General features: G+C 53.0%; 4 protein-coding genes across 4 annotated transcripts in view; 2 read left to right on the forward strand and 2 right to left on the reverse strand.

Annotated features, from left to right (window-relative positions):
* Positions 1-221: 221 nt before the first annotated feature.
* On the forward strand, positions 222-49,340 carry SULT2B1 (sulfotransferase family 2B member 1). The gene is made up of 7 exons (XM_010368656.2): positions 222-468; positions 24,829-24,971; positions 36,409-36,617; positions 41,341-41,467; positions 42,787-42,881; positions 46,438-46,618; positions 49,049-49,340. The coding sequence occupies exons 1-7, from the start codon at positions 398-400 to the stop codon at positions 49,315-49,317; spliced, it is 1,095 nt and encodes a 364-aa protein (XP_010366958.1). The 5' UTR covers positions 222-397; the 3' UTR covers positions 49,318-49,340.
* A 1,641-nt stretch (positions 49,341-50,981) lies between these two features.
* Positions 50,982-65,598, reverse strand: FAM83E (family with sequence similarity 83 member E). The gene is made up of 5 exons (XM_010368654.2): positions 63,925-65,598; positions 61,716-61,883; positions 60,920-61,044; positions 54,291-54,708; positions 50,982-51,542 (listed from the first exon to the last, which is right to left on the reverse strand). Exons 1-5 carry the CDS (start codon positions 64,387-64,389, stop codon positions 51,282-51,284), a joined length of 1,437 nt encoding a protein of 478 aa, XP_010366956.1. The 5' UTR covers positions 64,390-65,598; the 3' UTR covers positions 50,982-51,281.
* Positions 57,567-58,554, forward strand: SPACA4 (sperm acrosome associated 4). The gene has a single exon (XM_010368653.2). The coding sequence runs from the start codon at positions 57,798-57,800 to the stop codon at positions 58,179-58,181; it is 384 nt and encodes a 127-aa protein (XP_010366955.1). The 5' UTR covers positions 57,567-57,797; the 3' UTR covers positions 58,182-58,554.
* Positions 65,599-66,311: 713 nt separating the features above from the next.
* Positions 66,312-68,489, reverse strand: part of RPL18 (ribosomal protein L18) — a 3,905-nt gene continuing 1,727 nt past the window's right edge. Inside the window, exons 3-7 of the mRNA XM_010368652.2 lie at positions 68,261-68,368; positions 67,674-67,772; positions 67,061-67,184; positions 66,866-66,935; positions 66,312-66,434 (exon numbers count right to left, since the gene is read on the reverse strand). Coding sequence (XP_010366954.2) covers positions 66,359-66,434; positions 66,866-66,935; positions 67,061-67,184; positions 67,674-67,772; positions 68,261-68,368 — 477 coding nt within the window. The 3' untranslated portion in view covers positions 66,312-66,358. The remainder of the gene's footprint in view (positions 66,435-66,865; positions 66,936-67,060; positions 67,185-67,673; positions 67,773-68,260; positions 68,369-68,489) is intronic.

A 68,489-nucleotide genomic window follows, 5' to 3' on the forward strand; every position in this document is an offset into this window, starting at 1 on the left:
GCTGAGATGGGTGAGATCAGCGCCATTTCCCAAATGAGCAACGTGGGCTCCAGGTGGGCGCCCACAGGCCCAGAACTGCCGGTCCGGAAGTTTCCAGTGTGGGCTTGACACTGATCCCCTGGACTCTGCCCCCAGCTGAGCACCAGACGCCAGGACGTGCCCATCACTGCTCCTCCCCGCCCTCAGATCAGGGTGACTCCCTCCGGCCTCTCCCCGCTGTCGGAGGCGTGGGTAGCAGCTGGGAAAACCGGCTGGGTGCTGCCCCTCCCCTTGGGCCGGGCACGGAGTAGGCACCTGGCGTGCTCCCCAGGTGGCAGACGCTGTCGCTGCGCACACCTGGCCTCTGTGCCGCCTGCTCCCTGCTCGTCCTCCCCTCCCCAACCCTCACCCACCTGCCATGGACGGGCCCGCTGAGCCCCAGATCCCGGGCTTGTGGGACACCTATGAACCTGACATCTCGGAAATCAGGTGAGGCCCAGACCTGGGCAGGAGCCAGGAGATCCCAGGGAAGAGGTGGCTGTTTGGGGGAGCCAGGGGCTGCGGCAGGGGTGGCCTCCAGCCTCCCATGGCAGCAGGCCTAGCCCAGACTTGGCTGGCGGGGCTGGGCAGGGCTGGGGCATCCAGCGTGGTGTACAGGTCCCTCCTGAGAAGGGAGTGAGGACTCGGCCGTGCTGAGTCACCAGCGGGGATGCCTGGGGTGTCCCTGTCCCTCTCCGGGACTCAGTTTTTCTGTCTGTCAAAGGGGCTCACAAGCCCTGTGTCTCCCTGAGAGAGGAGTGGAAGAGAGCAGGCCGCTTGGTGCACAGTAGTTGCTCAGGAAACACAATGGCCCTGTAGTACCCAGGACGCCCCATGCAAGCCTGAAATAACGGGGGTGTTTGGGGTGAAATGGGAGAAACTGGGGTGCCGCTGAGACCCAGAGGGAGTCTGTGTTCTAGGGGGGCTTGGGGCTGAGAGGGCAGGCTCCGGACTCTTCAGGTATCCTAAGAGTGGTTAGAGCAGAGCACTGCCCACCTCCGTGAGCTCAGCATGACTCCCTGTTCCTGGGGATGAGTCAGGCACTTTGACAGCACCTGCTTTCCAGGTGGGGAAACTGAGGCTGGGAGGGAATGCACCATGACCGCAATTACAGAGCTGGAAGCAAATCTGAAGCCAGTCTGTCTCACCCCAGAGCCTGTGGTTTCTCCTGCTCCTCACGGCCTTCGTGATGTCCCTTTACACCCCTCCCCGTGGCTCCATTTTTCAGGTGAGTGTGCAGAGGCCCAGAGAGGGCAGGCAGCCTGCCCCATATCTTACACAGCGAACTGCTGAGACAATCTGCAACCACTTGTATCTTTTTTTTTTTTTTTTTGAGACGGAGTCTCGCTCTACCACCCAGGCTGGAGTGCAGTGGCCGCATCTCAGCTCACTGCAAGCTCCACCTCCCGGGTTCACGCCATTCTCCTGCCTCAGCCTCCCGAGTAGCTGGGACTACAGGCGCCCGCCACCTCACCCGGCTAGTTTTTTGTATTTTTTAGTAGAGACGGGGTTTCACCGTGTTAGCCAGGATGGTCTCAATCTCCTGACCTCGTGATCCGCCCGTCTCGGCCTCCCAAAGTGCTGGGATTACAGGCTTGAGCCACCGCGCCCGGCAACCCCTTGTATCTTGTACTCTTGCCAAGTGAGACCTTCCTGGCAGCCTGGACCCCTCCAGCCACCATGGGCTGTGAGGAGGAGGACAACCAAGACCCGTTCTCAGCTCAGTTGCCTCATTCCTTTCTTATTTAATTTAATTTAATTTTTTTTTTTGAAATGGAGTTTTGCTCTTGTTGCCCAGGCTGGAGTGCAATGGCACAATCTCAGCCCACTGCAGCCTCCGCCTCCCGGGTTCAAGTGATTCTCCAGCCTCAGCTTGTCAAGTAACTGGGATTACAGGAGCCTGCCACCATGCCTGGCTAATTTTATTTTTGTATTTTTGGTAGAAAAGGGGTTTCGCCATGTTGGTCAGGCTGTTCTTGAACTCCTGGCCTTAGGTGATCCACCTGCCTCGGCCTCCCAAAGTGCTGGGATTACAGGCGTGGGCCACCGCGCCTGGCTGCCTCATTTCATTCCACTGTTTCAGGCCCTCTCCTCCCCTCCCTCAGCCAGAAGCTGGGGCATGGAGAGGCCTTCTTGGGTGCCTGGGACTCCAGAGACAGGAGCAGTTCAATCCTGATTGCTGTGTGACCTAGACAAGCTTCCTAGTGTCTCTGGGCCTCCTGGGCTGAGAGCGGTGACCAGGCTGGCCCAGTTCTGCTTGAGGGAGGCCCCAGCATTCAGTACTCAACATTGGCTCATCCAGGCCTTCTGAGTTCTGCAATTCTTCCCTCCGGAGATAAACAGATAAGCCAGCTCGCCTCTGGGAAGGCCTCACCCCCACCCCATCCAGGCACCTGGGAGCCTTTTTTATCTCTGCTAAGGCCCTGCCAGCTGGTCATAAAATGCCCTGAGTGTGCTCGCTAAGTGGGTGACCTTGGTTCAGTCACTGACCCTCTGCAAAGCTCGGTTTCATCATCGTGAGGGAGAACAGCCCTCCCCTGCAGGACTCCTCCAGCCCTGAATGGCTGCATCGCCCTGGGGGGTGCCCTTAGGACCTCAAACTTCCAGGCTCTTCTGGAATCCCCTAGGCCAGGAAGCGTGCCTCTCCCCAGCGAGCCCACTTGACCATCCCCCTGGGGCCTGCTTCCTCCCGGGTGTCCCCCTCTCGGGCCCCCTCAGATACGCCACATCCCCCTGAACTCAGCAGCCCCCCAAATTCGCATCTCCTCCTGGGTTGTCCATCTCAGGGATGCCCCCCCCAACCCCACATCACTGGCTCAGATCCACAGGGCTTCTCCTGGCCCCGACTTTCCCCCCTGCTCGCCCCCAGCCTGTCAGTCCCCAATCCCCACCCTCGTCCCCTGACTCTGCCCCGGTTCTTCCTGTCGGTTGCCACAGCCCCAGCTCAGGCCTCCTCATCTCCCCCCAACACCACCTCAGCTGTCCCAGGCTGCTCCTCCCTTCCTCCCAGCCATCCTGTGAATTCCTCAGCACCCAGCCCTCACCCACCCCGCCCCCAGCCTCCTCACCTGCATTCCAACTACTCTACTTTGTTTTTTTTTTTTTTTTTTGAGACTGAGTCTGGCTCTGTCACCCAGGCTGGAGTGCAGTGGCACGATCTTGGCTCACTGCAACCTCCGCCTCCTAGATTCAGGTGTATTACCTCATCTAATAATCACAGCCATCTGAGATGAACCCACTCTGATTACTGTCATCCCGTGTTAGAGATGAGGCCCAGAGAGGTTGAGTGACTTGCCTAGGGTCACACAGCTGCCAAGCAGGGAACAGCCAAGATTTGAACCAGGGAAGCCTGACTGTATCACGCCCTGGACAGGAAATGTAGAGATGATGAGCAAGACCAGGAAGGAGCGAGATCCAGGAGGTAGATTCAGCCCAGATGGGAGGCACAGCAGGCACTCTGAGGTTCTAGCCTCCCGAGTAGCTGGGATGACAGGTGCGTGCCACTGCGCCCGGGTAATTTTTTTTTTTTGAGATGGAGTCTTGCTGTGTAGTCCAGGCTGGAGTGCAGTGGCACGATCTCAGCTCACTGCAACCTGGGCCTCCCAGGTTCAAGCGATTCTCCTGCCTCAGCCTCCCAAGTAGCTGGGATTACAGGCACCTGCCACCACGCCCGGCTAATTTTTATACTTTTAGTATGGACAGGGTTTCACCATGTTGGCCAGGCTGGTCTCGACTCCTGACCTCAGGTGATCCACCCACCTTGGTCTCCCAAAGTGCTGGGATTACAGGTGTGAGCCACCACGCCCGGCCTATCTACTCTATTATTTCTATTTACTTCTGGCCACACTGTTCCCTGCCACAGTGCCTTTGCTTATCTGGCTCCTTCCACAGGGATCCCAGAGAGATCTTTTCTCTCTCTCTTTTGAGACAGAGCCTCGCTCTGTGGCTCATGCTGGAGTGCAGTGGCACAATCTCGGCTGACTGCAATCTCTGCCTCCTGGGTTCAAGCAATTCTCTTGTCTCAGCCTCCGGAGTAGCTGGGATTAAAGGCAAGTGCCACCACGCCCAGGTAATTTTTAAAAAATTTATTATTATTATTATTATTATTTTTTGGAGATGGAGTCTTGCTCTGTCACCTGGGATTTCTGTCACCTGGCAATTCTTCTGCCTCAGCCTCCCGAGTAGCTGTCTACCACACCTGGCTAATTTTTTGTATTTTAGTAGAAATGGGATTTCAGGCCGGGCGCGGTGGCTCAAACCTGTAATCCCAGCACTTTGAGAGGCCGAGTCGGGCAGATCACGAGGTCAGGAGATCGAGACCATCCTGGCTAACACGGTGAAAACCCATCTCTACTAAAAAATACAAAAAACTAGCCGGGCAAGGTGGTGGGCGCCTGTAGTCCCAGCTACTCGGGAGGCTGAGGCAGGAGAATGGCGTAAACCCGGGAGATGGAGCTTGCAGTGAGCTGAGATCCGGCCACTGCACTCCAGCTTGGATGACAGAGCGAGACTCCGTCTCAAAAAAAAGAAAAAAAAAAAAAGAAATGGGATTTCATCATGTTGGCCAGGCTGGTCTCAAACTCCTGACCTCAGGTGATCTGCCCGCCTCGGCCTCCCAAAGTGATGGGATTACAGGTGTGAGCCACCGCGCCCGGCCTAATTTTTGTATTTTTAGTAGAGACAGGGTTTCACCACTTTCGGGCCTTTGCACGCACCAGTGCCCTGTCCTTTGCCTGGACTGACCTCTGCCCTCTCTCCTTCCTTCGCCAAACTGCTCAGGCTTTAAGAGTCAACACAGGCAATTTAGGATTTTTGGCCAGGGGGATGAGAGAATGCAGGCAGACACCCACCCTGGGTCCCAGGTCCCTGATCACGCTGGTCTAACTTCAAATCTGCCCCGTGGCACCAAAATATTGGCCTGTTTGTGGATGGGAAATGAATGTGGGAAATTTGTGAAAAGGATGTCGAGGATGAATGAATGAATGGAGGTTCCATTAAGCAACCTCTGAGCTGGTGCTTCCAGGATGAGTCAGGGTTAGCAGACGGGGAGGAGGGGCAGGGCATGCTGGGAGAGGGAATGGTTGGGGCACAGGCAAGTAGGTGGCTTCAGGAGAGTAAGGATCAGCTGGGTCGGAAGAGAGCCAGCCGCAGTGGAAACTCCCTGTGGTGGGCCATCCTGCGGAAGACCTGAGCGGCTCTCACATGGTTCATTCTTTAAGCACCCCCAGGGAGAGAAACTATTGTTTTCAGAATACACACATATGTGATTTAAAAAAAAAAAAAAAAGTTGCTGGCGCAGTGGCTCACACCTGTAATCCCAGCACTTTGGGAGGCCGAGGCGGGTGGATCACTTGAGGTCAGGAGTTCGACACCAGCCTGGCCAACATGGTGAAACCCTGTCTCTACTAAAAATACAAAAATTAGCCGGAGTTGGCCGGGCGCGGTGGCTCAAGCCTGTAATCCCAGCACTTTGGGAGGCCGAGACGGGCGGATCACGAGGTCAGGAGATCGAGACCATCCTGGCGAACACGGTGAAACCCCGTCTCTACTAAAAAATACAAAAACTAGCCGGGCGAGGTGGCGGGCGCCTGTAGTCCCAGCTACTCGGGAGGCTGAGGCGGGAGAATGGCGTAAACCCGGGAGGCGGAGCTTGCAGTGAGCGGAGATCCGGCCACTGCACTCCAGCCTGGGCGACAGAGCGAGACTCCGCCTCAAAAAAGAAAAAAAAAAAAAAAAAAAAAAAAAAAAAAAAAAAAAATTAGCCGGAGTCATGCGGCACACCTGTAATCCCAGCTACTCAGGATGCTGTGGCAGGAAAATGGCTTGAACCCAGGAGGCGGAGGTTGCAGTGACCTGAGATCGTGCCACTGCACTCCAGCCTGGGCAACACAGCAAGACTCTGTCAAGACCCCCGCCAAAACAAAGTTATCCTAGGCCGGCATGGTGGCTCCTGACCATAATCCCAACACTTAGGGAGGCCAAGGTGGGAGGATCATTTGAAGCCGGGAGCTCAAGACCAGCCTGGACAACACAGCAAGACCCCTGTCTCTAAAAAAATAAAATAAAAACCAAACAAGGAATTGACCAGAATTTAATTCAGGATAGCAGCTCAAGGGAAGAGTAGATGCCACAGGGAGGGGCCCAGAGATACCAGCAAGATGCATCGCTCAGAATATTCTAGTTTATGGGGTTGGTTATAAATTATGCTTTAGAAATTTAATATGTGAGATCGGGCTCCGTGGCTCATGCCTGTTATGCCAGCAGTTTGGGAGGCTGAAGTGGGCAGATCACTTGAAGTCAGGAGTTCAAGACCAGCCTGGCCAACATGGTGAAACCCTGTCTCTACTGAAAATACAAAAATTTACCAGGCATGAAGGTGCCTGCCTGTAGTCCCAGCTACTCGGGAAGCTGAAGCAGGAGAGTTGCTTGAACCCAGGAGGCAGAGGTTGCAGTGAGCTGAGATCGCACTACTGCACACTAGCTTGGGTGACAAGATTGAAACTCCATCTCAAAAAAAAAAGAAAAAGAAAAAAGAAATTTAATATGTGTTCCATGTGGCCTTGTACGTAAAAAGGACTAAAAAGGATAATAAGGGCTAAATTAAAATCGTAAGAGGCCAGGCGCGGCAGTTCATGCCTGTAATCCCAGAACTTTGGGAGGCCAAGGCGGGCAGATCGGGAGTTCGAGACCAGCCTGGCCAACATGGAGAAACCCTGTCTCTACTAAAAATAAAAAAAAGACCGGGCGCGGTGGCTCAAGCCTGTAATCCCAGCACTTTGGGAGGCCAAGACGGGCGGATCACGAGGTCAGGAGATCGAGATGATCCTGGCTAACATGGTGAAACCCCGTCTCTACTAGAAATACAAAAAACTAGCGGGCGACGTGGCGGGCGCCTGTAGTCCCAGCTACTAGGAAGGCTGAGGCAGAAGAATGGCGCGGACCCGGGAGGCGGAGCTTGCAGTGAGCTGAGATCTGGCCACTGCACTCCAGCCTGGGCGGCAGAGCGAGACTCCGTCTCAAATAAAAAAAATAAAAAAAAAAAATAGAAAAAAACTCAGCCGGGCATGGTGGCAGGCGCCTGTAATCTCAGCTACTTGGGAGGTGAGGCAGGAGAATCGCTTGGACCCAGGAGGCAGAGGTTGCAGTGAGCCAAGATCGTGCCATTGCACTCCAGCCTGGGCAACAAGAGTGAAACTCTATCTCAAAAAAAAAAAAAAAAAAAAAAAAAATTACAATTAACAAAATTTTTAAAAAAATAAAATCGTAAGAGGAAAACATTTGGCACAGGCGGTAGGCAGGATGGGCTGCAGAGCCAGTAGACTGACAAGTCCAGGATGTTATAATCCCTGTAACATCCTTGAAGTTGTTCTCAACCTATTGAGTGCTGTCTGTATTACCTCATCTAATCCTCACAGCCGTCTGAGATTAACCCACTTTAACTACTGTCATCCCCTATGAGAGGTGAGGCCCAGAGAGGTTGAGTGACTTGCCCAGGGTCACACAGCTGCCAAGCAGGGCGTAGCCAGGATTTGAACCAGGGAAGCCTGACTGTATCACGTCCTGGATGGGGAACTTAGGGATGAGCAAGACCCGGAAGGAGCGAGATCCGGGAGGGAGGCTCAGCTCAGAGAGAAGGCATAGCCGGCGCCCTGCGGTTTCAGGCGTTTCTTTGCATTCCCTGCTTACTGGGCTACGGAGAGTGTCAAGGCCAGAGAAGCCACGCCGGCCTTTGGACCTGGCGCGCCTCGGGCAGCCAAGGAGAGCTGCGATGGCCGCTCCTCCCCTCGCTCTGATCTCGGGAGTCCCTGGCGCCGGCACCGTCTCATCTCTGCCTCTTATTGGCGGGGAGGGCGAGGAGGGGCCACCTCTGGTTTTTCAACCCCGGTCCCGCCTTCCTTAGGGAGGGCTGAGCCACTTGAATGATTTTACGGCCAAAACACTGCCAGTCATGAGGCTGCTTTTTCTTTTTTCTTTTCTTTTTTTTTTTTTTGAGACGGAGTTTCGCTCTGGTTGCCCGGGCTGGAGTGCAGTGGCGCCATCTCGGCTCACTGCAACCGCCGCCTCCTGGGTTCAAGCGATTCTCCTGCCTCAGCCTCCGGAGTAGCTTGGACTACAGGAGCATGCCACCATGCCGGGCAAATTTTTGTAGTTTTAGTAGAGACGATGTTTCACCATACAGGTCAGGCTGGTCTCGAACTCCTGACCTCAGGTGATCCACTCGCCTCGGCCTCCCAAAGTGCTGGGATTACAGGAGTGAGCCACCGCGCCCTGAAGCTGCTTTTTCTGAGACAGGGGCTGATCAAGAGTTTTCAAACAATTAAGAAATAATAAGGGCCGGGCGCGGTGGCTCAAGCCTGTAATCCCAGCACTTTGGGAGGCCGAGACGGGCGGATCACGAGGTCAGGAGATCGAGACCATCCTGGCTAATATGGTGAAACCCCGTCTCTACTAAAAAAAAAAAAAAATACAAAAAACTAGCCGGGCGCGGTGGCGGGCGCCTATAGTCCCAGCTACTCGGGAGGCTGAGGCAGGAGAATGGCGGGAACCCGGGAGGCGGAGCTTGCAGTGAGCTGAGATCTGGCCACTGCACTCCAGACTCCAGCCTGGGCGACAGAGCGAGACTCCGTCTCAAAAAAAAAAAAAAAAAAAAAAAAAAAAAAAAAAAAAAGAAATAATAAGACATTGCCTCCCCACTGGGTGAGATTTGGGCAGGCACACTAGGGAGAGGGGCTTTGGGGCCAGCACTAGCGGATGCGGGGACTTGGGGAGAAGTGGAAAAAGATGCTCACGGTTCCCTCCTTCTCCCCCCAGCCCCTGACTCAGGCTTCAGGAGTGAGGCACAGGATGTGCTTTCCTTTCCACTCGCTCTTTGGGGTAAGGGGTGGCAGTTGTGCCTGGCGGGCCTGCGTGGGGACCGGCAGAGGAAAGGCTGAGAAGTGGGGACGTTCAGAGTTCAGGATCCATTTGGTTTTGTTTTTTGTTTTGTTTTGTTTTGTTTTGTTTTGTTTTGGAGACAGAGTTTTGCTCTGTCCCCCAGGCTAGAGTGCAGTGGCGCGATTTTAGCTCACTGCAACCTCCGGCTCCTGGGTTCAAGCGATTCTCTTGCTTCAGCCTCCCAAGTAACTGGGATTACAGGCATGTGTCACCATACCCAGCTAATTTTTGTGTTTTTGATAGAGACAGGGTTTCTCCATGTTGGCCAGCTGAGTTCCGGACCCATTTGGAAAGAACCAAGCAGCCCAGTTTGCCACCTGGAGGGTCTGGAGGAGGAACTGTGGGACCCAGTGGGTCACCCATGACATGGAATAGATGCCAGGCCGAGAAGGGAGACCCTAGCCTTGCCTGGAGGCCTGGAGTGGAGGCCCTAAGAGAGGTGTGGCCGGCTACTTACATGGGGACCAGAGCCCCAAGGATCTGGGAAAGTGGGGACCCTGACACCGCAGGCAAGAATGCCTGCAGAGGCCAGGTGCCACAGCTCATGCCTGTAATCCCAACACTTTGGGAGGCCGAGGCGGGAGGATTGCTTGAGGCCAGGAGTTCAAGACCAGCCTGGGCAACATAGCAAACCCTCGTCTCTCTTTAAAAGAAAAAAAAAAAAATTAAAAAGAAAAGAAGAATGCCCACAGGAAGGCAGTCCCAGGTTCGAATGCCACTTCTGTGGCTCAGGAGCTGGGACCCTCCTGGTAGACAGGACTGCCCTCAGGGCTCAGCGTCTGTGAAATGGGCAATGACCGGGGAAGGGCCTGACCCGGGCTCATGGCTGACTCAGCATTTGTGCTGTTTCTCTCTTTCCTCCTTCCCCAGTTTCTGGGACCGCTGCTGAGCCAGGGAGGGAGGGAGGGGACGGGTGAGGAATGATAATAATGATGAGCTTCCTGAACATCTGCCCTGAGCCAGGCCCTGTGCTGAGGGCCGTGTGGGGAGGAGCTCATTCAGTCTTCACAACAGCCCTGTGCGGTCCCAGTGTTACGATGCCCATTTTACAGATGGGAAAACTGAGGCCCGACTCAACCCTCATGCCAGAGAAAGGAATCCGACAGGGGCTTGGAACTGCAGTCAGAGGCTGCCCCTCAGTGGCCATTTTTTCTCTGGGGGCCTTGTCATCCCCTGTGGTTTCCATGACTCTGGCCACCCTCCATAGATATATACCAGGAGCCCATAGGAAAACATTTTCTCGTAGCCACGTTTTTCAAAAAAGCATAAAAGAAACAGGTGAAATTAATTTTTTTTTTTTTTTTGAGACGGAGTCTCGCTGTGTTGCCCAGGCTGGAGTGCAGTGGCCGGATCTCAGCTCACTGCAAGCTCCACCTCCCGGGTTTACGCCATTCTCCTGCCTCAGCCTCCCGAGTAGCTGGGACTACAGGCGCCCGCCAACTCGCCCGGCTAGTTTTTTGTATTTTTTAGTAGAGACGGGGTTTCGCCGTGTTAGCTAGGTTGGTCTTGATCTCCTGACCTCGCGATCCACCCGTCTCGGGCTCCCAAAGTGCTGGGATTACAGGCTTGAGCCACCGCGCCCGGCCAGGTGAAATTAATTTTAATCACATCTCTAATCTATCTGAAATAGCATTTCCACATATAGTCAATTTCAAAAATTGTCACTGAGGCTGGGCGTAGTGGCTCATGTAATCCCAGCACTTTGAGAGGCCGAGACGGGTGGATCCCTTGAGGTCAGGAGTTCGAGACCAGCCTGGCCAACATGGTGAAACCCCATCTCTAGTAAAAATACAGAAATTAGGTCAGCTGTGGTGGCTCACGTTTGTAATCCCAGCACTTTGGGAGGCCGAGGTGGGCCTATCACTTGAACCCGGGAGGTGGAGGTTGCAGTGAGCTGAGATCCCGCCGTCGCACTCCAGTCTGGGCAACAAGAGCAAAACTCTGTCTCAAAAATTAAAAAAAAAATTAGCCAGATGTGGTGGTGGGCACCTGTAATGCCAGCTACTTGGGAGGCTAAGGCAGAAGGATCGTTTGAACCCAAGAGGCGGAGGTTGCAATGGGGCTGAGATCGCACCTCTGCACTCCAGCTTGGGAGACAGAGGAAGACCTTGTCACAAAAAAATAAATTTGGGCCCTGTGCGGTGGCTCATGCCTGTAATCCCAGCACTTTGGGAGGCCGAGACAGGCGGATCACCTGAGGTTGGGAGTTCCAGACCAGCCTGACCAACATGGAGAAACCCTGTCCTACTAAAAATAGAAATTTAGCCAGTCGTGGTGGTGCATGTCTGTAATCCCAGCTACTCCGGAGGCTGAGGCAGGAGACTCGCTTGAACCCGGTAGGCGGAGGTTGCAGTGAGCCGAGATCACGCCATTGCACTCCAGCCTGGGCAACAAAAGCAAAACTCTGTCTCAAAAATAAATAAATAAATAAATAAATAAATAAATAAATAAATAAATAAATAAAATTAAGATTAAATAAATAAATAATAAAGGTATGCTGGAAGGGAGAGAGAGAGGAGGCATTTGAGAGCAAGGAGGAGAGAAAAAGTGAAGAGCCCCAGGCGAAAGGTGTCGCGCAGGGTGCGGTTCCATGGTGTGGCGGAGCATTCGACACTCAGGGAACAAGCCAAACTGGACAGTGAGAACGGAACAACACTAGCAGCCCAGCTAGAGCGGGACTCGGAGGGGCAGGGCCTGTGGTGAGACTGCCAGGCTTCAAGGGACAGAGCCAGGGACCTTGAACCTAAGGTGTGTGCCCCATCAGGCAGATGTGGGTGAGATGCTCTCCATCCCAGAGCCCCACTCTCCTCTTCTCCAAAATGGGCCTTGGCTGGGTGCAGTGACTCACACCTGTAATCCCAGCACTTTGGGAGGCTGAGGCAGGCGGATCACCTGAGGTCGGGAGTTCAAGACCAGCCTGGTCAACATGGCAAAACCCCATCTCTACTAAAAACACAAAAATTAGCCGGGCCCAGTGCTCACACCTGTAATCCCAGAACTTTGGGAGGCCAAGGCAAGAGAATCACTTGAGGTCAGGAGTTTGAGATCAGCCAGACCAACATGATGAAACCCCGTTTCTACTAAAATACAAAAAATTAGCCGGGCGTGGTAGAGTGTGCCTGTCATCCCAGCTACTCGGGAGGTAAATAAATAAAAATTAAAAATCATATGAATATTTATATAGATTTTTATTATTTTATTATATATAGATCACAGTTTTACCTGTTTTGAGGATATATACGATATTTATACAGACTTTATTTATTTATTTATTTTTTGAGACAGAGTCTCACATCCTCACCCAGGCCAGAGTGCAGTGGCATGATCTCAGCTCAATGCAACCTCCGCCTCCCAGGTTCAAGCAATTCTCTTGCCTCAGCCTCCCAAGTAGCTGGGATTACAGGCGTGCACCACCATACCCAGCTAATTTTTGTGTTTTTAGCAGAGACGGGGTTTCACCATGTTGATCAGGCTTGTCTTGAACTCCCAACTTCAAGGGATCTGCCTGCCTCGGCCTCCCACAGTGCTGGGATTACAGGTGTGAGCCACTGTGACCAGCCGATATTTATATAGACTTTAAGTGTGCAGGAATTGGAAAGAAAAAAAAAAGTGAAGGGGGAACTTTCCCTATCAGATCTTTTTTTTTTTAATATAAAATTTTATTAAAATAGATTTTTTGTGGAGACGGGGTCTCACTCTGTTGCCCAGGCTGATTTTGAACTCCTGGGCTCAAGCCATTCTCCCGCTTTGACTTCCCAAAGTGGTAGGATGACAGGGGCATGCGCCACTGCACCCAGCCTCCTATCAGATCTTAAAACCTACTTTACAGCTACTACAATGCAAATCATATGATATCCACTCTGTGACCTAGCAATTCTGTTCCTAGTTATTTGCCCAAGAGAAATGAGAACGCAGGTTCCCACAAAGACAGGAACAGCTGTGGCAGCTTTGGGAGTAATAGCCTGACCTGGAAACCACCCAGGTGTCCATTAACAGAGGACTGGATCAACACATTGTGATTTATTTATGCAGTGGAATTCTACTCAGCCGCAAACGGGAACAAGCTCTAATGTACACACAGACACGGAAAATGTCAGCAACATTATGCTAGGCAAAACCAACCAAGACGCCGAAGAGCCTCTTCTGTAAGATGACAGTTCCAGAACATGCAAGATGGAGTTGACACAATCTGTGCGGTGGGGGAGGTGGAGAGGTGGCCTCTGGGGACAGGGCAGGGACTGATCGAGACAAGATGCCGTCCGGGGCATAGGCGCCGTGGCTCACGCTTGTAATCCCAGCACTTTGGGAGGCCGAGGCAGGTGGATCACTTGAGGCCAGGAGTTCAAGACCAGCCTGACCAACATGGCAAGACCGCATCTCTACTAAAAATACAAAAATTAGCCGGGTGTGATGGCACATGCCTGTAATCCCAGCTACTCGGGAGGCTGAGGCAGGAGAATCACTTGACCATGGGAGGTGGAGGCTGCAGTGAGCCGAGTGCCAAGTTGATGCCATTGAACTCCAGCCTGGGCAACAGAGACTTCCTCTCAAAAAAAAAGAAGAAGAAGACTGGGCTTGTGTAATCCCAGCACTTTCAGAGGCCAAGGTGGGCAGATCACGAAGTCAGGAGATTGACACCATCCTGGCCAACATGGTGAAACCCCATCTCTACGAAAATACACACAAAAAATTAGCTGGGCGTGGTGGCGGGTGCCTGTAGTCCCAGCTACTTGGGAGGCTGAGGCAGGGGAATCGCTTGAATCCAGGAGGTGGAGGTTGTAGCGAGCCAAGATCGCGTCACTGCACTCCAGCCTGGCGACAGAGCAAGACTCCATTTCAAAAAACAAAATAATAATAATTTAAAAAATAGGCTGGGCATGGTGGCTCAAGCCTGAAATCCCAGCACTTTGGGAGGCTGAGGCAGGCAGATCATGAGGTCAGGAGATCGAGACCATCCTGGCTAACACAGTAAAACCCCATCTCTACTAAAAATACAAAAAATTAGCCAGGCGTGGTGGCACACGCTTGTAGCCCCAGCTACTTGGGAGGGTGAAGAAGGAGAATCGCTTGAACCCGGGAGTCAGAGGTAGCAGTGAGCTGAGATTGTGCCATTGCACTCCAGCCTGGGCGACAGAGCGAGACTTCATCTCAAAAAAAAAAAAAATAATTAAAAATAATTTAAAAATAAAAATAAAAGAGACCAGATGCAAGGAAACTGGGGGCTGGACTGTCCTGTATCTTTTTTTTTTTTTTTTTTTTTTTGAGGTGGAGTCTTGCTCTGTCGCCCGGGCAGGAGTGCAGTGGCGCAATCTCGGCTCACTGCAATCTCCGCCTCCCGGGTTCACGCCATTCTCCTGCCTCAGCCTCCCAAGTAGCTGGGACTACAGGCACCCGCCAACACGCCAGGCTAGTTTTTTGTATTTTTTAGTAGAGATGGGGTTTCACCGTGTTAGCCAGGATGGTCTCGATCTCCTGACCTCGTGATCTGCCCGCCTCGGCCTCCCAAACTGCTGGGATTACAGGCTTGAGCCACCACGCCCGGCCCCTCCCAACCTTTTATTTTGAAATTTTTCAAAACTTACAAGAACAATGGAAGGATTACCCCGTGAACACCACTATACCCACCACCACTAAAATTTGGGGGTTTTAACAGTTTTTAAATCTTTTTTCTTTTTTACAGTGTCCCTCTCAGGATACACTGAAATTTTATTGTATAGTACTTGTTTTGTCACAGATCTTTGTATCCCTCTAGCCATGTATCAATCCTTCTGGCTTTTGTGTTATTGTTGTTGTGGTTGTGGTTTTATGGTCGTTATTTTGAGATGAGATTTCACTCTGCACGCCCAGGCTGGAGTGCAGTGGCGAGATCTAGGCTCACCGCAACCACTGCCTCCCAGGTTCAAACGGTTCTCCTGCCTCAGCCTCCCGAGTAGCTGGGATTACAGGTGCCCACCACCACGCCCAGCTAATTTTTGTATTTTTAGTAGAGACGGTGTTTCACCATATTGGTCAGGCTGGTCTTGAATACCTGGCCTGGTGATCCACCTGCCTCAGCCTCCCAAAGTGCTGATATTACAGGCGTAAGCCGCTGCTCCCGTCCTAATTTTTGGTTTTATAGTAGAGACAGGGTTCCGCCATGTTAGACAGGCTGGTCTCAAATCCTGATCTCAGGTGATCCACCTGCAGAGGCCTCCCAAAGTGTTAGGATTACAGGCAAGAGCCACGGCATCCAGCCTAATCCTTAGTTTTGATGCATTTCAAAGTAAGTTACAGACATCTGAATGTTTCACCCTACACATTCCAGGCTGCATATTATTAACTACTGCAATATTTGTTTATGGTTGTGTGTGTGTGTGTGTGTGTGAGGAAGAGAGAGACAGAGAGAGAGAGAGAGAGAGAGAGAGAAAGAGAATCTCCCTCTGTCACCTAGGCTGAAGTGCAATGGCTAGATTTTGGCTCATTGCAACCTCTGCCTCCCAGGTTCAATCGATTCTCTTGCCTCAGCCTACCAAGTAGCTGGGATTACAGGTGCCAACCACCATGCCCGGCTAATTTTTGCATTTTTAGTAAGATGGGGTTTCGCTCTGTTGGCTCAGGCTGGTCTCAAACTCCTCACCTCAGGTGATCTGCCTGACTCGGCCTCCCAAAATGCTGGGATTACAGATGTGAGCCACTGCTCCCAGCCAGTTTTTTTTTTTTTTTTTAAATAAAAGTTTACCTACAGTAAACCACACAAATCTAAAGTGTGCTACTGTTTTGTGTGTGTTTGTTTCTGAGACAGGATCTTGCCCTGTCACCTAAGTAGTACAACCACAGCTCACTGAAGTCTCGACCTCCCCAGCTCAGACGATCCTTCCACCTCAGCCTGCCAAGTAGCTGAGAGAACAGGCACATGCCACCACACCAGGCTATTTTTTTTTTTTTTTTTTTTTTTTAAATGGAGTCTTACTCTGTTACCTGGAGTGCAGTGGCATGGTCTTGGCTCACTGCAACCTCCGCCTCCTGGGTTCAGGCAATTCTTCCACCTCAGCCTCCCAAGTAGCTGGGACTGCAGGCGTGTGCCACCACGTCCAGCTATTTTTGTATTTTTAGTAGAGACGGGGTTTCACGCTGTTGGCCAGGCTGGTCTTGAACTCCTGGTGTCAAACTCCTGACCTCGTGATCTGCCTGCCTCGGCTTCCCAAAGTGCTGGGATTGCAGGCGTGAACCACCGCACCTGGCCTAATTTTTTTAATTGTTATTTGTAGAGACGGAGTCTTACTATGTTGTCCAGGATGGTCTCAAACTGCTAGGCTCAAGTGATCTTCCCACCTTGGGCTCCTAAAATGCTGGGATCACAGGCACGAGCCACCGCACCCAGCCTAAAGTGTGCTCATTTTGAGAAATATATGTATGGCTGGGCGCGATGGCTTATACCTGTAAACCCAGCAATTTGGGAGGCCAAGGCTGGTGGATTGCTTGAGGCCAGGAGTTCGAGACCATCCTGGCCAACATGGCAAAACCCCATCTCTACTAAAAATACAAAAATTAGAGGGACATGCCAGGCGTGGTGGCTCACACCTGTAATTCTAGCACTTTGGGAGGCCGAGGTGGGTGGATTGCCTGAACTCAGGAGTTCCAGACTAGCGTGGGCAACATAGTAAAACCCCATCTCTACTAAAATACAAAGAATTAGCTGGGCGTGGCAGCGTGCTCCTGTAATCCCAGCTAGTTGGGAGGTTGAGATGGGAGAATCACTTGAGCCTGGGAGGCGGAGGTTGCAGTGAGCCGAGATTGCACCACTATACTCCAGTTTTGGTGACAGAGCGAGACTCTGTCAAAAAACAAAAAAAAGAAAAAAAAATTAGAGGGACGTGTTGGCGCACACCTGTAATCCCAGCTACTTGGGAGGTTGAGACATGAGAATGGCTTGAACCTGGGAGGTGGTGTTTGCAGTGAGCCGTGATTGTGTCATTACTCTCCAACCAGGGCGATAGAGCAAGACTTTGTCTCAAAGAGAGAGAAAGAGAGACAGAGAGAGAGAGAGATGTATGTATAACCCAAGTCCCTGTTGAGCTGTAAACTCCTTTTTGAGTGGCTGAATTCCAGCGTTTCTCTGGTCCGGACTCATTGACCCGGTCCTCTATGGTTTCTGGCCCCTCTTGGAACATCATTGTCATTATCGCCCTGGGATACGTTTCACTGTGCACTTCCTCAAGGGCATCTGTCTATTCCTTACATTTGCAGGGGGTCAGGTTCATTTGGGGATCTGGCAAATAGAACATAGTGTTTAACCAGGCGCGGTGGCTCACGCTTGTAATCCCAGCACTTTGGGAGGCCAAGGCAGGCAGATCACAAGGTCAGGAGTTTGAGACCAGCCTGACCAACATGGTGAAATCCCGTCTCTACTAAAAATACAAAAATTAGCCAGGCGTGGTGATGCACACCTGTAATCTCAGCTACTCAGGAGTCTAAGGCAGGAGTAATCGCTTGAACCCAGGAAGCAGGTTGCAGTGAGCCAAGATCATGACTTGGTGGCAGAGCGAGACTCTGTCTCAATAAAAAAAAAAAAAAAAAAAAAAAAAAAAAAAAAGAACACAGTGTTACCCATGGTCAGATATTGGCTTTTGAGGTAGGACATGGCACAGGGAAAATTTCTGCCACCTCCTAGCTCTCCTGCTAGTGGGGAAAGCAGATTTAAAGAAGGCAACAGACCAGGTGCGGTGGCTCATGCCTGTAACCCCAGCACTCTGGGAGGCTGAGGTGGGAGGGTCACTTGAGCCCAGGAGTTCAAGACCAATCTGAGCAACACGGTGAGACTCTATCTCTACAAAAAATGTAAACATTAGCCAGGTGCAGTGGTGTATGCCTGTAGTCCTAGCTACTCAGGAGGCTGAGCTGAGGCAGGAAAATCACTTGAGCCTGGGAGATTGAGGCGCAGAAAGCTGTGACTGCATCACTGCACTCCAGCCTGAGCAACAGAGCAAGGCCCTGTATCCAAAAAAATAAAAATAAGCAGGACACGGTGGCTCATGCCTGTAATCCCAGCACTTTGGGAGGCCAAGGCATGAGAATCCCATGAGCCCAGGAGTTCAAAACAAGCCTGGGCAACATAGCGAGACCCCTGTCTCTACAAAAAATTAAAAAATTAGCTGAGTGTGGTGGCACACACCTGTAGTCCCAGCTACTGGGGAAACTGAGGTGGGAGGATCGCTTGAGCCCAGGAGCTTGAGGGTGGAGGTCGAGGGTGTAGTGAGCCAAGATTGAGCCACTGCACTCCAGCCTGCGCAACAGAGTGAGACTCCGTCTCAAAAAAATATATATATATATATTAAAAGGGGCTGCAAAAGAGGCCAGCAGGATGTGGAGATGGGCAGTGAAGTGCACAGGGTGGGAGGTTTCTTGCTTTAGCCAAGGCGGTCAGGGAAGACCCAAGCCCTGAAGATGGAGAAGGAGCTGGCCTTGAATCCTGTAAATGTTCCCAAACGATCTCCCTAAGAGGTTATGCCAATCCCACTCCTGCTGAGAGAGTATCTCTGAGCCATGGCCAAGGGTGAGTCATCCTGCTGAGAGGTTGAGTTGGGGACGCCTGCCCAGATGGGCTCCAAATGCAAGCCTGTCCAGAGATGAGTGAGGGCGAGCCTGGTGGGGAGAACAGCCCGGACAGAGGCAGGGCAGGATGCCGGGACACTGCTCGGCGCGTCCTGGGAGTGAGGCGCATTGAACCCAGCTCAGGCTGGTGGGGGGGTCTTGGCAATGTTCTCTCTCCAAAGGCGAGTTGATCACAGGCGCCGGCAGTGAGTCAGCGAAACCGTGTGCCAGGGCTGCTGAGAAACCCCGCCTGCTGTCGGATTGCATTCCTGGAAGGGTGGGCCGCTCAGGGCCCTCCAGCTCCAGCCCCACTCAGACCCCAGAATCCTAGCAGCCCACTGCTCACTTCCTTTGCGCGCACTCTTCCTTCTGATCCTCACACACCGCTCCCTCTCTCGCTACCTTTAGTCTTTGCACAGATGTCCGGTTCCCAGAGGGGCCTCCCTGACACTGCCGTTCTAGCAGCATTTAGCATTTAGATAAATGACAAATTTTAGATTAAATATTAGATACATTTTAGATAAATTTTTATCTAACATTGCAAACCACTGGTCTCAGTGATACCTGTAATCCCAGCACTTTAGGGGGCTGAGGTGGGAGGATCGCTTGAGCCCAGGAGTTTTTTCTTTTTTTCTTATTTTTTTTAAGAGATTGGGGTCTTGTTCTGTGTAGCCCAGGCTGGTCTTGAACTCCTGGCCTCAAGCAATACTCCCATCTTGGCCTCCCAAAGTGTTGGGATTACAGGCATGAGCCACCATGCCTGGCTTCAAGATTTTTTTTTTTTTTTCTTTTTTTCTGAGACACAGACTCACTCTGTCACCCAGGCTGGAGTGCAGTGACACGATCCCAGCTCACTTCAACCCTCGCCTCCCAGGTTAAAATGATTCTCCTGCCTCAGGCTCCTGAGTAGCTGGGATTACAGGAATGCGCCACCACGCCTGGCTAATTTTGTATTTTTAGTAGAGATGGGGTTTCACCATATTGCCCAAGCTGGTCTCAAACTCCTGATGTCAAGTGATCCACCCGTCTCAGCCTCCCAAAGTGTTGGGATTAGAAGCATGAGCCACCTCGTGAAGATTGTTAATCACATCTGCAAAGTCCGTTTGGCCATTTTGGAACATAGTCTCAGATTTCAAGGATGAGGACAAGAACATCATTGGAGGCTGTGATTTGGCCAACCACAGCCACAGAGGCGGAGCTCTACAGAGTTTACCTTCCAGGTCTGGCTCTTTCGCCCAGCGCAATGCCTGGGAGACCCTTCCCTGTGTCTGTGGGTACCGCTGGTTTGCTTTTTTGTTTTGCTTTGTTTTTTTCCTGAGACGGAGTTTCACTATTGTTGCCCAGGCTGGAGTGCAATGGCGTGATCTCGGCTCACTGCAACCTCCACCTCCCAGGTTCAAGTGATTCTCCTGCCTCAGCCTCCCGAATAGCTGGGATTACAGGCGCACACCACCACACCCAGCTAATTTTTGTATTTTATTAGAGACGGGGTTTCGCCATGTTGGCCAGGCTGGTCTCGAACTCTTGACCTCAGGTGATTCGCCCACCCCAGCCTCCCAAAGTGCTGGGATTACAGGCGTGAGCCACTGCACCCAGCTTGCCCAGGCTAGTCTTGAATTCCTGGCTTCAAGAGATCCTCCTGCCTGGGTCCTTCAATAAATATTGACAAGCACCTCCCTGGTGCCAGGCTCTGCTAAGAGTGCTTTAGGTACATTGGCAAACAAGACAGAACAAAAAAAAAAACCAAATTTGTTTAAATTCCCAGGCTCATGGAGTTTACATGCAAGTGGAGAAGATGGTCAGTAAACCATCAGTGTCATATGTCAACTGTAGAGCAGCTCAGGAGTGACAGGTGTGATGGTAGGCAGAGCAGGGGAAGGGGGTGCAGGAGGACTAGCTGTAAACAGGATGCTCTGGGGTAGCCCTCATGATAAGGGGTGATATTGGGAGCAAAGACTTGAAAAAGGGGAGGACAAGAGGCGTGAGCCACTGTGCTCAGCTGTACTTGTATTTAATGAAAACTAATGGCTACTGTGTGACCTTGGGGGACTATATTAACCTCTCTGGGCCTCCATTTCTTCCAGCATAAAGTGGTCCTCTCACTACCCACCTTGTGAGGTTCTGGGAGAAGTCTAGGAGCATGCATGTTCTTGGCATAGAGTTTCTGTGCAGGTGGCTTCCATGCTGGTGCCAGGCCCTTTCCTGGGATTGGAGGGGGATGGGCAGAGGAAATTCAGAGGTTTGAGGAGGCTGTGTCCCCATCTCCTGGGGCAAGGAGGCTATTGGTCAAGAAGGTCTGCATTTAGAGGGTGACATCTGTGCCGGGAGCGGTGGCTCAAGCCTGTAATCCCAGCACTTTGGGAGGCCGAGATGGGCGGATCACAAGGTCAGGAGATCGAGACCATCTGGGCTAACCCGGTGAAACCCCGTCGCTACTAAAAAAATACAAAAAACTAGCCGGGCGAGGTGGTGGGCGCCTGTAGTCCCAGCTACTCGGGAGGCTGAGGCAGGAGAATGGCGTAAACCTGGGAGGCGGAGTTTGCAGTGAGCTGAGATCCAGCCACTGCACTCCAGCCCGGGAGACAGCGAGACTCCGTCTCAAAAAAAAAAAAAGGAGGGTGACATCTGACCTCTGTCGAGGTGGATGGAGGAGGTGGGAAAGGCACTCAGAGAGCGGAAAATGGGCGTGCCTAGAGCTGGTGTCCGCCGGAAGAAGGCCAGAGGAGGCAGTGACCTAGGGTTTGACTTGAAGGCACTGAGGTGCCACAGGATAGCTGGGAGCAGGAGGGGCAGCAGAGAAGACCTGGAAGAGGCTGAGTCCAGGGCCCACAGGGAAAGGAGAAGGCCTGAGGTGGGCAGGAATGCAGGAACAGAGAGGGAACCAGGGACTGGTAGGCCGTGGAGGAGGGAGGCAGGAGGCCTGGGAGGTTGGGCCTTTAAGAGTTGCGTGTCTGTCGGGTGTGGTGGCTCACACCTGGAATTCCAGCACTTTGGGAGGCCGAGGTGGGTGGATCACCTGAGATCAGGAGTTTGAGACCAGCCTGGCCAACATGGTGAAACCCCATCTCTATTAAAAATACAAAAATCATCCAGGCATGATAACAGGCACCTGTAGTCACAGCTATTCAGGAGTCTGAAGTAGGAGAATCGCTTGAACCTGGAAGGTGGAGGTTGCGGTGAGCCAAGATCATGTCACTGTACTCCAGCCTGGTGACAGAGCAGGACTCCATCTCAAAAAAATAAAAAAGGTAACATGTCCATTCGCCGTCCAGGAGGCTGAGTCGTTCCCAGCAATCACCTGCCTGCTGCGGCCACCAACCCGGAGCTCTGTCTGCTGTCCCTGCCCCCAGCCTCTCGCTGGCTCAATTGTTCCCTTCATTCCTCCACTCGAATCGAGCGATATCGGCATGTCAGGCCCTGGATGTGTTCTGTGGGAACCAACAGGCCTGTGACCCAGGCATAGAGAAGGTCGCCCCAGGCAGATTTGTTCTACAAGGTGGACAGCAGGCGCAGGGCACCTGTTTTAGGAATGCGAGGATGCAGCTACAAAAGCGCTTGGGCGGGTGTCGGGGGCGCTCCTTGGTGGGCTCAGTGCTCAGGCCCAGAGAGTGGCAGGTCAGGGGGGCATTTCCAGGAGCGGGAACAGCAGCTCCAGGGGCCCAGAGGTGGGACTAGTGCTCGGTGCATTTGGAGGTCTTGGCTGGACTGTGGGGTTCATGGGGAAGGAGGGCCTGAGTCTACAGGGCTCAGAGGTCACCGCAGCTTGGGTTCAAATCCCAACTCTGTTCAGTTCTTGTGTGGCCACAGCCAAATTGCTTCCCTTCTTGAACCTCTATGTCCTTTCTATAGCACTGGAACCTACAGCGAGAGCCCGATTCTACCACACCCACTGCACGACAATTGGTTTGTTTGTATGTTTGTTTCTAGAGGCAGGGTCTCACTCTGTCACCCAGGCTGGAGTGCAGTGGCGCAATCTCAGCTCACTGCAGCCTCAAACTCCTGGCTCAATTGATCCTCCTGCCTCAAACTCCCAAGTAGCTGGGACTACACGTATATGCCACTACACTCAGCTAATTTTTAATTTTTACACAGAGACAGTGTTCTTGTTATGTTGCTCATGCTGGTCTCGAACTCCTGTCCTCCAGTAATCCTCCTGTCTTGGCCTCCCAAAGTGCTGGGACTTCAGGTGCGAGCCACTGCGCCCAGCCGCTGAGGAGTTTTCAAAGCGTCCGCAGCACCCAGGGCTGAGAACTGCTACAGCAGCTGAAAGCCATAAGTGTCTTTGACTTTCCTTTTGTCCTGGTAAACCCCTTCATTCCTTCCTTCCTTCCTACACTCAGTCAATCAAACGCTGGTTGAACACCAACATGTCCCAGCACTGTGGGCTCCACCCTGGCCTCCGGGGAGTGGTGGTGGGACTCCCAATTTGGAGATTGTAGGTGCCAAGAGGAATGGGCAAGATGCCCTCCCATTCATTCATTCCTTCAGGGCTTCTCCAAGGGCACAGGGTCTTTTCTTGTTGGCATCTGGGTTTTCCTCTCCTGTAAGCTGGGAAGGAGCTTTCTCCCTCAAGGAGCTATTGTCCAGATCAAAGACTAAAATAATGCTAAACAGAGCTTCCGTTTCCTGATAAATGTATGGGGAGCCAGGCACTTAAAATATATTATCCCGTTGAATCCCCAAGTAGGATTAAAACCTCAAGGCAGAGATTGCTCTTATCCTCACGTGACAGATGACGAAACTGAGGATCAAAGAATTGAGGTCCACTGCCCAAGGCACAGAAAGGGCAAGTAGGACCTATGGCCCAGCCAAGGCCCAGCAGGCACTCGGTAGCTAATACTCCTGAAAACTGATTACCTCACCGCGCCTGCCCACTGGACTAAATCTGCCTGGTAACCGATGACATCATCACTAATTCCACACCCACACTCAACCTATGGGATAACTGATGACATCACTGAACAAAGTAACTGCAGTTTATTGAAGGCCTACTGTGTGCGCAAGGTTGTGCTAAGCAGGCCCTCCTCTGAGTTCACATAAGGCCCCGTGGTGCCTGCTACTGCATGAAATAATCATAATAAATTTAGCTCAAAGTTACGGAATGCAGACTCTGAGCTAGGCTCTGTTTTAATCTTTTTTTTTTTTTTTTTTGAGACAGAGTCTTGCTCTGTCCCCTGGGCTGGAGTGCAATGGCGCAATCTCGGCTCACTGCAACCTCCACCTCTTGGATTCAAGCAATTCTCCTGCCTCAACCTCCCGAGTAGCTGGGATTGCAGGTGCCCACCACCACACCCGGCTAATTTTTGTGTTTGTTTTTGTTTTTCTTTTTGTTTTTGAGATGAAGTCTCACTCTGTTGCCCAAGCTGGAGTGCAGTGGCATGATGTCAGCTAAGTGCAACCTCAACCTCCTGATCTCGTGATCCACCCGTCTTGACCTCCCAAAGTGCTGGGACAACAGGCGTGAGCCACCTCACCCGGTATCTTTTTATTTAAAAAAAAATTGTTTTGCCGGGCGCGGTGGCTCAAGCCTGTAATCCCAGCACTTTGGGAGGCCGAGACGGGTGGATCACGAGGTCAGGAGATCGAGACCATCCTGGCTAACATGGTGAAACCCCGTCTCTACTAAAAAAATACAAAAATCCAGCTGCGCAAGGTGGCGGGCGCCTGTAGTCCCAGCTACTCAGGAGGCTGAGGCAGGAGAATGGCGGGAACCCGGAAGGCAGAGCTTGCAGTGAGCTGAGATCCGGCCACTGAACTCCAGCCTGGGCGATAGAGCGAGACTCCATCTCAAAAAAAATAAAAATAAATAAATAAAATTTTTAAATATTTTATTTTTATTATTTTTATTTTATTTTATTTTTGAGATGGAGTTTCGCTCTTGTCGCCCAAACTGCAGTGCAATGGCACCACAATCTCAGCTCACTGCAACCTCCGTCTCCTGGGTTCAAGCGATTCTCCTGCCTCAGCCTCGGAGTAACTGGGATTACAGGCATGCGCCACCACGCCCAGCTAATTTTTGTCTTTTTAGTAGAGACAGGGTTTCACCATGTTGGCCAGGCTGGTCTCGAACTCCTGACCTCAGGGGATTCACCCGCCTCCGCCTCCCAAAGTGCTGGGATTACAAGCGTGCGCCACTGTGCCCGACCAGCTTTATAAGGTTTATAGGGACAGTGTCACCACTTTACAGAAGAGGGACCAAGGCTCTGAGGAGGAAGTTCCCTGCCAGGGTCCGAGTGGCGCCACCCTGAGAACCCTGGCACCCACCTCCCTGCTCTCCCTCATGGCGTCTCCCCCACCCTTCCACAGCCAGAAGTTGCCAGGTGAATACTTCCGGTACAAGGGCGTCCCCTTCCCCGTCGGCCTGTACTCGCCCGAGAGCATCAGCTTGGCGGAGAACACCCAAGATGTGCGGGACGACGACATCTTTATCATCACCTACCCCAAGTCAGGTACCTGCGGGCTGCGGGCGTCCGGGGCTGGGGAGCGTGGGGAGGGGATGCGGCGGAGGACGGGAAAGGCACATCGAGGAAGAAGGGAGGAGGAAAAGCGGGGCCGGGTTTGTTCAGAACTGTGCCCCTGCCAGAAGTAGCCTCCCAGGGATACGCACCCGGCGCCCAGTCTCTCCCCTCCAGGTCAGTTCTCAACACTTCGCCTTCCCTGACCTCCCTGGCTGAAATAGGGCCCTCATTCTGTCCCTCCCTGTCCTCTTTACCCTCTACTTTTCTTTTATCTTTTCTTCTCTTCTCTTCTTTTCTGTTTTCTTTTCTTTTCTTTTTTGTAGAGATGGGGTCTTGCGACGTTGCCCAGGCTGGTCTTGAACTCCTGATCTCAAGTGATCTTTCCGCCTCGGCCTCCCAAAGTGCTGGGATTACAGGCATGAACTACCACACCTGACCATTTTTATTTTTATTTTTTGAGACAAGGTCTTGCTCTGTCACTCAGGCTGGGGGTGCAGTGGTGCAATATCAGCTCATCAACCCTCCCATCCTCCCAAAGTGCTGGGACTACAGGTGCTGGTCACCACCTAATTGTATACCTTTTTCTTTTTTGGAGGTCTTGCTCTGTCATCCAGGCTGCAATGTGGTGGTACAATCTCAGCTCATTGCAGCCTCGACCTCCTGGACTCAAGTGATCTGCCCACCTCAGCCTCCTGGGTAGCTGGAACCACAGGTGTGCACCACCACACCTAGATAACTTTTGTAGAGACGGGGTTTCATCATGTTGCACAGGCTGGTCTTGAACTCCTGGGCTCAAGCAAACTTTCTGCCTCAGCCTCCCAAAGTGCTGGAATTACAGGTGTGAGCCACCGCACCCAGCTAAATTGTATACTTTAAAGTGATGGATTATATACAATTTGAGTGTTTGAGTTTGAGACCAGCCTGGGCAAAACGGCAAACCCCCAGTCTATTTTTTTTTTTTTTTTTTTTTTTTTTTTTTTTTTTTTTTTTTTTTTTTTTTTGTGATGGAGTCTTGCTCTGTGGCCCAGGCTGGAGTGTAGTGGCATGATCTCGGCTCACTGAAACCTTCGCCTCCCGGGTTCAAGCAATTCTCTGCCTCAGCCTCCTGAGTAGCTGGGATCAAAGGTGCCCACCACCACCCATGGCTACTTTTTTTTTTTTTTTTTTGTATTTTTAGTAGAGACGGGGTTTCACCATCTTGGTCAGGCTGGTCTTTAACTCCTGACCTCATGATCTACCAGCCTCAAAGTGTTGGGATTACAGGCGGAAGCCACCGAGCCCAGAATTTTTTTTTTTTTTTTGAGACAGAGTCTTGTTCTGTTGCCCAGGTTGGAGTGCAGTGGCGTGATCTCGGCTCACTGCCACCTCTGCCTCCTGGGTTCAAGCGATTCTCCTGCCTCAGCCTCCCGAGTATCTGGGACTACAGGCATGCGCCACCACGCCCAGCTAATTTTTGTATTTTTAGTAGAGACGAAGTTTCACTATGTTGGCCAGGATGGTCTCTATCTCTTGACCTCGTGATCTGTCTGCCTCAGCCTCCCAAAGTGCTGGGATTACAGGCGTGAGCCCAGTCAATTAGTAGCATTTAAATGACCAAAGGGAAATAACAAAAACTCTTTCTTCCCTTTTTTCTCCTCTCTTCCCCACCTCCTCCGACAAGTATTTATTAAACACATATTATGTGCCCTGCACTGTTCTAAGAACAAAGAAAGCTGCAACTCTCCAGACACACTGAAATGTCTGCCTTTATGAAGCTCACATTGCGGTGGGGGAACCCAGAGAATAAATCAACAAATAAAAATATGACACTATGAAAAAAACCATATGACACTATGACTGGTGGCAATAAATGCTGTGAAGAAAAGTAGAGGGTAGGCGGGCCGTAGTGGCTCATGCCTGTAACCTCAACACTTTGGGAGGCTGAAGTAGGAGGATCACTTGAGGCCAAGAGTTCAAGGCCAGCCTGGGCAACATAGCAAGACCCCATCTCTACAAAATAAAATAACCAGGCATGGTGCTGTGCACCTGTAGTCCCAGCTACTCGGGAGGCTGAGGCAGGAGGATCACTTTAGCTGGAGAGGTTGAGGCTGCAGTGAGCTGTGATCACACAACTGCACTTCAGCCTGGGCAACAGAGTGAGACACTGTTTCAACAAAAAGAAAAAGGGTACAATTCAATGACTTTGCCATGTTCAATAGCATGTGGTCATCCATTACCACAATCAATTTTAGAATATTTTCAGCCAAGCACAGTGGCTCACACCCATAATCCCAACACTTTGGGAAGCCGAGGCAGGAGGAACTCTTGAGCCTAGGCCAGCCTGGCCAACATGGCGAGACCCCCTCTCTTCAAAACATACAAAAATTAGCCAGGCATCATAATGCATGCCTGTAGTCCCAGCTACTTGGGAGTCTGAGGTGGGAGGATCGCCTGAGCCTGGGAGGTGGAGGTTGTAGTGAGATGTGTTCACCCCACTGCACTCCAGCCTGAGTGGCAGAGACTCTGTCTCAAAAATAAAACACTGAGTGGGCCGGGCACTGTGGCTCATGCCTGCAATCCCAGCAGTTTGGAGGCCAAGGCGGGTGGATCACTTGAGGTCGGGAGTTCGAGACTAGCCTGGCCAACACGGTGAAGCCCCGTCTCTACTAAAATACAACAACTAGCCAGGCATGGTGGCACACACCTGTAATCCCAGTACTCCACAGGCTGAGGCAGGAGAATCACTTGGAACCCGGGAGATGGAGGTTGCAGTGAGCCGAGAGTGTGCCACTGCACTCCAGCCTTGGCGATAGAGCGAGACCTTGTCTCAAAGATAAAAATAAAAATAAAAAATAAAGAATATTATCATCATCCAACAAGAAACTCTAGACCTATAAACCATCACCTCCCAATCCTCACATCCCCTCCCCCCAGGCCCTGGTAACCACCAATCTCCATTCTGTTTCTATGGATTTGTCTATTTTGGGCATTTCATGGAAATGGAATCTACACTATGTGGCCTCTTGTGTCTGGTTTCTTCCTGAACATCACATTGTCCAGGTTCAACCACATTGTAGCATGTGTCAGAGTTTCATTCCTTTTTATGGTCCAATAATATTTTATGTTATGTGTAAACTATATTTTATTTATTCATCAGTTGATAAGCATTTGGATTATTTTCACTTTGGGCTTATTATGAGTGAAGCCGCTGTGAACATTGCACACAAGTTTTTTGTTTTTTGTTTTTTTGCGGTGAAGTCTCGCTCTTATCCCTCAGGCTGGAGTGCAGTGGTGTAATCTCGGCTCACTGCAACTTCTACCTCCCGGGTTCAAGCGATTCTCCTGCCTCAGCCTCCTGAGTAGCTGGAATTACAGGCACCTGCCACCACATCCAGCTCATTTTTGTAATTTTTAGTAGAGACGGGGTTTCACTATGTTGGCCAGGCTGGTCTCAAACTCCTGACCTCAGGTGATCTGCCTGCCTCAGCCTCCCAAAGTGCTGGGATTACAGGTGTGAGCCACCGCGCCCGGCCTTGCATGCAAGTTCTTGTTTCTATTTTTATTTTTTGAGGCAGGGTCTCCATCTTTCACCCAGGCTGGAGTGCAGTGGTGTGGTCTTGGCTCACTGCAGCCTTGACCTCCTGGGCTCAAACTATCCTCCCACCTGAGCCTCCTGAGTAGCTGGGACGACAAGTGCACACCAACACACCCAGTTAATTAAAAAACATTTTTTTGGCCAGGCGCGGTGGCTCACGCCTGTAATCCCAGCACTTTGGGAGGCCGAGGTGGGCGGATCACAAGGTCAGGAGATCGAGACCATCCTGGCTAACACAGTGAAACCCCGTCTCTACTAAAAATACAAAAAAAAAATTAGCCAGGCGTGGTGGCGGGCGCCTGTAGTCCCAGCTACTCGGGAGGTTGAGGCAGGAGAATGGCGTGAACCCAGGAGGCGGAGCTTGCAGTGAGCCGAGATTGGGCCACTGCACTCCAGCCTGGGTGACAGAGCGAGACTCCGTCTCAAAAAAAACATTTCTTTTTTTCCACAGACAAGGTATCACTGTGTTGCCCAGACTGGTCTCAAACTCAGGGGCTCAAGCAGTTCTCCCTTCTTGGCCTCCCAAAGTGTTGGGATTTCAGGAGTGAGTCTCTGCACCGGGCCCTGCACACAAGTTCTTATGTGGACATGTGTTTTCTTTTTTTTTATGGAGACAGGGTCTCACTGTTGCCCAGGGTGCAGTGCAGTGTCGAGATCTCAGTTCACTGCAACCTCCGCCTCCACGGGTTTAAGCAATTCTCCTGCCTCAGCCTCCTGAGTAGCTGGAATTACAGCCGCCCACCACCACGCTTGGCTAATTTTTGTATTTTTAATAGAGACGGGGTTTCCCCATGTTGGCCAGGCTGGTTTCAAACTCCCAACCTCAGTTAATCCACCCGCCTCGGCCTGCCAAAGTGCTGGGATTACAGACGTGAGCCACCGTGCCAGCCCAAAGGGCTTTTTCGATTCTTCCCAGCAATAGGTGACCCTCTATTGCCCCACATCTTCTCCAGTGATTAGCATCAACAGGAATTTCTTTATTTACTGGAGACAAGGTCTTGCTCGGTTGCCCAGGCTGAAGTGTAGTGGCGAGATCATGGCTCACTGCAACCTCCACCTCCCGGGCACAAGCGATCTTCCCATCCCAGCCTCCCTAACAACCACCACACCCAGCTAATTTTTATAGCAATAAGGGTCTCTGGTTGGTCTCGAATGCCTGGGTTCAAGCGATCTTCCTGCCTCAGCCTCCCAAAGTGCTGGGATTACAGGCATGAGCCACCCTGCCTGGCCAGTTTTTTTTCTAAAGCTATTTTGAAAGGTGCATACTGGTATTTCACTGTGGTTTTAATTTGCATTTCCCTAACAGCTAATGGTGTTTGAGCATCTTTTGTGTGCTCATTAGCCATCATATATATTTCTTTCTGTTTGTTTGTTCTGTTACTTGCCACTGACTTGAAGCTCACAAATATATTCTTTGGCAAATTGTTGATATATTTTCCCTTTTCTTTTTTTTTTTTTTTGGAGATGGAATCTTGCTCTGTCGCCCAGGCTGCAATGCAGTGGTTTGATCTCGACTCACTGCAACCTCTGCCTCCTGAGTTCAAGCAATTCTCCTGCTTCAGGCTCCCGAGTAGCTGGGACTATAGGCATGCACCACCACACCCGGCTAATTTTTATATTTTTTAGTAGAGACAGGGTTTCACCATATTGATCAGGCTGGTCTTGAACTCCTGACCTCAAGTGATCCGCCCTCCTCGGCCTCCCAAAGTGCTGAGATTACAGGCGTGAGCCACCACGCCCGGCCATATTTTTCCTCTTTTGAATTGGATTGTTTTCTTATCATTGAGATTTGAGAGTTCTTTATATGAACTGAGAACAGATCCTTGATCAGATACTTGTTTTGCAAATATTTTCTCCCAATCAATGGCTTGTCTTTCCATTTTCTTATCAGACTCTTCTCAGAGTATGTTTATTATTATTATTATTATTATTATTATTATTAAGATGAAGTCTCACTCTGACGACCAGGCTGGAGTGTAGTGGTGCCATCTTGGCTCACTGTAACCTCTGCCTCCTGGATTCAAGCGATTCTCCTGCCTCAATCTCCCGAGTAGCTGGGATTACAGGTGCGTGCCACTATGCCTGGCTAATTTTTATATTTTTAGTAGAGATGGGGCTTTGCCATGTTGGCCAGGCTGGTCTCGAACTCCTGACCTCAGGTGATCCACCCGCCTCGGCCTCCCAAAGTACTGGGATTACAGGCATGAGCCACTGCGCCCGGTCTTGATTTTGCTTGTTTTTCTTTCTCATTGTCCCATCTTGGAACTTTAAACAAATAACTTTCTGGGTTTTTTTTTTTTTTTTTTTTTACAGTTCCATAGTATTTCATGACACAGGATATACAATAATTCTTGCTTAACCAGTTTCCTACTGATTGATATTAATGTTCAATCTTTTGCCTGTGTATACAATGTAAACGGTATGCACAGTATCTTGTACATGCAGTACTTGGCATTGAATACATTTATCTCCAGGACAAATACCTGGACATAGAATTGCTTGGTCAGAGTCGGTACATTTGTAATTCTGATATATAATGGCTACATTTCCCTCTGTAGAAATTGTGGAAACTTGTTCTCCAAGCCAGGCGGGGTGGTTCAAGCCTGTAATCCCAGCACTTTTGGGAGGTCGGAGCAGGCGGATCACTTGAGGTCAGGAGTAGGAGAACAGCCTGGCCTACATGACCCCATATCTACTAAAAATACAAAAATTAGCTGGGCATGGTGGCACATGCCTGTGGTCCCAACTACTCGGGAGGCTGAGGCATGAGAATCGCTTGAACTGGGGAGGCAGAGGTTGCAGTGAACCAAGATCGCACCAATGCACTCCAGCCTGGGCAACAGGGCAAGACCTTGTCTCAAAATAAAATGAAAAAAGAATTATTTGCAGTTGGGCATGGTGGCTCATGCCTGTAATCCCAGCACTTTGGGAGGCCAAGGCAAGTGGATAGCTTAAGCCCAGGAGTTCAAGACCAGCCTGAGCAACATGGCAAAATCCTATCTCTACAAAAAAATAAAAATAAAATTAGCCAGGTGCGGTGGTGCATGGCTGTAGTCCCAGCTACTTGGGAGGCTGAGGTGGGAGAATCACCTGAGCCTAGAAGGTTGAGGCTGCAGTGAGCCATGATTATGCCATAACACTCCAGCTTGGGGAAGACGGCGAGACCCTGACTCAGAAAGAAAAAAAAAAAAAAAAAAAACTTGAGCCAGGCATGGTGGCGTGTACCTGGAATCCCACTACTTAGGAGTTTAAGGGACAATAATCACTTGAATCCGGGAGGCGGAGCTTGCAGTGAGCCGAGATTGCGCTACTGAACTCCAGCCTGGGTGACAGAGCGAGACTCTCTCAAAGAGAGAGAGAGGGAGAGAGAGAGAATTATTTGCACACATTAGGTGGCTATTACTTAGAAAATAACATGTGGCCAGGTGCAGTGGTTCGTACCTATTATCCCAACACTCTGGGAGGCCAAAGTGGGAGGATCGTTTGAGCCCAGGATTTCAAGATCAGCCTGGGCAACATAATGAGACCCTGTCTCTATCAAAAAAAAAAAAGAAATTTAAGAAAAAAAAAACAGAATAGTCCAGGCACAGTGGCTCATGCCTGTAATCCCAGCACTTTGGGAGGCCGAGGCAGATGGATCACCTGAGGTCAGGAGTTCAAGACCAGCCTGACTAACATGGAGAAACCCCATCTCTACTAAAAATACAAAATTAGCTGGGCGTGGTGGCGGGCGCCTGTAATCCCAGCTACTCAGGAGGCTGAGACAGGAGAATCACTTGAACCCTGGAGGTGGAGGTTGCAGTGAGCCGAGATCACACCATTGCACTCCAGCCTGGGCAACAACAGTGAAACTCCATATCAAAAAAAGAGAAAAAAAGAAAAGAAAAAAACAGAATAGAAGAAAATACCAAGTGTGGCAAGGATGTTGAGAAAATGGGACTCTTGTGCACTGTTGGTGAGCATGTAGAATGGTACAGCTGCTATGGAAAACAATTTAGCAGTTCCTCAAAAAATTAAACATAGAATTACCATATAAACTCAGCAGTTCAACTTCTGGGAATATGCCCAAAAGAACTAAACTTTAGGTGGGGAGACTGTAACAGATATTTGTACACCAATGTTCATAGCCACATTATTTGCAATTACCAAAAGCTGAAACTATCCAAATGTCTGTTGATTAATGAATGGATAAACAAATTATGCTATACCAATACAATGGAATATTATTCAGCCTTAAAAAGGAAGGAAATTCGACCGAGTGTGATGGCTCATGCCTGTAATCCCAGCACTCTGGTAGGCCGAGGCAGGTGGATCACCTGAGGTCAGGAGTTCAAGACCGGCCTGGCCAACATGGTAAAACCCCATCTCTACTAAAAATACAAAAATTAGCTGGGCCTGGTGGTGCACACCTGTAGTCCCAGCTACTCGGGAAGCTGAGGCATGAGAATCGCTGGAACCCAGGAGACGGAGGTTGCAGTGAGCCGAGATTGCACCACTGCACTCCAGCCTGGTCAACACAGCCAGACTCTCTCAAACAAACAAACAGACAAACAAAAAACAAAAGGCCAGGCACGGTGGCTCATGCCTGTAATCCCAGCACTTTCGGAGGCTGAGGCAGGCAGATCACAAGGTCAAGAGATCGAGGTCATCCTTACCAACATGGTGAAACCCCGTCTCTACTAAAAATACAAAAATTAGCAGGGTGTAGTAGCGTGCGCCTGTAATCCCAGCTACTTGAGAGGCTAAGGCAGGAGAATTGCTTGAACCCAGGAGGTGGAGGTTGCAGTGAGCTGAGATCGCACCATTGCACTCCAGCCTGGGAACAGAGCAAGACTCCATCTCAAACAAACAAACAAACAACACCACACATAGGAATAACTAAACTAGGGAGAAGCCACTTCCTCTAGGGCTAAAGCCAAACTCCCGAGGAAGACAGAAATTGGGAAGAAGGACTTGCCTGCCCAACCCGCTCCCCACCCAAGATTAGAGTTTCACTGCAGAGGTATGGCCATGGCCCACTGGGTGACTGAGAAGTTCATTGAGGTGCAACAAGCCACTGAAATTTGCTAGGGGGAGGGGTAAACGTCACTGGGTGTCCAGTGCAGGGCTGGTCCCTGTCCATCACAAGATTCCTCTGAGAGGGGCCCCTGAGAATGAGGAAGAGAAGCCCGTGAGAATCAGGAAGAGCCCCATCCTCATTCAGTGTTCCTCCAGCGCCCTCTGCTGACAAGGCTTAACACTGAGCTAGCTGGCAGAGGAGAAATGTTTACAGGGTCCAGCTCCAATATCACAAACCGGGAGAGAGGCCTGAAGTTGGAGCCACCAGCCTGTAAACTGATAACTGGTACAGGGTGGTTGTTAGAATGAAAACCAGTGAATGGATTGGATGTGGTGGCTTACGCCTGTAATCCCAGCACTTTGGGAGGCCAAGGTAGGAGGATGGCTAGAGGCCAGGAGCTCCAGACCAGCCTGGGCAATGCAGTGAGACCCCATCTCTACAAAAATTTTAAAAAATTAGCTGGGCGCAGGCCAGGTGTGGTGGCTCATGCCTGTCATCCCAGCACTTTGGAAGGCCAAGGCAGGTGGATCACTTGAGGTCAGGAGTTTGAGCCCAACCAGGCCAACATGGCAAAACCCCATCTCTACTAAAAATACAAAAATTAGCCAGGCATGGTGGCACACTTCTAGTCCCAGCTACTTGGGAGGCTGAGGCAGGAGAATTGCTTGAACCCAGGAGGCCAAGATTGCAGTGAGCCAAGATAGAGCCACTGAACTCCAGCCTGGGCAACAGGGTGAGACTCCATCTCAAAAAAAAAAAAAAAAATTGCTCGGTGCATGTGGTCTAGCTACTCCAGAAGCTGAGGTGGGGGGATCATTTGAGCCTGGGAGTTGGAGGCTAAAGCTGAAGTAAGCTGTTATTGCAACAGTGTACTGCAGCCCAAGTCACAGAGCGGAATCCTGTCTCAAAAGGAATCCTGTCTTAAAAAGAATTAAATGCAATGAACACTAACAGAAGGTAATTGTGAAGGTAATTGTTTCTCTTCTGAACAGCCTGTGGTCTCCTGAAATTCAAAACTGCGAACTGGCTCCTTGATGAGGTCCCTTTCCACTAGGTAACATTCTGTGGCTCCCCACAGAAATAAAGAGGTGAACCTCGACCGGGTGTGGTGGCTCACGCCTGTAATCCCAGCACTTTGGGAGGCCAAGGCGGGCAGATCATCAGAGGTCAGGAGTTCAAGACCAGCCTGGCTAATATGGTGAAATCCGGTCTCTACTAAAAATACCAAAAATTAGCGAGGCGTGGTGGCGAACGCCTGTAATCCCAGCTGCTCGGGAGGCTGAGGCAGGAGAGGCTGAGGCAGGAGAAACACTTGAAACCAGGAGGCGGAGGTTGTAGTGAGCTGAGATCACATCATTGCACTCCAGCTTGGGCAACAAGCAGGAAACTCCGTCTCAAAAAAAAAAAAAAAAAAAAAGGAGGTGACCCTCAAAAGTGGGCAGTGAAAAGTAAAAAGAACAGAGATTTTTTATGTCCAGACACCTGGGTTCAATTCCAGCTTCCTCCATGTAGTAAAGCAGTGCCTGCTGGACGTGGTGCCTGTGATCCCAGCACCTTGGGAGGCTGAGGCAGGAGGATTGCTTGAGCCCAAGAGTTCAAGACCAGCCTGGGCAACACAGTGGAACCCTGTGTCTACTAAAAATAAAAATAATAAATTAGCCAGGTGTGGTTGCGTGCACCTGCAGTCTCAGCTACTCAGAAGGCTCTTAAACCTGGGATTTCGAGGCTGCAGTGAGCTGTGATCACACCACTGCACTCCAGCCTGGGCGACAGAGCGAGATTTGATCCCAAAATAAATAAATAAGTAAAGCAATTCTGGCTGTACTAATAGATCAGCCTCAGAATTTCAGTGGCTGAACCCAAGTTTGTTTCTTGTTCCTATAAACTCTAGTTGGTGTAGGAAGAGTGGAAGGAAGCGGCGGGGAAATCCATGCTTTCCCAGACATTTGGTTCCTTCCATCTCATGGCTCTGCCATCCCCGGGAGTCCCAGATTCTCCTCTGGAGTCTCAGTATCCAGGAGCAGAGAGAGTGGGGAGTCACATGGTGTGCGTTTATGGGCCAGGCCTGGAAATAGCCACACATCACATCACCACCACCTACACTTCCTTGGCCAGACCCAGTCTCTTGGCCCCACATGTAGCAGCAGGGGAGAAGAGAAAAGGTCATCACACCATAGTCCCAGCAGAAAACTGAAATGGGGTTGGGTGGACAGCTCGCCAGTCTCTGCCCTGCACCACTTTCCTAGCACTGTCCCCTTGGACGAGCGGCATGGTTTCTATGAGGCTCAGTTTCCAGCTCTGAAAATGAGGTTAAGCAACCCTGCCTTCTCTTCCAGCTGTAAGGAATCAGTGTGATAAAATACGTGGTAAATTGCTCAATAAATTCTGTCAGGCTGGGTGCGGTGGCTCACACCTGTAATCCCACTACTTTGGGAGGCCGAGGGGGGGCGGCGGGCAGATCACCTGAGGTCGGGAGTTCGAGACCAGCCTGGCCAACATGGGGAGACCTCATCTCTACTAAAAATACAAAATTAACCGGGCGTGGTGGTGGGTGCCTGTAATCCCAGCTACTTGAGAGGCTGAGGCAGGAGACTCACTTGAGCCTGGGAGACAGAGGTTGCAGTGAGCCAAGATCACACCACTGCACTCCAGTCCGGACGACAGAGTAAGACTCTGCCTGAAAAAAAAAAAAAAAAAGGCAAATTGCTTAATAAATGCTGTTATGATTATTCTGATGATATCCTCCCTCTTCAGCCCTCCCGCACCCAAATAATCTGCTCGATTTCTCCCAACAGGCACGACCTGGATGATCGAGATCATCTGCTTAATCCTGAAGGACGGGGATCCGTCCTGGATCCGCTCCGTGCCCATCTGGGAGCGGGCACCCTGGTGTGAGACCATCGTGGGTGCCTTCAGCCTCCCGGACCAGTACAGCCCTCGCCTCATGAGCTCCCATCTTCCCATCCAGATCTTCACCAAGGCCTTCTTCAGCTCCAAGGCCAAGGTTGGGAGGAGGGGTGTGCGTCAGTTGGGAGGGGCTGCATGGGTGTGTGGGGTGACAAGGAGATGGAGCATAACACATTGATTCATTCAGCACCTATTTGTTAAGCACCTACTATGTGCCTGGCTCTGCTCTAGTGTAGTGGTCAATATACACACAGAAATGCCTAGCACAGTGATCAATATACACACAGAAATGTCTGCCCTTTGGCAGGGAGTGATGGCTCACACCTGTAGTCCCAGCACTTTGGGAGGCTGAGGCAGGAGGATCACTTTGGGCCGGGAGTTTGAGACCAACTTGGGCAACATAGTGAGACCACGTCACTACAAGAAATTTTAAAAATCAGTCAGGCGTGGTGGCACACCCTTGTAGTCCCAGCTACTTGGGATGCTGAGGTGGGAGGATCGCTTGAGCCCAGGAGGTCAAGGCTGCACTAAGCTGAGATCACGTTACTGTACTCCAGCCTAGGCAACAGCTCAGTCTCAAAAAAAAAAAAAAAAAAAAAAAAAAAAAAAAAAAAAAAAAAAAAAAAAAAAGCCGGTGCTGGTGCGGTGGCTCACGCCTGTAATCCGAGCACTTTGGGAGGCAAAGGCAGGCAGACCACTTGAGGCCAGGAGTTCAATACCAGCCTGGCCAACATGGTGAAATCCTGTCTCTACTAAAAATACAAAAATTAGTTGGATCTGGTGGTGGGCACCTGTAATCCCAGCTACTCAGGAGGCTAAGGCAGGAGAATCACTTGAGCCCAGGAGGCGGAGGTTGCAGTGAGCTGAGATGGCACCACTGCACTCCAGCCTGGGAGACAGACTGAACCTTCATCTCAAAAAAAAAAAAAAAAAAAAAAAAAAAAAAAATTACGGCCGGGCACAGTGGCTCACGTTTGTAATCCTAGCACTTTGGGAGGCTGAAGTGGGCGAATCACCTGAGGTCGGGAGTTCGAGACCAGCCTGACCAACATGGAGAAACCCTGTCTCTACTAAAAATACAAAATTAGCTGGGCGTGGTGGCGCACGCCTGTAATCCCAGCTACTCGGGAGGCTGAGGCAGGAGAATCACTTGAACCCAGGAGGCAGAAGTTGCGGTGAGCTGAGATCTTGCCATTGCACTCCAGCCTGGGCAACAAGAGTGAAACTCCGTCTCAAAAAATATGTATATATATATTATATTACATATAATAATATGATAGTATTACAATATACTTTAAATATATTTAATATTTGTATATTAAATATTTATATATTTAATATATAATATATAATACGATATAATATATAAAATGTCTAGTGGGATAAATTTACATTGGGGGGACAGGGCTAGAGATAGAGTTAGGGGTGGGCGTGGGGCTGCAATTATAAAAGGAGGTCAAGGGGGCACCCAGTGAGTAAAAACCCGGAAGGCGGTGGTAGGAGCCACAGGGGTTTCCAGAGGAAGAACATTTCAGGCAAGCGGGAAAAGCAGGTGCAAAGGTCCTGAGGTGGGTGTATCTGAGGTGCAAGAAGGAGGTCGGTGTGGCCGGAGCCAAGTAAGCAAGTGGGGAGAGGAGTGGAGTTGAGGTCGGGGTCGGGGGCAACAGAAGCCAAAATGTGCATGGCCGCTTGGGCCCAGCGAGGACTTGAGCTCTGACCGAGTAACGCGGCAGCGCAGCACGGATCGGAGCAGAGGAGGAGCCCGAGTGGGCTTAGGCTTCACCGGCGCCCTCTGGCGGCCAGATGGGACCAACTGTTGAGAGAGCAGAAGCCGGGAAGCCAGAGAGGCGGCGCTGGCCGGGGTCCAGGGGAGGGGAAGGTGGCTGGACCAGGGTGGTGGTCGCGTAGGTATTTTGAAGGCGAGACCGGGAGGATTTGCTGACAGACTGGATGTGGGTGTGAGAGAAAGGGATGAGTCAAGGGTGACTGCAAGGTTTCGGCAGAAGCAACTGTCAGGATTGGGCAACTGGGAAGGGGAGGAGGCGGGGAGGAGGCAGGGGAGCAGGCGGCGGGGGAAGACACGGGCTCTGCTGCGGCCCATCCCACGTCCAGCGGACGCTGCCGGTGGGCACAGAAATGCACCCATCGGGATCTGAGGGGAGAGACCTCGGCTGACACGTCCATTTGCAATTCCGTGGCACATGTATTCTGTAATTAATCGAAGCCCCAGGACTGGGTGATATGGCCAAGGAATTGAGCTTGGTCAGAGCAGAGAGGGGGACTGCAATCGGGAAATCCCCAAGACCACCCTCAGGCTCAACAACTTAGCAAAACTCATAGTGTTCAGCAAAGCCGCTGCACTCCCTGGTTATAGTCAATTACAATGAAAGCAAACTTGAAAATCAGGCAAGGGGGCTGGGCGCGGTAGCTCACGCCTGAAATCCCAGCACTTTCAGAGGCCAAGGTGGGCAGTTGATTGAGCCCAGGAGTCCAAGACCAGCTGGACAACTTAGTAACACCCATCTCTACAAAAAAAATTAAGAATTAGTCACATGTAGTGGCATGTACCTGTAGTCCCAACTACTTGGGAGGCTGAGGTGGGAGAATCACTTGAGCCTGGGAGTTTGAGGCTGCAGTGAGCCATGATTGTGCCACAGGCACTCCAGCCTCAAGGACAGAACAAGACCCTGTTTCTTTCCTTTTTTTTTTTTTTTGAGACGGAGTTTCCTTCTTCTTGCCCGGGCTGGAGTGCAATGGCACGATCTCGGCTCACTGCAACCTCTGCCTCCAGGGTTCAAGCGATTCTCCTGCCTCAGCCTCCCAAATAGCTGGGATTACAGGCACCCACCACCATGCCCACCCACAGCGCCTGGCTGACAAGACCTTGTTTCTAAAAAATAAGACTAGGCTGGGCACGGTGGCTCATGCCTGTAATCCCAGCACTTTGGGAGGCTGAGGCGGATGGATCTCTTGAGGTCAGGAGTTCAAGACCAGCCTAGCCAACATGGTGAAAACCCATCTCTACTAAAAATACAAAAATTAGCCAGGTGTGGTGGCACCCACCTGTAGTCCCAGCTACTTGGGAGGCTGAGGCAGGAGGGAGAATCACTTGAACCTGGGAGGCAGAGGTTGCAGTGAGCTGAGATCGTGCCACTGCACTCCAGCCTGGGAGACAAAGGGAGCCTCCATCTGAACAAACAAACAAAAAATTCCAAGGGATTAGGAAGTATCTCAGGACCCAGGGCCAAGGGCCAGGCCTTTCTCTGGGCAGAAAGGAATCCTCTATAGCACAGGAATCAGGAGGGAGCCTGGAGAGCACCAACGTCATTACAAGGCCTCACACCAGAAGCCACGTTTCTCTAAGTCTGTTTTCATTTAGTTTTTGGTGGATCTGGGGGTGTTTTGTTTTGTTTTTTGTTTTTTGGTTTGTTTTTGAGGCAGGGTCTTGTTCTGTCATGTAGGCTGGAATGCAGTGGCATGATCACAGCTCACTGCAGCCTGGACCTCCTGGGCTCAAGTGATCCTCCTGCCTTACCCTCCCGAGTAGCTGGGACCATGGGCACACACCACCACACTCAGCTAATTTTTGTATTCTTTGTAGAATGGGGGTCTCGTTATGTTGTCCAGGCTGATCTCGAACTCCTGGGGTCAAGTGATCCTCCTGCCTCGGCCTCCCAAAGTGCTGGGATTACAGACGTGAGCCACCGCGGCTAGCCAAGTGTTCTTTCTCAGCCTCCTTCTCTTTATGCCTTCGTCATCCCCTCAAGCAATTTCCACAGCCTCCTGTGTGTGGGACTCTGGGTTAAGGCTCTAGGAACGAGTAAGACCCTGCCTGTCCTCAAGGGGTTCCTCACCCTGTGAGTAACCAACATGGTAAAAGCCCATCTCTATTAAAAATACAAAAATTATCCGGGTGTGGTGGCACGCTCCTGTAATCCCAGCTACTCAGGAGGCTAAGGCAGGAGAATCGCCTGAACCCAGGAGCCAAAGGTTGCAATGAGCTGAGATGGCACTACTGCACTTCAGCCTGGGCAAAACAGAGTCAGACCCCGTCTCAAAAAAAAAAAAAAAAAAAAAAAAAAAAAAAAAAAAAAAAAAGGCCGGGTGTGGTGGCTCACGCCTATAATCCTAGCACTTTGGGAGGCTGAGACGGGCAGATCACCAGCTCAGGAGATTGAGACCATCCTGGCTAACACAGTGAAACACCGTCTCTCCTAAAAATACAAAAAATTAGCCGGGGCGTGGTGGCGGGCGTCTGTAGTCCCAGCTATTCGGAAGGCTGAGGCAGGAGAATGGCCTGAACCCAGGAGGCGGAGCTTGCAGTGAGCCCAGATCGTGCCACTGCACTCCAGCCTGGGCGACAGAGCAAAACTTCGTCTCAAAAAAAAAAAAAAAAGCCGGGCGCGGTGGCTCAAGCCTGTAATCCCAGCACTTTGGGAGGCCGAGACGGGTGGATCACGAGGTCAGGAGATCGAGACCATCCTGGCTAACACGGTGAAACCCCGTCTCCACTAAAAAATACAAAAAACCAGCCGGGCGACGTGGCGGGCGCCTGTAGTCCCAGCTACTCTGGAGGCTGAGGCAGGAGAATGGCGTAAACACAGGAGGCAGAGCTTGCAGTGAGCTGAGATCCGGCCACTGCACTCCAGCCTGGGTGACACAGCGAGACTCCGTCTCAAAAAAAAAAAAAAAAAAAATCTGCCCTGAGTCCTTCCTGCTTCAGGGTCAGAAGAGAGGGGTCTCCAGGGCAGGAGGCCTCAGGGGCTGGGGTCCTGCCTGCGTCTGACGCCTTCTCCCCTCTCCTTATCATCCGCACGCAGGTGATCTACATGGGCCGCAACCCCCGGGACGTCGTGGTCTCCCTCTATCATTACTCCAAGATTGCCGGGCAGTTAAAGGATCCGGGCACGCCCGACCAGTTCCTGAGGGACTTCCTCAAAGGCGAAGGTGAGGACAGGGCAAAGCCAGGCAGGAGGGTGCGGAGGAGCCCCAGAGGACCCTGATGGGCAGAGGAGGGACAGAGGAGGGGTAAGAAAGGGAGAGAGGCAGAGACACAGGGCATGAAAAGGGGCAGTGGAGACAGAGAGCAGGCAACCAAGAGAAGAAGAGACGGAGGGAGAGAGACCGAGAGACCAAGAGATGCAGGACAAGCAAGGGACAGAGGAGACAGAGACAGAAAGACACTGAGATACAGAAAGACTGAGAGAGAGGGCAACAAAAAAGAGACGGGGGCCCAGCACAGTGGCTCATGCCTCTAATGCCGCACTTTGGCAGACCAAGGCAGGCAGATCACTTGCAGTCAGGAGTTCAAGACCAGCCTGGCCAATGTGGTGAAACCCCATTTCTATTAAAAATACAAAAATTAGCCAAGCATTGTGGCACACGCCTGTAATTCGAGCTACTCAGGAGGCTGAGGTGGGAGGATCACTTGAGCCCATGGGGGAGGTGGCAGTGAGCAGAGATCGTGCTATTGCACGCTATTGCACTCCAGCCTGGGCAACAGAGTGAGACCCTGTCTCAAAAAAATTAAATTAATAAATAAATAAAAAAGAGGCTGGGCGTGGTGGCTCACACCTGTAATCCCAGCACTTTGGGATGCCGAGGTGGGCGGATCACAAGGTCTGGAGATCAAGAGCATCCTGGCTAACACGGTGAAACCATCTCTACTAAAAATAAAAAATTAGCCGGGTGTGGCGAGCACCTGTAGTCCCAGCTACTCGGGAGGCTGAGGCAGGAGAATGGCGTGAACCCGGGAGGCAGAGCTTGCAGTGAAACGAGATGGTGCCACTGCACTCCAGCCTGGGTGACAAAGCGAGACTCCGTCTCAAAAAATAAATAAATAAATATATAAATAAATAAAAATTAAAAAATAAAAAGAAGTAAGGAAATAAATGCAGAAAGAGAGACAGAGTCAGAGAGAAACAAGAACAGACAAGGAAACAGGAGGACACAGGCCCCAGGTAGTAAGAAAGGCAGCGCCCTTTGGCCACGTGTTCCTTTATCTGCTGCTGTCAGAGACCCTGGCTTTGGAGGGAAATCCAGGTGTGCCGAGGGGGACTGGATGGACAGATAGACAAGAGCACCCCAAGATGGGAAAACCAGGGGAGAAGCAGGTTGGAAGAGCCCCCAAACTTGGTGGAGATGTGGGTGCTCTGGGGGCTGGACCTGGGGGTTTGTGGGGCACAGCTAGTTAGACCCATGAGCCCCAGTGGGGCTGGGGGGACCCTGTCACTTGGCCCTCACCCAACTTGTCCCTCTGCCCACAGTGCAGTTTGGCTCCTGGTTCGACCACATTAAGGGCTGGCTTCGGATGCAGGGCAAAGACAACTTCCTATTTATCACCTACGAGGAGCTGCAACAGGTGAGTCCCCACCTCCGCCAGGTGCAGCATCCCCCCGCCCGATGCCCTCTGCTCACACCCCACTCTCTCCCCTTCCCGAGGGTCTCAGGACCCCTCCGCTTCCTCATGCAATGCGCCAGCCCCGGGGGATACTGCAGGAACAGAACAGAGGCCCTGAGCCTGTGAGCTAGGACCACAGACAAAATCCCTACACCACACAGCGGGCTAGCGGGGCAGAGGAGCTAAGGAGCAAAGGCAAGTGGGAAGGAAGACAAGGAACGGGCAGGGGCGAGATTTAACACAGGAGGGTTGGCCGGATGCAGTGGCTCACACCTGTAATCCCAATGCTTTGAGAACCTGAGGTGGGCGGACCCCTTGAGCCCAAGAGGTCGAGGCCACAATGAGCTATGATGGTGCCACTGTACAGCCTGGGCAACACCTCAAAACCCTGTCTCAAAAGAGAGAGAGAGGGCCAGGTGTGGTGGCTCACACCTGTAATTCCAGCACTTTGGGAGCCCAAGGCAGGTGGATCACTTGAGGTTAGGAGTTCGAGACCAGCCTGGCCAACATGGTGAAACCTCATCTCTACTAGAAATACAAAAATCAGCAGAGCACAGTGGCACATGCCTGTAGTCCCGGCTACTCAGGAGGCTGAGGCAGGAGAATGACTTGAACCCAGAAGGCGGAGGTTGCGGTGAGCTGAGATCCCACCACTGCACTCCAGCCTGGGCGACAGAGCAAGACCTTGTTCCAAAAAATAGAAAGAAATAAGATTGAACCACATGAAATGCCTGTATTCAACCAGTCTTTATTTGTATTTATTTAATTTAATTAATTAATTTATTTTTGAGACAGAGTTTTGCTCTTGTTGACCCGCCAACCAGTGTTTATCTTAAGACGGTAATTTTGGCTGGGCATGGTGGCTCACGCCTGTAATCCCTGCACTTTGGGAGGCCAAGGTGGGCAGATCACCTGAGCTCAGGAGTTCGAGACCAGCCTTGCCAACATGATGAAACCCTATCTCCACTAAAAATACAAAAAAATTAGCCAGCCATGGTGCAGGCGCCTGTAGTCCCAGCTACTTGGGAGGCTGAGGCAGGAGAATCTCTTGAACCTGGGAGCTGGAGGTTGCAGTGAGCCGAGATCGCACCATTGCACTCTAGCTGGGTTATAGAGCAAGACTCTGTCTCCAGAAAAAAAAGAAAAAAAAAAAAGATAATTTTATATGTTTCCCAAATGTTGTTATTATCCCTATTTTATCGATGAGGAAACTGGAAGTTTGTAACTTCAGAGAGGGTTGATAACTTGCCCAAGGCATATGGCTCTTGCCTGCAGACTCCTTAGTTATTTTTTTCCACCCTGGTAACTTTCTTTTAATGGAAAGCTCCAGAAAAGGTGTTGGTACTGCTCCTCCCCCTCTTTTCCAGCAAGCTTTCTTCTCCAAACCCAGAACTGGGCCACAGAGCCTGACAGCTTCTGGGCTGCCCCTGGGTGTGAGGCGCCGCCCACATGTTAAAATTTCTGGGACACGTCAGTGGTTCAAGAAGATAAAGAGATGGAAGGTTATGAAACCAGGAATGACCTGGAAAATAGGAGCCATGGGGTTGGCGGAGCTGACCGGAGGGCTGACCGTGCTGGGCACTACGTATGAAAAGGCAGCGATGGCCGGGCACGGCGGCTCACGCCTGTAATCCCAGCACTTTGGGAGGCCCAGGCAGACCTCACTTGAGGTCAGGAGTTTGAGATCAACCTGGCCAACATGGTGAAACGCTGTCTCTACTAAAAATACAAAAATTAGCCGGGCATGGTGGCACATGCCTATAATCCCAGCTACTTTGGAGGCTGAGGCAGGAGAATCACTGGAACCCAGGAGGTGGAGGTTGCAGTGAGCTGAGATAGCACCATTGCATTCCAGCCTGGGCGACAGAGTGAGACTCAGTCTCATTGATATCCCAGCACTTTGGGAGGCCGAGGTTGGTGGATCACCTGAGCTCGGGAGGTCGAGACTACCCTGACCAACATGGAGAAACCCCGTCTCTAAAAATACAAAATTAACCAGGCGTGGTGGCGCATTCCTGTAATCCCAGCTACTCAGGAGGCTGAGGCAGGATAATCGCTTGAACCCGGGAGGCAGAGGTTGCGGTGAGCCGAGATTGCACCATTGCACTCCAGCCTGGACAAAAAGGGTGAAACTCCATCTAAAAAAATAAGCAGAGGGGCAAAGGGGAGGACTAAGGGCTCCAGGAACCTGAGCTCCTCTCTGGCTGTGTGACCTTGGACAAGTGTCTCTCCCTCTCTGGGCCTCTATTTACCAATTGAGATAATGACATTTCCCTTGCAAAGCTGATGGTGGGATTGGCACAAATGTATGGGGGTTTGGATCAGAGCTTGGTACATAGTAGACACTCAGTAAGGAAGGTGATATCTGAGCTGCAGCCATGGCAATGGGCCCCTCTGGAAGCCCCATGCCAAGGCCTGGAGGGAGGAATGTGTAGGGAATGGTGAGTCCCAGAAGGAGAGGGTGGGAAAGGTATTGGAAGAGCTGAAAGCAGACCACATCTGTTCTTTTTTTTTTTTTTTTTTTTTTTTGAGATGGAGTCTCACTCTGTCACCCAGGCTGGAGTACAGTGGTGAGATCTCGGCTCACTGCAACCTCCACCTCCCAGTTCAAATGATTCTCCTGCCTCAGCCTCCCGAGCACAGCACCTGGATGACAGGTGCCCGCCACCATGCCCAGCTAACTTTTGTATTGTTAGTAAAGACAGGGTTTCACCATGTTGGCCAGACTGGTCTCCAACTCCCGACCTTAAGTGATCCGCCTGTCTCAGCCTCCCAAAGTGCTGGGATTACAGGCATGAGCCACTGCACCCGCCCCACATCTGTGCTTGAAAGCTGGGTCTGGGTCTGGGTCTGGGACTCTGTCCCAGAGCACTCGGGAGCCACAGAAGAGTTGGGAGCCAGTGAGGAGCAGGGTCAGTCTGGGTGTAGGGGATGAGCTGGAGGGGGATGAAGACTGGAGGCAGGGAGGTTATGGAGCAGCAGGCTGGGGCATGGGTCCAGGAAGGAGAGGATGAGACCTGGGCAGTGCTAGGCTACAGGGGCACAGGGGAGGGGACATGGCAAGGGGAGGCAGGTGGCAAGGGACAGGTCTGATGATGGGACAGAGTTTGGGGGTGAGGGGTACCCAGAGAGGGAGGCCAGGCTCCTGGGTGGATGGGATCCTACAATGGGAGCCTGGGGGAGGAGCAGGTTTGAGATGTAGACCAGCCAATGCCTGTCTCTAACAGAAGGAAGGTGATTCCGGGTAAGGTGATGCACTGACCTCTGACCCTGCTGTGACCTCTGCCCCAAGCCCACCTATTCCTCTCACCTAGAGAACCGTCCAAAGACAGAAACTGCAAAAACCCTTAGAGGCAATATAGCCCAACCCCTCAGCTTGGAGTTGGGGAAACTGAGGCAAAGAGGCAGCATCCCTCAGGCAGCCCTGGGTTAGGACCCAGATGTGCAGACCCCAGGTTCCATGCTCCTTCCTTGGCCGAGTGCCCTCCCTCGGCTGACCCATTTCCCCTGCCTGCAGGACTTACAGGGCTCCGTGCAGCGCATCTGCAGGTTCCTGGGCCATCCGCTGGGCAAGGAGGCACTGGGCTCCATTGTGGCACACTCGACCTTCGGCGCCATGAAGGCCAACACCATGTCCAACTACACACTGCTGCCTCCCAGCCTGCTGGACCACCGTCGCGGGGCCTTCCTCCGGAAAGGTGCGGGGGCTTTGGGGTTCAGAGCTCACTAGGCCACTGCCTGGCTATGTGACCTGGGAGAGTTACTTAACCTCTCTGGGCCTCAGTTTCTCACCCAGCTGTAACATTGGGTGAACAGGGTCACTGTGGCCCCAGGGTTGATCACGCACAGGGCTTAGCACTGGCTCAGCACATGTGCCAGCCACCCGAGGCGTCCCCACCCAGAGAACGCCCAACGAGAGCAACACATCCAGGAGTACTGCCAATGCCAGGTCTACCCGAGAGTGGAGATCTAGAATCTTCATGAATCCTCCTCCATGGCCATGATCACGGCAGAAATACTCAAACTTTGGGTTATGGGGTGCAGGCAGCAGCGTAGTTGTTTCCTCTTCCTGCTGTAACGAACACCGCAAACTCCATGGCTCAAAACGACACATTTACTCTTTTTTTTTTTTTTTTTTTCCTGAGACGGAGTCTCACTCTGTTGCCCAGGCGGGCTGGAGGTTGCAGTGGCGCGATCTCGGTTCACTGCGACCTCCGCCTCCCGGGTTCAAGCGATTCTCCTTCCTCAGCCTCCTTGAGTAGCTGGGACTACAGGCACCTGAAACCACATCTGGTTAATTTTTATATTTTTAGTAGAAATGAGGTTTCACCATGTTGGTCAGGATGGTCTCAATCTCCTGACCTTGTGATCCACCCGTCTCAGCCTCCCAATGTGCTGGGATTACAATTGTCAGCCACCGCGCCTGGCTTTTTTTTTCTTTTCTTTTTTTTTTTTTTTTTTTTTGAGACGGAGTCTCGCTCTGTCCCCAAGGCTAGAGTGCAGTGGCTCAATCTCAGCTCACTGCAACCTCCACCTCCCGGGTTCAAGCGATTCTCCTGCCTCAGCCTCCTGAGCAGCTGGGATTACAGGCATGCACCACCACACCTGGCTAATTTTTGTATTTTTAGTAGAGAGGGGGTTTCATGTTGGCCAGGCTGCTCTTGAACTCCTGACCTCAAGTGATCTGCCCACCTCGGCTTCCCAAAGTGCTGGGATTACAGGTGTGAGCCACGGTGCCTGGCCCCTGTTTTTTTAACATATGTTTTTAATAAGGACAGGGGTCTTGCTATATTGCCCAAGCTGGTCTCAAAGTCCTGGGCTCAAGCAATCCTCTTGCCTCAGCCTCCCAAAGTGCTGAGATTACAGGTGTGAGCCACCACACCCAGCTGCATGTACTTTCTTAACATTTCTGGAGGTCAGGAGTTGGGCTAAGATCTGTCTCCCTGGGCTAAGATCAAGGTGTTAAAAAGGATATGTTTCTTCTGAAGGCTCTAGGGGAGAATCTCTTGCCTCACCTTCTCAGTTGTTGACCCACCTGCATTACGAGGCTCATGGCCTCTTCCTCCATCTGCCAAGCCACCAGAGAAGCATCTTTTTTTTTTTTTTTTTTTTTTTTTGAGACAGAGTCTCTGTCACCCAGGCTGGAGCGCAGTGGCGTGATCTCAGCTCACTGCAACCTCCGCCTCCCGGGTTCAAGTGATTCTGCTGCCATAGCAGAATCCCTGAATTCTATCAGCCCCAGGTTTCCAGGTGAGGGGTGATGCCCTGGTGATAGCCCCACAATGAGAAAACTAAGGCTTGGACTGGATGCAGTGGTTCACCCCTGTAATCCCAGCACTTTGGGAGGCCGAGGCTGGTGGACCACCTGAGGTCAGGAGTTTGAGACCAGCCTGGTCAACATGGTTAAACGCCATCTCTACCAAAAATATAAAAATTAGCTGGGTGTGGTGGTGCATGCCTGTAATCCCAGTTACTCGGGAGTCTGAGGCAGGAGAATCGCTTGAATAGGAGGTTGCAGTGAGCCGTGATCACACCACTGTACTCCAGCCTGGGCGACAGAGCGAGACTCCATCTCAAAAAGAAAAAAAAAATAGAAAACTGAGAGTTGGAGGGTTCCTGAGGCTTCCCTGCTGCGCCAATCAGCAAATTGGTTGCAAGCCCTGAGCACAGTGCCTGCAGAAGGGGGTCCCTTCCATGTCCCAGCAGTAATGGCTGCAGCACGGAGTGTTGTGGGGGCATTGAGATAGGAGGCCTTGTTCTAGCAGGGGAGGTTTGGGACTGGTCGCAGAGGAGGTGACACAAGCTGTAAGGTGGGCAGGAATTCGGGATTGGAGACAGAGGTTCTAGGCAGAGACTTAAAGGGTCCAGGATAAAGGGGAGGACTGACAGGAAGCCTGCAGTAGCAGAGGCAGTGAGGGCGGAGGTGAGAACGGTGCCAGGTGACAGGCCAAGACTCTGCCACCATAGGACACAAAGGGGGCAATGTGGAGGGTGGGGAGGACGGTGTTTCTGGCAAAGGGAACACCTCGCCAAAGGCCGAGAGGGGTAAAGAGGGTGCTGGAATGTTGGAGGTAGGGGCACACTGCTCCCCAGAGGCTCCTCAACCCCTGGCGCGCCCTCCCCTCCAGGGGTCTGCGGCGACTGGAAGAACCACTTCACGGTGGCCCAGAGCGAAGCCTTCGATCGTGTCTACCGCAAGCAGATGCGGGGGATGCCGACCTTCCCCTGGGATGAAGACCCGGAGGAGGACGCCAGCCTGGACCCTGAGCCCAGCCCCAATCCTGAGCCCAAGCCCAGCCTTGAGCCCAATACCAGCCTGGAGCCTGAACCTAGACCCAACTCCAGCCCCAGTCCCAACCCTGGCCAGGCCTCTGAGCCCCCGCACCCGCGACCCTGAGAATAAACACGTGCTTCCGCCCAGGTTCCTTGATGCGCTATGGCAGGGCATGCAGCGGGGCGTGGAGAATCCTCACCACGCCAAGGCTTCCAGAGGCCAGGTTTCCCGACTCAGAGTCCCGCCCAGAGGCAAAGGTGCTGCAGGAACACAGCGCTGGGCATCTCACTTTCCCGGGGTGGGGGCCTGACTCCCCAGTCTGAGGTAGAAGGGGACTGGGGGCCCGGACTCCCGGGTCTGAGGGAGGAGGGGCTGGGGTCTGGACCCCTGGGTTTGAGGAAGGAGGGGCTGGGAGGCTGCACTCCCGGGTCTGAGGGAGGAGCGTCTGGGGGCCTGGACCCCTCAGTCTGAGGGAGGAGGGGCTGGGAGCCTAGACTTCTGGGTCTGAGGGAGGAGAGGGCTGAGGGTCTGGCCTCCGGAGTCTGAGGGAGGAGGGGCTGGGGACCTGGACTCCTGGGTTTGAGGAAGGAGGGGCCGGGGGCCTGGACTCCTGGGTGTGAGGGAGGAGGGGCTGGGGGCGTGGACTCCTGGGTGTGATGGAGGAGGGGCTGGGGGCCTGGACTCCTGGGTGTGAGGGAGGAGGGGCTGGGGACCTGGACTCCTGGGTTTGAGGAAGGAGGGGCCGGGGGCCTGGACTCCTGGGTGTGAGGGAGGAGGGGCTGGGGGCCCGGACTCCTGGGTGTGAGGGAGTAGCATCTGGGGGCCTGGAGTCTCAGGTCTGAGGGAGGAGGAGCTGGGGACCTGGACCCCTGGGTCTGAGGGAGGAGGGGGCTGGGTTATGGACTCCTGGATGCAGAGCCAGACTGTGGTAACGAACGTTTTTGGCATGAAGTGGTTTTATTCCAAGCAGACGTAAAGGGGAGCTCCGGCAGACCCGCCCTGTCAGCGCCCACAGAAAGTCCCGCCACCCACCCCGTTCGCCTGTGGCTGTGGCTGTACCACATTCCAGTCCCTCAGTATTCAGCTCCATGCCTCAGTTTCCCCACAGCTCCTGAGCACAGTGTGCATGGCAGCGACTCCCCATCTTCCCCTCCACAGCTCCAGCTCAGGGCCTCAGCCGAACCCCTCATCAGGAAGGCCTGACCCTCAGGAGCTGCGTGTGTGTTCTTTAGGATCCGCAGCTGGGGGACGCTGCCAGCCCATTTTCTCAGCTGTGACACTGAGGTCCAGTGCAGGCAATGGGCTTGCCCAAGTCCATTTTCTTTTTTTTTTTTTTTGAGACGGAGTCTCGCTCTGTCACCCAGGCTGGAGTGCAGTGGCGTGATCTCGGCTCACTGCAAGCTCTGCCTCCCGGGTTCAAGCAATTTTCTGGTCTCAGCCTCCTAAGTAGCCGGGATTACAGGCACCCACCACCACACCCAGCTATATTTTTGTATTTAGTAGAGATGGGTTTCACTATGTTGGCCAGGCTGGTCTCGAACTCCTGACCTCAGGTGATCCACCTGCCTCGGCTTCCCAAAGTGCTAGGATTACAGGAGTGAGCCACTTTGCTCAGCCTTTCTTTTTCCTTTTTTTTTTTTTTGTTAAGAGATGGCCTCTCGCTGTGTTGCCCAGGCTGGAGTACAATGGCGTGATCTTGGCTCACTGCTGCCTCCACCTCCAGAGCTCAAGCAATCCTCCCACCTCAGCCTCCAGAGTAGCTGGGACCACAGGTGTGTGCCACCACACCCAACTAATTTGTTTTATTTATTGTGGAGATGGGGTCTCACTATGTTGCCCAGGCTGGTCTCCAACTCCTGGCCTCAAGCAACCCTCCCACCTTAGCCTCCCAAAGTGCAGGGATTACAGGCATGAGCCACCACTCCTGGCCCCAAGTTGCAGAACAAGTGAAAAACATCCCTCCTGCTTTACAGACGCTGAGTCCAGAAGCCTTGTCCAAGGCAGGGCATCGAGGCAGGGGGCTCTGAGCTGACAGTTGTCCGGCACTGCTCCTTGGGTGGGCCAGCAGATTTGGCTTGGTCTCCTGTTCAGGGTTGCCCCCCAAGTCCTGCCCGCGGGGCCCAGTCTGACGGCCTGACGCCTCTGGGCTCTTGAATTTTGAATGTAGCATCCCCAGCGAACCGCCTTCGGGCTGGGGACAGATAGCGGAGGCGGTGGGCAGGGGACAGGGGCAGGGCACCGCCCCAGGGAGGTCGGGAGTCCACCTCCCCGCGGGGGCCTCCTCCAGCGCCCCGCTGCCTCATCAGAGCCTTGGCTGGGGTGTCCTTGGAACCCCAGGACTTCTTGAGCTATGGAAGGAAAGAGAAGGAGGTGAGAGGAGGCTGAGGTGGGGCCCTGGGGGAGAGCCAGAGAAGGCAGGAAGTGAGGCAAGAGAGAAGCAGTGAAAGTGATAGACGGCCAGGCATGGTGGCTCACACCTGTAATCCCAGCACTTTGGGAGGCCAAGGTGGGAGGATCACTTGAGGTCAGGAGTTCAAGACCAGCTGGCCAACATGGTGAAACCTCGTCTCTACTAAAAATACAAAAATTAACCTGACATGGTGGTGGGCGCCTGTAATCCCAGCTACTCGGGAGGCTGAGACAGGAGAATCGCTTGAACCCAGAAGGCAGAGACTGCAGCGAGCTGAGATAGTGCCACTGTACTCCAGCCTGGGCGACAGAACAAGACTCAATCTCAAAAAAAAAAAAAAAAAAAAAGAAAAGAAAAAGGTGATAAAGGATTTGAGGGAGATGGAAGGAGATGATGGAGGAGGGAAGGGAGGGAAGAGAGGAGAGAGGGAGGAGAGAGATGGAGGCTAGACATGGTTCACGCCTGTAATCCCAGCACTTTGGGAGGCCGAGGTGGAAGGATTGCTTGAGCTCAGGAGTTCGAGACAAGACCAACCTAGGCAACACAGTGAGACCTCAACTCTCCAAAAAATACAAAAATTAGGCCAGGTGTGGTGGCTCATGCCTGTAATCCCAGCACTTTGGGAGGCTGAGGTGGGTGGATCACCTGAGGTCAGGATTTCCAGACCAGCCTGACCAACATGGAGAAACCCCACCTCTGCTAAAAATACAAAGTTAGCCAGGCGTGGTGGCGCATGCCTGTAATCCCAGCTACTCAGGATGCTGAGACAGGAGAATCCTTGAACCCGGGAGGCGGAGGTTGTGGTGAGCTGAGATCACACCATTGCACTCCAGCCTGGGCAACAAGAGTGAAACTGTCTCAAAACACACACACACACACACACACACACACACACACACACACACACACACACACAGATTAGCCAGGCGTGGTGGCATAGGTCTGTAATCCTAGCTACTTGGAAGGCTGAGGTGGGAGGATCACTTGAGCCAAGGAGGTTGAGGCTGCAGTGAGCTGAGATCACACCACTGTACTCCAGCCTGGGAGACAGAGCGAGACCCTGTCTCAAGAAAAAAAAAAAAAAAAAAAAGATAAAAGAAGAGGAAGGGGTAGGCCGGGCGCGGTGGCTCAAGCCTGTAATCCCAGCACTTTGGGAGGCCGAGGCGGGCGGATCGCGAGGTCAGGAGATCGAGACCATCCTGGCTAACATGGTGAAACCCCGTCTCTACTAAAAAATACAAAAAACTAGCCGGGCGTGTTGGCGGGCGCCTGTAGTCCCAGCTACTTGGGAGGCTGAGGCAGGAGAATGGCATGAACCCCGGAGGTGGGAGCTTGCAGTGAGCTGAGATCTGGCCACTGCACTCCAGCCTGGGTGACAGAGCGAGACTCCGTCTCAAAAAAAAAAAAAAAAGAAAAGAAAAGAAGAGGAAGGGGTAAGGGAGAAGGTGAGGGAGGAGAAAGAAGGAGAGGAGGGAAGAGGGGAGCCAGGAAGGAGAGAGAGTAGACAGAGGGGGTGAAAGGGGAAGGACGACATGAGCAAGAAGAAGCAGGAAGGCAGCAGGAGGAGGGACAGGAAGGAGAGGGATGCAGAGGAGGAGGCAGGCAAGGAGGACAGTGTGGGGAGCCCGAGAGGGAAGGGGGGAAGTGAGAGGGCAAGCCTGGGACCCCCTAACCTACAGAGGGGCAAGGAACTGGGTCCCCACCTCTGCAGCTGGGGTGGAACCAGAAGCGCTGGCATCTGCCAGCTGGGAGCAAATATTTGCCAAGGGAGGGGATGCTGGGTGAGGGTGTTCAGGACCAGGTGAAGGTGAGGACCTTGCCCCTGCCCATCCCCTGTCTCCTCCCCAGTGGTGCTCAGGACCAGGTGAAGGTGAGGACCTTGCCCCTGCCCATCCCCCGTCTCCTCTCCAGTTAGGAGCCTTCCTTGCCTGGGATGGAGGGAGATGATTCCTGATTCCCAGGACATTGCAGAGCAAGACCCTGTCTCAAATATATATATCTCCCAGCCTTCCTGGCCTGGGATGAGGATATCACAAAATAAGTAAATTCCACTTCAGGAATTTATTTGAGACAGTCTTGCTCTGTCGCCCAGGCTAGAGTGCAGTGGAACGATCTCAGCTCACTGCAACCACCACCTCCCTGGCTCAAACAGTTCTCCTGCCTAAGCCTCCCGAAAGCTGGGACTACAGGTGTGCACCACCACACCCAGCTAAATTTTTTGTATTTTTAGTAGAGACAGGGTTTCACCATGCTGGCCAGGCTGGTCTCGAACTCCCTGTTTCAGGAATGTATTGTTGTTATCATTACTACTCTACTTTTATTTAACCATGTGGATTCCTCCCTCAACCAAACTCAGAATGAGTGCCCTTGCTCCGCCCGTTCCTAGATGGGGATGCTGAGGTTCAGAGAAGTCAGGTCCTCGGCTTCCCCCCACCTAGTGTGTCATGCCAGGATGTGCACCCAGGGCTCTCCTGTCTCTGCCCCATGCCACCCAGCGCCCACCTGCCCCGCATACAGCAAGTCAACAAACGATGCTATTAGGAATTTAGCGGCTCAGGCCCTCAGGAAACGCTTCCTGCTCTATGGCTGGGAGCAGGGTCCCTGGAGCCTGGCTTGCACCACCCTGGGCAAACGCCTTCCCCTTCCTGGGCTCCATGCTCTTCTGGTACCAGCCACAAAATCTCACCTCGTTGTCCCCATCACTGGAGCCAGACAGCTCGGACAGGCGGCTTAGGTCCCACAGGGAGCGGCTGGGCCGGGTCGCGGGGCTGCTGGGGGTCCGGGCGCGCTGCACGCTCCTTAGGATGTCGCTGAGTGCCGGCCCCGGGGCGGCAGGGGAGACGCGGCAGGCGGCCAGGCGGTGGGCCAGCGGGCCGTCAGGCGGCGGAGGCGACGCGGGGGCCACGGAGCGACGGCGGGACACACGGTGCGGGCTGCGGCCCCGCTGCAGGCCCCCCATGACCGAGGGATCCTGAGGGGGAGCAGGTGGGAGCGGACAGGAGGCCGCGTACAGCGTCCGGAACTCAAGGCTGAAGGCGTCGACAATTTCACCGGTCAGCAGGGTCACCAGGCCTCGGTGCAGGCGTGCATCACTCCACGTGAAGCTGGGGGTTGGGGAGCAGGGGGATCAGGGTCTCCAATCCTGAGGGCCCAGCCCCGCCCCCATCCCCAGCCAAGTCCCAGGGGAGACGGTAGGCTCTCAGGCGAGTCCTGACCTCTCCAGCCTCAGCTTCCCCGTCTGTAGAATGGGGACAACTGAAGTATGTACCCAGGAGGGATGGAGTGAAGACAGCCCAAGTTAAGACACTTATCTAATCAGGGCCAGGCACGGTGACTCACGCTTTGGGAGGCTGAGGCAGGAGGGTTGCTTGAGCCCGGGAGTTTGAGACCAGCCTGGGCAACATGGCAAGACTGTGTCTCTACAAAAAGTCAAAAAACTAGCCAGCTATGGTGGTGCGCACCTGTACTCCCAGCCACTTGGGAGGCTGAGGTGGGAGGATCCCTTGAGCCTGGAAATCTTTTTTTTTTTTTTTTTTTGAGATGGAGTTTTGCTCTTTTTGCCCAGGCTGGAGTGCAATGGCATGATCTCGGCTCACTACAACCTCTGCCTCCCGGGTTCAAGCAGTTCTCCTTCCTCAGCTTCCTGAGTAGTTGGGGACTACAGGCGCCTGCCACCATGCCCGGCTAATTTTTTGTATTTTTAGTAGAGATGGGGTTTCACCATGTTGGTCAGGCTGGTCTCGAAGCCCTGACCTCAGGTGATCCACCCGCCTCGGCCTCCCAAAGTGCTGGGATTACAGGCATGAGCAACTGCGCCCTGCTGAGCCTGGGAAATTGAGGCTGCAGTGAGCTGTGATAATACCACTGCATTCCAGCCTGGGCAGCAGAGCAAGACCCTTCCCCCTACCCCCTCCAAAAAAAAAAAAAAGGACACTGTGGCTCACGCCTGTAATCCCAGCACTTTGGGAGGCTGAGGCAGGCAGATCATGAGGTCAGGAGTTTGAGACCAGCCTGACCAACATGGTGAAACCCCATCTCTACTAAAAATACAGAAATTAGCTGGGTATGGTGGTGCATGCTGTAATTCCAGCTACTCAGGAGGCTGAGGCAGGAGAATTGCTTGAACCCAGGAGGCGGAGGTTGCAGTGAGCCGAGATCACACCACTGCACTCCAATCTGGGCGACAGAGCGAGACTCTGACTCAAAACGAAACAAAACAAAACAAAAAACTTATCTGGAATCAGACTGGAGTTTAAACCCAGGCTCTACCTGGTCCCCACTTAGGAACATCTGAATGCCTCAGTTTTCCCTTTTGGAAAGAGATGGAATTCACTTCTGGACACTAAAAGGGATTGTTTTAAGACCCAGCTGCTTCCTAGAATGACTGCCATCTAGTCAGCCCTGGCTGTGCACCAAGCTGTCCATGTTGCTGCTCCCTGCGGTGCTCATCTGCAATATGGAGCCAAAACCTAGGAAGGCCGGGTGCGGTGGCTACGCCTGTAATCCCAGCACTTTGGGAGGCTGAGGCGGGAGGACTGCTTGAGGCTAGGAGTTTGAGACCAACCTGGGCAATGTAGCAAGATTCCATCTCTACAAAAAATTTTACAAAATTAGCTGGGCATGGTGGTGCACGCCTGTAGTCCCAGCTACTCTGGAGGCACAGGGAGGAGAATCACTTGAGCCTGGGAAGTCAGGGCTGCAGTGAGCCAAGATCGCACCACTGTACTCCAGCCTAGGCAACAGGGCAAGATCCTTTTTTTTTTTTTTTTTTTTTTTTTGAGATGGAGTCTTGCTCTGTTGCCTAGGCTCAAGTGCAGTGGCACAATCTTGGCTCCCTGCAACCTCCACCTCCCAGGTTCAAGCAATTCTCCCTGCCTCAGCCTCCCGAGTAGCTGGGATTACTGGTGCCCACCACCACGCCCAGCTAATTTTTGTATTTTTAGTAGAGATGGGGTTTCACCATGTTGGCCATGCTGGTCTTGAACTCCTGACCTCAGGTGATCCACCCGCCTTGGCCTCCCAAAGTGCTGGGATTACAGTTGTGAGCCACTGTGCCCAGCCAACTTAAAAAAAAAATTAAATTAAAAAATAAATAAAACATAGGAAGATTCAAATGACTGAACACGGGTCAAGCCCCCTGCATGTGGCCACTGCTGAGAGCCTGTGAGCTGTGGGAGCCAGTGCCCTAACACTTCCTGTCATCACAGTAGTTATTGAAAGCACCAAGGGCCAGGCGTGGCGCGGTGGCTCACGCCTGTAATCCCAGCACTTTGGGAGGTCGAGGTGGGCAGATCACTTGAGCTCAAGAGTTCACAACCAGTCTGGCCTACATGGTGAAACCCTGTCTCAACTAAAAATACAAAAATTAGCCAGATGTGGTTGCACGTGCCTGTAGTCCCAACCGCTTAGGAGGCTGAGTTACAAGAATCACTTGAACCTGGGAAGCAGAAGCTGCAGTGAGCTGAGATCACACCACTGCACTCCAGCCTGGGTGACAGAGTAAGACTCTGTCTCAAAAAAATAAAATAAAATAAAAGCAAGCCAGCACTGAGCATGAATCCTGGCACACAGTAAATGCTCAGTTAATACACCCTCTTTTTTCCCAGCCTTTTTGGAATTCAATGAACCTGGCTCTCATCCTGGCTCGGGGACCCCAGATACATCACGTTCCCTTCCCCAGCCTCGGTTTGCCCATCTGGAAAATGGGGTCACCATGGGAGGTATGAGGCTGAAGTCAAGCCCTTGGTGGGTACGGCACAGAGAATATGGACAAGCTTGCGGCCAGCGTTCTCTGGGTTCAGGGCGTCTTCACCTTGGCGGAGGTGGCAGAGCCCTCTTGTGCCCTGGCAGGTTGGCAGGACAGGCTACCCCTTGGATTGTGACACCCCCTCCTCTCACCTATGACCTCATCCCCAGAGCAGCCAGTGGGAACCCTGAGGGATCTGTGAGATCACTCATTCCATTCACAGACTCTTGTCAGACAGCAGCCACCGGCTCACCTCTATCCCCAGGACTTAGAGGGACACAGGGCGTTGGGAACAGAGGACAGTCCAGGCGCTGACCCTGGGAGGCCAGGACCAGGGCCAAAGTCCCGTGGGCAGGAGGAGTCCTCGGAGGTCCTTCATTCAGCAGTTCCAGGAGGTCTGGGAAGCCCACGGCCTGGCTGGGGCAGCGTCAACGCCGCCAGGCCGCCATGGTCCTGTGCTGGCTGCTGCTTCTGGTGATGGCTCTGCCCCCAGGCACGACGAGCGTCAAGGACTGCATCTTCTGTGAGCTCACTGACTCCACGCAGTGTCCCGGCACCTCCATGCGCTGTGGCGATGACGAGGACTGCTTCACAGGCCGGGGGGTTGCCCCAGGCACCGGTCCGGTCATCAACAAAGGCTGCCTGCGAGCCACCAGCTGCGGCCGGGCGGAACCCGTCAGCTACAGGGGCGTCACCTACAGCCTCACCACCACCTGCTGCACCGGCCGCCTGTGTAACAGAGCTCTGGGCTCCTCAAGCAGCCAGACGGTGGGGGCCACCACCAGCCTGGCACTGGGGCTGGGTATGCTGCTCCCTCCACGTTTGCTGTGACCAACAGGGAGGACGAGGCCTGGGACTGTTCTCCCAGATCCGCCACTCCTCACGTCCCCGTCTCCTTCTCCCACTAAATGGCCAGAGAGGCCCTGGACAACCTCTTGCGGCCCTGGCTTCATCTCTTCTAAGGCTGTCCACCAGGAGCCCGGTGCTCAGGGAAGCACCCCCAGGCCTGAGTGAGCGGCAGGGGAGCACGGCCTGGGGGTTTGATTGTACTACTCTATTCCACCGGTTCTAAGATGCAGAGCTTCTCACGTTTCAATCATTGCTTCTCTCCATTGGTGGCACCTTAGAGTCCATGAAATACGGTAAAAAAAAAATATATATATATATATATCTCTCATAATAAATGACAGCTGATATTCATGGAGCATTCTTTGTTTTTCCTTTTCCTTTGTTTTTGTTTTTTTTTTTTTTTCCTTTTTGTAGCGATAAGATCCAGCTATGTTGTCCAGGGGGTTCTCAGATTCCTGGGCTCAAGTGATCCTCCCACCTCAGCCTCCCAAAGTGCTGAGATTACAGGTGTGAGCCACGGCACCCGGCCAAGACTGTCTTATGTTACATGCCACTGAATCCTCACGCAAAGCTGGGAAGGTAAACACTCTTTCAAACATTTCAGACATTTCAAACATTCTGGTCTCAACTCTAGTGGGTTCTCAAAGTGTGGTCCCTGGACCAGAAACAGCAGCAGTATCAAGTTGGAACTTACTAAAAATGCAGATTCTCAGGCCCTGTTCCAGGCACGATGAATGGGAGTGGGGTCCAAAAGCTGTGTATTATTTTCTCTTTTTCTTTCTTTTTTTTTTTTTCTTTGTGAAACAGGGTTTTGCTGTGCTGCCCAGGCTGGAGTGCAGTGGTGCAATCTTGGCTCATTGCAGCCTCTACCTCCTAGGCTCAAGTGATCCTCCCACCTCAGCCTCCTGAGTAGCTGGGATTACAAGCATGCTCCATCATGCTTGACTAATTTTTATTTTTTTAAATTTTTGTAGAGATGGGGTCCCGCTATGTTGCCCAGGCTGGTCTTGAAGTCCTGGGCTCAAGTGATCCTCCTGCCTCAGCCTCCCAAAATGCTGGGACTACAGACGTGAACCACCATGCCCAATCTTTTTCCGTTTGCTTTTTCTTTTCCTTTTTTTTTTTCTTTTGTTGAGACAGCGTCTTGCTTGGTCACCCAGGCTGGAGTGCAATCGAGCAATGGTGCAATCTCGGCTCACTGCAACCTCCACCTGGGATTACAGGTGTGACCCACCGCGCCCGGCCATTTTTCTTTTTCCTCTTCCTTTTCCTGAATTATCTGCTACAAAAGCTGTGGTTTTTTTTGTTTTGTTTTTGTTTTTGTTTTTGTTTTTGTGAGAGGGAGTCTTGCTCTGTCGCCTAGGCTGGAGTGCAGTGGCATGATCTCGGCTCGCTGCAACTTCTGCCTCCTGGGTTCAAGCGATTCTCCTGCCTCAGCCTCCTGAGTAGCTGGGATTATAGGCACCCGCCATCATCCTGGGTAATTTTTGTATTTTTGTAGAAACGGGGTTTCATCATGTTGGCCAGGCTGGTCTTGAACTCCTGACCTCAGGTCATCTGCCTGCCTTGGCCTCCCAAAGTGCTGGGATTACAGGCGTGAGCCACCATGCCCAGCCCAAATCTGTGTTTTAACAAACGCTCCCAGGGATTCTGGTGCACGCACAGGGTTGAAAGCCACTGTTCCTGCCCAGTGTTCTCAGCTAGGCACCTGTGCTCCCCAGTGGGCATCTTTGCTGTCTGGAGAGGTTTTCGGTTCTCTAATTGGCAGGGAAAGCTGGGGGTATGGGGCGTGTGATGCTACTGACCTCTGCTGGGTCAAGGCTGAAGATGTCAAGCAGCCTCTCACAGTACACCCAACTGCCCCCGCCACAAAGACTCATCCAGCCCAAGTGTGGGTGCTACCCCTGTTGAGGGACCTGCTTCTAGAGGCTCTAACCCTATCAGCCCGTGACATAGAGGGGGAAACTGAGGCACAGAGAGGTGAAGTAAGTTGCCTGAAGTCACACAATGGGGAACTGAATCCAGGCCGTCTGGTCCCAGAGGCCACATGCCTCTCCTCCCCGACTGTGCTGTGACCCTGTGAGGTAGGTGCTGTTATTATTTGCAGTTTCTTTTTTTCCTTTTTTTTTTTTTTTTTTTTTTTGCTTTTTTGAGACGGAGTCTTGCTCTGTCTCCCAGGCTGGAGTGCGACAGCGCAATCTCGGCTCCCTGCAACCTCTGTCTCCTAGATTCAAGTAATTCTCCTGCCTCAACCTCCCAAGTAGCTGGGAAGACAGGGTTTCACCATGTTGGCCAGACTGGTCTTGAACTCCTGACCTCAGCTGATCTGCCTGCCTCGGCCTCTCAAAGTGCTGAGATTACAGGCTTGAGCCACCACGCCCGGGCATTTTCTTAGATGCTCAGACAGGTGGAGTTATTTACCCAAGGCAGAGCTTAGACCCCAATCCAGGTGCCAATCCACCCCTAAACTGTTTGCCCAGTTTTCCAGATGAGAAAACACCAGGTCAAAGAGAAGCAGACTTACCCAAGACCACTAAACAGACCAGCACCGGGTCCGGCCGCCGCACGTATCTCCTCCCCAGGGAAAAGTCCCCAGGGAAGGCCATTACACAGATGAGAAAAGAGAGGACTGGGCAGGGGATGCCAGCTGTTCTCTGAGCACACTGAGGGAAAGTGGGGTATAGGAAGCCGGGAGGTGGGGGGCAGGGCGAGGACTACACCTGTAGGATCCTGAGATGACCCTCTCGCCGTCCAGCAGCACGAACTTCTCCCGCACAGTGCCGCTCACCTGCCGTCGCCAGCGGCTCTGGAAGCTGCAGCCCCGCACGACGCGGACATCCATGTTCTGTTGGTGTGGGGAGTAGACGGCACACCCTTGCTGAGGCCCACTGCATGGATTCAGGCTCCCTCCAGGCTGGTTTTAACTGGAGGGACCCATGACTTCATAGAAGTATCTGTCCAAGCCCAGGCCTGGTGGCTCACGCTTGTAATCCCAGCACTTTGGGATGCCAAGGCAGGTGAATCACCTGAGGTCAGGAGTTCAAGACCAGCCTGGCCAATATGGCGAAACCCCGTCTCTACTAAAAATACAAAAATTAGCCAGGCATGGTGATACATGCCTGTAATCCCAGCTACTGGGGAGTCTGAGGCAGGAGAATCATTTGAACCCAGGAGGCAGAGGTTGCAGTGAGCCGAGATCGTGCCACTGCACTCCAGGCCGGGCGACAGAGCAAGACTCCATCTCAAAAAAAAAAAAAAAAAAGAAGTATCTGTCTCGGCTTCCTCAGAGCCACTGATATCACCCCTCAGGCATTTCCTGGGGATACCCAAACTCAGTGACTCAAGATTGCTTGGGAACGCCCACCCCACTTTCCCAGTGCCATGGGCATCAGATCCCAGGGGACCATCCCTGCTAGCATCCATCTCAATGACCCGGGGCTCCATGGAAGGGTCTGCCCCCACCGCCCCCATGCCAGGGGAATGGAGACTCACAGGTCCCCCTGGCCCAGCCCCTACCTCCGTGGCCCAGGGGTTCACCCCCAGCTGCTGGGCCAGCTCCAGGAAGGCAGGCAGCTGCTGGCGGTCCAGGAGCAGGTAGACAGGTACCCAGCGGCGCATGGCAGCATCCACCAAGTCCAAAAGCAGGTCTGGGTCAGTGAAGACATCCATGACCACGGCCACCAGCTGGGGGTGGGGAGAGGGGAGGTGGAGGTGTGAACGGAAGCTGGTTCGGGGGACATTCAGAGGGTGTGGGAAGCCTGACATCCGGAATCTGGGAGTGAAGTGCTCTGGGGGCTGGGAGTTTAACATTCAGCGGGGGCTAAAGGGGAGACTCCCAGACATACACTGCTGCTCAAATCGCACCGATGTGTGAATGAGCAAAACGCTGCCCCTCCGTGAGATCCCCAGCCCCTTCTCGAGATTTCCGGCTCCTAAATGCTGGAAAATTATTATCACAAATCATATGGTTGCTTGTTTTGTTTGTTTGTTTGCTTTTTTTGTTTGTTTGTTTTTGTTTTTGTGTTTGAGACGGAGCCTCGCTCTGTCGCCCAGGCTGCAGTGCAGGGGCACGATCTCAGCTCACTGCAAATTCCACCTCCCGGGTTCAAGCAGTTCTCCTGCCTCAGCCTCCCAAGTAGCTGGGACTACAGGTGTGCGCCACCTCGCCCAGCTGATTTTTTGTATTTTTAGTAGAGACGTACTTTCACCGTGTCAGCCAGGATGGTCTCGATCTCCTAACCTCGTGATCCACCTGCCTCAGCTTCCCAAAGTGCTGGGAGTACAGGTGTGAGCCACCGCGCCCGGCTTTTCTTGTTTCTTTTTTTAAAGACGAAGTCTTGCTCTGTTGCCCAGGCTGGAATGCAGTGGCACAATATCAGCTCACTGCAACTTCAGCCTCCAGGGCTCAAGCTATTCTCCTGCCTCAGCCTCCAGAGTAGCTGGGATTACAGGCACCCACCACCACGCCCGGCTAATTTTTATATTTTTACCAAGTTGGCCAGGCTGGTCTGGAACCCCTGATATCAGGTGATCCCCCAGCCTTGGCCTCCCACAGTGCTGGGATTACAGGCCATGAGCCACGGTGCCTGGCCTACAAATCACATGTTTGTAACACAGAACATCGTCCCCTGAGCTGCGACACTGCGGTGCCCAAATGTCCACGGCAGTTTGGCGCTAAGATCAGTGGTGGATGTCCCATAGGGCACTGTGGGCCACTACATTTCTGGGTCCTGGGGAATTTTCTCGGTGCTGGGTACAGGAGGGCTGACCTGCTAGGCCACCGTGGCGAACCTGGGGGACACGGAGGTGCTGAAGGCCTGGATCTTGCAGGCAGCATAAAGTAGTGGAAACCCTGACTCAGCAACCAGACAGCCTGGGTTCAAATCCCCACTCGGCCACTTGCAGGGAAGAGATTTAACTGCCCCGTGCCTCCGTGGTCAAAATAGTCCCCCTAGCGGCACAGGGTTCCGGCTCGATGATCCACATTAGTCCCCGGGAAGCCCTTCACATGGGAGCTGGCGGACGCTAAGACTGTGAAGTACATAGTAGGCTTTCCAAGGGCTGCAGTGGGGACATTTGGGTCCTCCTTGGGGGGAAAGTGGAGACCTCTGGCTTGGTGATGAGGGGATAAGGGAATGACTGAGACTGGGGGTGTCATAATTAGTCTCAAGGGGCATCGATACCTAAGGGCACCCAGGTCTTGAGGGAGCGTAGGGACCCCCATTTCTTTTTTCTTTTTGGCATGGTATCTCGCTCTGTCACCCAGGCTGGAGTGCAGTAGCTCGATCTTGGCTCTCTGCAACCTCCGCCTCCTGGGTTCAAGCAATTCTCCTGCCTCAGTCTCCCTAGTAGCTGGGACTACAGGCACCCACCACCACACCCGGCTAATTTTTGTATTTTTAGTAGAGATGGGGTTTCACTATGTTGGCCAGGCTGGTCTCGAACTCCTGACCTCATGATCCGTCTGCCTCGGCCTCCCAAAGTGCTGAGATGACAGTCGTGAGCCACTGCACTCGGCTGGGCCCCCCTTTCTGAGAGGAAGGATGAGGTCTGGGGGTGTAGGCACCTGAGTCCTGGGGCTGGAAGGTGTGGACTCCTGGGTCCCAGGGGTGTAGGTCCTTTAGGGTAGGGCTGTGGGCTTGCAAGTCCCAGGAGGACAAGGGAGAGAACGCCTTGGTCCCCGTCCCAGTCTGGGAAATGGACACCAGACCCCTGCGACACCCACCTTGTGGGCAGCCTGGATCTCCAGCCGCACTAGCTCCTTGAGGGGCGGCTGGCCCTCTCCAGGGGGCTGGGTGTACAGCTGCGCCCGGGTGATGCCCTTCCACGCTGAGTCCACTGGCCAGCCCAGCCGCAGGATGGGTGCTGGCTGCTCCGACTGCCCAGGCCAGTAGCTCAGGCTGCCCGCATCCCCATCGGTGGTGGGGGCTCCGTCTGCCATCCTGCCAGGCTCCGGCTTGGCCACTGTCCAGTCTTCAGCTGCCGCTGCCAAGCCCTGGACCTCATCTGCACTGAGGAAGGGCCGCAGCTCCTCTCGCTGCACACAGGCCTGAAACGCCTCCGCACCCTTGCTCAACAGAGCCTCCAGTGCCAGCCGCTGGCCCTCGGAATACAGGAAGCCGGGGCTGGCCCCGGGCACCCTGGGACCAGAGTCCACTCCTTCCAGCGCCGCCAGCTGGGAGGCCGCCATCGGGGTCACTCGGGTGGGAGGACTGACTGTGAGAGGCTGGGTCCCTGGGTGTCTGGCTGTCTTTGGGGACTGTGACCATCTGGGGGTTCTCCTGATAGGGAAACCCTATGTGGCCATCCGAGGCCTCCAGGGGGGCCCTGCAGATGTCCAAATGGCTCCCTGCAGCGGCCCCTGCCTCACTGTCCTGACAATCACACTGCCCAAATAAGCGACTACCCAATGTGTCAGGCCACTCAAATCCGCCACCTGCCTGCGCCCAGGTGGCACCATGCCTGGCTGGCCTTCCGTGACCTTCCTGCCAGCCGTCTCTGCTGGTCAGGCTGACCTCCTGACACCATCCCCAACTGTGTGGCCCATCAGCTGGCCAACCCTGCTCAGCCACACGACAGCCTCCAACCCGCCGGTCACACAGTGCCCAGTCGGACCCTTCAGTTGTCCTGAATTTGGTCAGGCTGACCACTTGATCATTTCCAGGCGACAGGCTGTCTGCCTGTCTCCAATCACCCAGAGGTCGTTAAATAAAGGCACGGCAGGCTGCCTGCCTGCCCCAGGCCAAGAGCACAATGAACTGACCCTCTCCTTTCACTGTCTGGCAAATGCCAGTGGCTTCCGACTGAGTTGCAGGATCTGGCTGCCTGGTGGAGTGGAGCATCTGTCTCTGGCTGAATCCAACGGCCCCGAGTTTCTCCTACTCACCAGCTCTCACCTGCAGACCAGCCAGGATGCCTCTCCACTGGACCTGCTTGCTCAGCCTTAGAGAAATGCTGAAGGCTTGGCATACCCTTCCCTACCCTGTCAATGGGGGACCCTGCTCCCTGGACCCTCACACTCCCTCCAGCTGCCACAGTGGAGGGTGACACGCGCTACGGGGGTCTCCATTACTATGGGATGGGTCTATGACCTTGGCAGCCCATCTAGGTATGAGTGCCACCTAACCAACGACCCTCCTGAGGCTGGCTGCCCCTGCCTGGGGCCTGGCCCTGAGACCTGTTTCAGACCGTTCTCGGATCTGTGGTGATCCCTAACCAAGCTGCCCCCAGCCTGGTTTCTGCCTAAATCCTATCTCCTGCCAGGTGCCCGGACGCTTCTTCCCAGACGGGGGCCACTCTGTAACTCGCCCTGTCTCCCTCCCAAGCCCCAGTTGCCCCCTAGAGGGTCCTGACCCAACCTCGGGGATCCCAGCAACCCAGGAAGCTGCTTCCTCCAGACCACAGCAAGGAGCTGCAAAGAGAAGGAAGGAGTCAAGCCAGGCCAGCCTCCCTGCCCCACCCCCACCCATCCCCCTCTCGCCGGGGCCCATCCACACCGGCTAGTGCTGGGCTCCATGGCCTCCCTTCCGGCACTTGCCTTTTCCGAGGACACGGGCTGTAGCTCTCCGGCTTCTACTTCTGCGATGCTTCCTGGCCTCTGGCCTGTCATCGGGCCTCCACCTGGAATCCGGGGAGCCCTACCCCTTGTGTAAACACAGGACGGCCCCCACAGGCCCCTGGGGGAGGTCCGGCTCACACACTTTACCTGTGCTCACTCGGGGTAAACGCCCCTCCAGACGCAGGCTTCCCGGTCACGGCGTGGGGAGTTGAGATCACCTCACCTGTTTCCAGGCAGCCTCTCCCTTCCCGCAACCCTGCCTGCCTGCACCCTGCACTTCCCGGTCCACACCCCGCCCACCATCCCAGCGCCAGGGAGAGGCACAGGATCCTTTAAGAGGAGCGGGCGTGGCTGACCCAAGGAAGCAGGTGTGGGAACACCTGCTGTTGGGAAGGAGGCAGGGCTCAGACCCTAGGGGGCAGGGAGCTTCCGGGGCAGTGGGGGCAGGAGGAAGGCTGGTCTTCGCTGGCATGGCGTCCCTGTCCCCAAACCAAATGCATTCTCACCTGCAGGCGCCAATCCCCCAACCCATCCCCCATTAACACACACACAGGACTGTCCGCATTCAAAATCTTTTTAATAAGAGGGTAGGGATCCAAGGTTAGTTTTTGTAGCCTCGGCTGGCCCGTCGGCCTCTGGCACGCTCGAACTTCCGGCCCTTGGAGCGGACGTAGGGTCTGTGGGGAGAGAAGTGAGTGAGAAGGGGGCCCTCTTAGAGGAAGCCATCATGGAGTGGCACAGGAACCCCACACGCCTGTCACATTCAGCCCCAGGAGAGTCAGTGGCTGCTGGAAAAGCTTGGCAGAGTGGGAAGCCAAGGAGCCAGGAGGGGCTACGGAAGCACCTGTCCCACCACCTGCAGGGCCCCAGCCTGGGCAGCAGAGGCCGGCGAACCGCATGCTCCCCAGGAGATGCTTGCTCAGGCCCTGGAAAACACAGCTCCAAGCAAAGTGTTGAAGGGAAAAGCAGGCAAGATGAGGCAGCTGAGAGTTGCAGAAGGCCTGGGGCTGGCTGATACGAGAGACAGGAGAAGCAGCCCAAGTGTGGCCAGGCCTGGCTCTGCAGGCTGAGTCTGGGTAGAGGGCAGAGCTGGGGGCCTGATACTCACTTGGTGTGGCTGTGCGGGGTTCCTGGGGCCTTGCCGAAATGCCGGTACACCTCTCGGCCCTTGCGAGGACCTAGGGAAGGGGACCAGCTGAGACAGGGATCTGGCGCCCAGCTCTTGGCCTCCCAGATCCAGGAGAGTGAAGGCTGCTAGTAGCCACACAGCTCACTCCAACCCCGTCGACTACGCGTCACTCACCGGAGAGCAGGACAGTGCCGCAGCCCTTGGGGGAGTCCAGTGCCAGCTGGTCGAAAGTGAGGATCTTGCCTCCTGCCCTGAGGATGCGGCTGCGGGCCCGGCTGGTTATGCGCAGTGCACATACCTGGTGGAGAGAACAAGGCTGGCGGGTCAGACCCGTGTGGTCACCTAGCGGCTGCAGGGACTCACCCTCCACTGCCTTTGCGCAGTAGAGCCCTGGTAACCAACACCATCATTTGTTACCTGGAGCACCCTGGGCTGAGAGCAGCTGTTCTCAACACTTTTATCTCTAGGAACTTTTAACACCGCATCCCTAGTGTTATGCTACAAGTAATAGCAAGGAAGCTGGGCCAAAAGACCTGTTCAGTGGTGGCAAACGAGTCTAGACTTGAGCCCAGGCTGTCTGGCTCTAGGGGCCAGCACTAACCGTTTACAACTTGCCCCAGAAGAACCCTGCCCAGGGGACCCCACCATCAATGACGCCAGACGACCCACTCCAACCCTCAAAGCCACTCGGACAGGCAGGATGCTTGCCTCAGCAGAAGGGGCAAGACTGAGGAAGCAAGCACAGCACAGCAAGGGTCTGATAGGTGTGCCCGCCCCCGCCACTCACCTTTAGTTTAGGCACCTCCTGAACCCGCACGTCGTCCGTTATGGTCCCCACAACCACGGCCGTTTTGTTTTCCCGGCCAGGAAGCTTCATCTTCCGGATCTTGGGGTGGGGAGGATGCACATTGTAAGTCCTTTTGGTGTTTACATCCAGCCCCGCTCCAGGCATCCCCAGACCAGGGCAGCCGTGCCCTCTAACGGGACCCCCCACTCACACCACACCCCTTAAACCCCACAGACCTCCCTCAGGTCCTGCTGGGGAAAGCTCTACATAAAAATGATGCAAACTGTTCAACAGGGCCTCCCTCAGCAGGGCCTTTGACATAAAACTCAGTTATGACTTGGGGCCTCGGGGGCATCTCCTGAAGCCACCAGGACACCCCCACCTCACAATGAGGAGAGGAGGCCCAGGAGCCTCGCCCACTGCCCATGAACACTCAGTTCCGACCAACAGTCCAAGCTCTCCGCTCGTGGCTGGCTGAGACAAACCCATGATGCCCCAGTTGCTCCCAAAGCTCCAAGTCCCCCCTCCTTTCCAGACAAGACCCAGTGGCTCCCAGGTCCACCATGCTCTCTGGACCAGCCACTCACCATCCGGGAAAGGGACAGAGGTGGCCGGTTGGTGCGACTCATAAACAACCTCTTCAGCACAACCTGGTTGAATGTGGAATTGGTTCTTCTGGCCAGAAACCTATACAACTGGAGGGACGGGAAGAGAGGGAGAAGCTGGGACAGCCGGCTCCCCCGCAGCCTTCCAGTGAAGGGGCAAACACGTGACGATTTGGACTAGAAGAATCTTTATCCCTTTCCCCCAACCCAC

This window comes from Rhinopithecus roxellana, chromosome 12 (assembly GCF_007565055.1).
Source record: "Rhinopithecus roxellana isolate Shanxi Qingling chromosome 12, ASM756505v1, whole genome shotgun sequence".
NCBI classification, from domain to species: Eukaryota; Metazoa; Chordata; class Mammalia; order Primates; family Cercopithecidae; genus Rhinopithecus; species Rhinopithecus roxellana.

What these genes read in the sequence shown, in the direction of transcription:
- FAM83E (XM_010368654.2), bottom strand. Translation starts at nt 64,389, where the DNA reads ATGGCGGCCTCCCAGCTGGCGGCGCTGGAAGGAGTGGACTCTGGTCCC. An exon ending in TGAACCCCTGGGCCACGGAG is followed by an intron (nt 61,045 to 61,715) that starts GTAGGGGCTGGG and finishes CCACACCAACAG; the next exon opens with AACATGGATGTCCGCGTCGT. An exon ending in CCAGTGATGGGGACAACGAG is followed by an intron (nt 51,543 to 54,290) that starts GTGAGATTTTGT and finishes TTCCTTCCATAG; the next exon opens with CTCAAGAAGTCCTGGGGTTC.
- SPACA4 (XM_010368653.2), top strand. Translation starts at nt 57,798, where the DNA reads ATGGTCCTGTGCTGGCTGCTGCTTCTGGTGATGGCTCTGCCCCCAGGC.
- SULT2B1 (XM_010368656.2), top strand. Translation starts at nt 398, where the DNA reads ATGGACGGGCCCGCTGAGCCCCAGATCCCGGGCTTGTGGGACACCTAT. An exon ending in CCTGACATCTCGGAAATCAG is followed by an intron (nt 469 to 24,828) that starts GTGAGGCCCAGA and finishes ACCCTTCCACAG; the next exon opens with CCAGAAGTTGCCAGGTGAAT. An exon ending in GGACTTCCTCAAAGGCGAAG is followed by an intron (nt 41,468 to 42,786) that starts GTGAGGACAGGG and finishes CTCTGCCCACAG; the next exon opens with TGCAGTTTGGCTCCTGGTTC.